Source organism: Schistocerca nitens, chromosome 8 (genome assembly GCF_023898315.1).
Source record: "Schistocerca nitens isolate TAMUIC-IGC-003100 chromosome 8, iqSchNite1.1, whole genome shotgun sequence".
NCBI classification, from domain to species: Eukaryota; Metazoa; Arthropoda; class Insecta; order Orthoptera; family Acrididae; genus Schistocerca; species Schistocerca nitens.
The window spans coordinates 184,418,326-184,490,414 of NC_064621.1; the positions used below are offsets into that span (position 1 = coordinate 184,418,326).

The 72,089-nt window shown below is 40.2% G+C and overlaps 1 protein-coding gene and 1 non-coding gene across 2 annotated transcripts; one reads left to right on the forward strand and one right to left on the reverse strand.

Moving 5' to 3' along the window:
* Positions 1 to 16,669: 16,669 nt before the first annotated feature.
* On the reverse strand, positions 16,670 to 16,744 carry Trnas-cga (transfer RNA serine (anticodon CGA)). Its single transcript has one exon. It is a non-coding gene; the product is annotated as a tRNA-Ser (tRNA).
* Positions 16,745 to 64,665: 47,921 nt separating this feature from the next.
* On the forward strand, positions 64,666 to 65,559 carry LOC126199475 (uncharacterized). Its single transcript, XM_049936397.1, has one exon. The coding sequence runs from the start codon at positions 64,666 to 64,668 to the stop codon at positions 65,557 to 65,559; it is 894 nt and encodes a 297-aa protein (XP_049792354.1).
* Positions 65,560 to 72,089: the final 6,530 nt, after the last annotated feature.

A 72,089-nucleotide genomic window follows, 5' to 3' on the forward strand; every position in this document is an offset into this window, starting at 1 on the left:
TGTGCTTCGAGAGTTAAATTCCTTGTCTCTCCGATTCTCTGAGTGCAGTTCATGCTCTACAACGCTTGCACTCAGCAGATGAAGTAGTCCGTATCCAGGGCATCCTTTTCCAACTACAAGGGCTTGGAAAGGAGGTGTCTATCTGCTGGGTACCAGTGCATATGGGTATTGTGGGGAATGAAAGGGCAGATGTGGCGGCCAGATAGGCGTGTCATGATCCTCAGTTATTATCATTGTACCACCTCTGCTATCGTCTCGTTGTTAAAGTACGGAGTCAAACGTTGTGGGTAGACAAGTGGCTGGAAGTAACTGATAATAAACTACGTCTAGTAAAGCGCACTATGCGGTAATGGCATACCTCCTTTCAGCCACAAAGACGGGATAAGGTCCGCTTTACTCGTCTTACGGTAGACCACAGTACCCTGACACATGGCTTCTTGCTCCAGCACGACGACCTTCCAATGTGTGGTAGTTGTGACGTACCGATTGCTGTGCGCCACATTTTACTAGACAGCGTTTATTTTAGAACCAAAAGGCAGCGGCAGAACTGCCGACAGGCCTGTCCTCTATTTTAAGCGACGTTCAAACGAATGTGAAGAGGCTATTAAGTTTTTTATTTATTCAACTTGTTTCCAAAAAATTTAGGGAAAAGTTGTTGATGTGTTCAAAATGGTTGAAATGGCTCTAAGCACTATGGGACTTAACATCTGAGGTGAGCAGTCCGACACTTACAACTATTTACACCTAACTAACCTAAGGACATCCATGCCCGAGGCAGAATTCGAACCTGCGACCGTAGCAGCAGCGCGGTTCCGGATAGAAGCGCATAGAACCGCACGGTCACAGAGGCCGGCTGTTGATGTGTTAACAGGGTAATTAGCTACCTATGTTTTGGTAAGAGGTCAGCCGGCCACATATCCCTGAGCTGTCGTTTTAGCTCCTCTGTCGTTTTACTTATATTTTCTACCCAGCTATAGTAACTTTCATTATGTGTCCTTTGTTTTACGGCATGTGGTGAGGACTGATCGTGTGAATCAACGCGAGTGAGGTAGGAGTGAGTGAGTGATTGTGTGAGTAAGGCAATCTTTTTAGTCCCAATTATCAATATTCTCCTCTTTTAATACTTGTAAGGGCGCTGATAATATTGTCGTTGAGCGCCCATGCTTTTGAGCAACAATAACAATTGCTCTTTGCGTCATACATATCTAAAAAGGATGTGACTGGTATTTTATACATGTGCTCGAGGGATAGCCGCAGAAATGCTTTTTCGCGATTCAAAGAATATGTAGACACAGGATGGCTAGATTATACTGTCGAGAAATTTACAGTATTAGGCCCTCATGAAGGTTAAAATGTTTAGAGGGAAGATTTTAGTAACCTGTTGCTGTGAGTCTTGATTGTTCAGCCTTGGACGTTCTACATACCAAGAATGATAAAGGAACAGACAACAAACTTCTACGAGACAAAATAAGCTATCATGCTATCTGACTACGGTCTACTCTGTTAAATGCAGCAACAATGAATTTTTAGATCCACCAACTGTAAGTCTTCATCCTATCTTTGCACCTGTCCTTTAATTATTGCTTTGAAAGTAATAATTGTGGTGGGGAAGTTGAAAATCGGTAAAGGAATTGGCTCAGAAGATTTATCAACGGAAACGAAGAAAATGTGAGTTCCACCTGCTACAAACTTGCCATACTTTTCAGCCAAATTATCCGCTTTACTCGAGGACAATTAGCACCATAATTCCAGTCTTGAACAGAAATCGTTTGCGATTGTCAACTCGACTTCAGTAGCATACAATGAAAATATTCGGCCGAATGCTAGAGAACTGACTCTGAAACTCTGTGACGATAACACTCAACGAGGGGCATTTCTTTAGGGCTTCAGCACCATCGATGCAATCCATGCCACATGCCTATTGATGGAAAATCAAGTCGAGAAACGGAAGAGTACGCACGTGACATGTCGGGACCTTGAAAAACAATTCGACTAAGTCCCACGTAGCCTCACGTGTCAGTCTTTACGTCCTCATGAAGTTATAGAGGGTCGTCTGAGCTGGGTGTAGCCACTGGTGTGGTTTTACGCCCAGCTGAATTTTAACCGTCGTTGTATATAGCAGCCGATATCCAAAACTGCTGTTCTCCATCACCGATCGAGATGCTGCAGTGATTTGCATTCTGGACGCACTCGGGAGGATTACGGTTCCAATCCGTTTTCTGTGATTCCCCTATACCACCTGAAGAAAGTCGGGGGAAGTTTCCTTTAAAAGGTCACGGCAGATTTCCTTCCCACTCATTGAAATATTCCGAGCTTGTGCTCCATCACCATTGTCCTCCATGTCGACAGACACATAATTATAATCTTCCATCCTTCCTTCTTCCCCACAGCCGCTGTTATTAATGCACTGTAAACAATGTTATGTGCGAATGTCTGTTCGCACTGTTCGTCCTTGTGGCTCAGAAGGCAGTATATACAGGCAACCAGGATTGTGACTTAATGTACTTGATTTTCCGAAGGCGTTTGATACAGATCACGCCGTCGTCTAGTTAACAAAATACGCGTGATAGCGTAAGGAATATCAAGCTATATTTATCAATGGATTTAAGAGTTCCTGGCAAATATAATACAGTACTCATAATGGTGAGATATCATTTACAAGTAATTAGATACAGAAATAGATGTGGAAAGAGCGACGGCTGATCTACAGACAACACATTCCAAGATTCTTCCTTAGGCGGATGAGGTGACCCTAGCCCAAGAAACGCCCCTAACACTCTAATATGAAGTACTATTTGGGTGGATAAGCGGGTTGAGAATGGACTGCGCCTCAGTACTCAATAATGAGTATATAAAAAGTGGTCCATAAAGCAAAAATACTATCAGGATAAATGGTCAAGGCTTTCAGACGACAATACGTCTTAAATACCTAGCATCCGCTATCACCTCAAACAACGATGTCACTTGGGAGGTCAGCGATGACAAATGCAGCCTGGCTCAATTGGAGTACCAAAAAGATATCGCAACATCAAAAGGCTTATATTTGCAACACCATCGTGAGCGCAGCAATTATATATAGGGCACAATGACACCAGTGACCAAGAAAAGGCTGAGTAGACTCTACCTTCAAATGAGGTAAGATGCTTCAAAGAAGCGTCGAAAACCACACAAGAAATGTTGATGTTCCTCGGAGATTTCATGTCACCCCCATTTCGATACAGTGACTAAAACGCGTCTCCACTGGTAAAATCACTTAGTGTGAAGGCAGGATATTTGTATGGCGATAAAAGTGCTCTAGTTTGACACAAGTCGCATACGATTTTGTGGAAACCCAACGAAGCGGTGGACCGAAACATTCGTTTGAAACGGGAAGATGTCATCAACAGAGCGAAACGGAACATGTGGTCAAATACAAGACACCAGCCCCCCCCCCCCCCCCACCATATGTGCGAGATGAAAATGATCGTTTGGTTGAAGTCTATCTGTTGACACTAGTGAATGACTACCAGAGAGCTGTGTCACCTACTGTGCAGACAACTCAATACCATGACTGAAGGGGGAGGACTAAAAAATGGGAAAGATATTATTGATATACTTATTACACGGTATAGTGTTACCTATAATTTGATCGGAGGCTGTATTCATTTATTCAAATTATTAGTATCAACAATCAACGATTTTTGCTGTGCACTGGTATCTAATGATTGGAATACAATATTAAACCTAGTGCAATACTAAGTATCATCACAACAATTTTTTTATACTTTCCCAATACACATTACGATGTAAAATCCGCAAGAATTCATGGTATATGATGGTCACAAAATTGAATTATTAATGTCCATTTTACGATCTTGCGAGAAGCTACAGATATAGCTATGGCTGAAAAATATTTGTGCCAAAGAGCGTGCTAAAATTAATCGACTATCTTGAAAAACTGTTATCGTTACATAATGATCTACATTCCTACTAGAATTCAAGTACATTTGTCCTTCAAAAAACTGGATACGAGACACAAATTACACCTTATGAATACACTTATTTTTACCACACTTGTATTGAAATTAGCTCACTTGTTTTTTTATTAATGCAAACTTGTCAGTCACCTGCTCGTTGAAGTCTGGGTACTCCACCACGTGATCTCTTTCATGGGATAACATCGCCAAAGTCAACAATCTTTCCTGAATAATATAGTTACGTAAGAATGATTTTACGCTTTTCTAAGACGAAAAGCAACTTGTGTGGCTGGTTGTTACTCGAGATAGTATGACATGGTAAGATTAATTGAGTGTATGTTAGCAATGATTAAATTGGCTTTCAGTTCCCTCGTTCCCATAATTAACTAGTGATGTTAAGTCTCACCTGCAGATTTACTGTTTTCCCGATCGAGGCTGGCCTCAGACTCAATCACGTGATTGCAGTGTATGGGAAGGGCAAAAGAACGGACCGACAAAATTACAGGCCAATGTCCCTAACATCTGTTTGCTGCAGAATCCTTGAACAAATATTCAGTTTGAATAAAATAGACATTCTAGAGACTAAGAAGCTGATGTCCACAAATCAACTGGTTTTAGAAAGCATCGCTCCTGCGAAATTCAACTTGTCCTTTTCTCACATGATACACTGTGAACAATGGGTAAAGGTCTACCAGCAGATTCCGTATTTTTGTATTTCCCGAAAGCATTTTACGCGTTGCCCCGTTGAAGACTGTTAACGAAGGTACGAGCATATGGAATAAGTTCACAGGTATGTGAGTGGCTCGAAGATATCTTAAGCAATAGAACCCAGTATGTTGATCACTATGTCGAGTGTTCACCAGAGACAAGAATATCACCAGGAGTGCCCCAAAGAAGTGTAACAGGGTCTCTGTTGTTCTCAATATACATAAATGATTTGCTGGACAGAGTGGGACTATCTGCGGTTGTTTGCTGATGGTGTTGTGTAGGGTATGGCGTCGAAGTTGAGTGACTGTAGCAGGATACGATTTAGACAAAATTTCCAGTTGCTGTGATGAATGACAGCTAGCCCTAAATGTGGAAAAAAATGTAAATTAATGCGGATGAATAGGAAGACAAAAGCTGACATGTTCGGATACAGTATATCTAGTGTCCTGATTTGGGTGTAACAGTGCAAAGCGATATGAGATAGAACAAGCAAGTATGAACTTTGGTAGGGAAGGCGAAGGTAGAGTTCAGTTAATGAGGAGAAATGTAGGAAAGAGCGGCTTCCTATAAAGGAGACCGCATATAGGACGCTGGTGCGACCTTTTCTTGAGTACTGCTCGAGTGTTTGTTATCCGTACCAGGTCGGATTGAAGACAGACATCACCAAGCAATTCAGAGGCGGTCTGCCAGATTTGATAACGGTAGGATCCAACAAACCGTAAGTGCTACGGATATGTTTCGGAAACCCAAATGGGACTCCCTAGAGGGATGGCAAAGGCCTTTCCGCCAGACACTACTCAGAAAATTTAGAGAACCGACATTTGAATCTGATTGGCGAGCGATTCTACTGCCGCCAACATACATTGCGTGTAAGGACCACGAAGATACGAAAAATTAGGTCTCATACGGAAGCATATAGACAGAAGTTTTTACCTCGCTCTACTTGCTAGTGGAACAGGAATGGAAACGACTAGTAGTGAGTGGTACAGGGTACGTTCCGCAACGCACTATACGGTGGCTTGAGGAGTATCTTCATAATAAAAAGAAACACATGGTGGAAACGTCAGATCAAGGAAAAACAGAGAGATGAGGAAAAATTTAACACATATTTTCTCACTAGAAAATTGACTGGGAAGCAGACCTCTGCATGTGAGTAACGGTTCCTGCACACCAATTACGCCTAGTAACTGGCGGGAATTAGTCTTGCTGTAGGTCAAGACACATGAATATTTAAATAGGGAACAATTACGGAGACTGGGTTGTATGAATGAATAGAGAACGAGCCAAGAGATGCCTGAATGTGAATACTCATGTGAATTGTGGAGACCAGCCCGGGATGGAGTGGTTTAGATTGCTATACCGCAAACATAACGCAATCACCGCTGCTACCGTTTAGTGCACGTGCTACTGCATCGCGTCGGAATTATTACCGATTAGCACGCGGAAACTGATTAAGACAATTATGCAGCGTGCAGCGCGATCGGTGGCCACTATCGATGTGACAAGCACAAACATCCGTGCATAATTGTGTCAACTCACTCAGTGATTATGGTCATGATCCGTTCCAGCTAAGAACTGACTTCAAATGGTGTGTCGACAGCGTCTCTCGTCAGTTTTGTGTACATAGACCTACGACAGTGTATACCTCCGTTGGCAAGAAGAGTTGCCCCATGACAACAACCTTACAGGTGCACCTCTTGTGAATTTGTTCCAGTCCATGAAGACAATGTCTTCGGACCACATGTCGGGAGACCTGGAATCGCGGATCTCCTGCGAAAACGAAAGATGTATGTGTCCACCGCCGCTGGTAAAGGAGGACGGACTTTCAAACTAACGGCTACCTCGGCATTCCAGACATACGCCATATAGTACAAAATCTATATTAATTAAAGCAGGCGTCAGAAAATTATAATCTTTTCAGAGGTTGTGAGTCCTGTGTCTGGGCAAGCCTATGGAGGTCCTTCCTTGCCATGGTTAATTCATTTCATATGATTTAATTGGCATTTAATTGAAGTTACTCTTAAACTAATGGGCTGATAACTCCCTCACTGTGTCAGTCGACCTACAATTTAAAGGAAACCCTGAATCTGTAATGAAAAGTATTAATTAAATTTTATTTGTACACCCTCCCTTCTTCATAGGGCTGGGCTAACTGTTACTGTGCATCCACGTGCTTTGTAGCTAGGCAGAACAATACATAAAAGGTAAAATTTCTGCTTCAACCGACGTAAAGTAAACTGTGAGAGTTACGTTCAGCATTTTAAAGCACTTCTTGTCTAGGTTGTTGATTATAATAAGCTGACTAACAGCACGAGACGATTACCAGTGCTGATATGCTAGGTAGGTAAATGACAGTTCATGATGTAGTTTTAGCTTGTCCAAAAACGTACACACTGAATACTTGCGAACTTAGAAGAGCACAAGGAGGACTTTTTTGAAGGAAACGACAATGAAGGTACAAGATGGAAAGGTAAACCATAATGATTTTATGCCTCATAAATTATCACGTAACACACCTACTGTGTTTCTCATTTCCATTCCGTATTGTTCGACTTCCTTATCCTCGATGAGCAGTCACTAGATTCATTACCACAAGTGATGTCAATTTCTTCTCAGATCTAGATAACATTGATTTCAGATGCTGAAATGTCTCGAGATGGCGTTATGAGCAGAGCGTGCATTAATGTCTGAGTGCTGTATCTGACCAAACAGTACTTCGATAATGGCATAAATTATCACAGAAATCCAGCCAACAATCAAAATCACAACAGTAAATATACTGGAAAAATTTATAAGGTTCTGGAAGATTGTAGCGCTATTCATTATGGCGTCACGTTGCAGTATGTGAATCATACACTCAATGATTATGTTTTTCTTGCTGTATTTACGGTTCGACATTGGAAAGTCCACCTAGCAGGACATGATCAGGTCAAACGCTTTCTTACCATGATATCAATGATCGTGATGAGCAGTGGGCAATTTGACAAGAATGTACATGTTCCACACAAATTCCGAAGAAAGATTTTGATATTGCTCTTGAATGATGCCGGCTTGCTGATTGTAAGAATAAGTTGATGGACGTAGCAGTGTATGTTTTCTAAGCTAAGACAGAATTTTTTCCATATAACATGTAGCCCATAAAAAGAACCAGCCATAACGGATGCCCAGCCTTAGGTCTGCGAAATTAATTTTTGAGAAATCTCATTTATTTTTTGTTTGTCTACTTCCTCTAACAAACAAGCACTTCTGAAATGAGCATCATATTTGGAAGGAGACCGGAAACTACATAACCTCTCTATTCACTTACCTCTTAATACTTAACGGTAGACTACAGTCATCTGAAGTACATTTCATACATAACCTGATACACCGGCTGTAACAGCAAAAACTCTGATGCCGTTATTGGATTTCAAATTTCATCTTCTCGTACCCCTAATATTCCACATGTTCATTTTGAATTGTTCTTTGTGTTGCTTACAAAACAGTTTCCTTATCCAAATGGCCTTTAATTGCTGTGTACACTTCAGCAAAAGCATTAATCAGTTCTCTAAAAACACCGGGATTTAATGATGATTGAGTCCGTCACGACCACTTCAGGCCAATTTAGAGGAACTACAGAAACGATCAGAGTTTATTAAAAAGTTTAACTCATATCTGTTACAGCCACATACTCCGTAATACTCCATAGTTCTCCTTCCACACGCGCTATCCATTTGTTCAGGTGAGTTGAGAGTTCAAAAAAGAGTCTATTATAAATGGTTTTGTATGTGGACAGATGAAGATTCATGCCTCTTAACTTAAGTGCTCAGATCATTTATGTTAGCAACTCGCATTTTCGTCCGGGAGGACTCTCCAGCTTGGGAAACCAATGCACTTCCAACTACATAGTCACATAACCAATTAATGATTCTATACATTTATATCTTAAATGCTCCCTTAAGCTGCCGATATGAGGTATTAATATTATGTATAATATTTAAGCCTACGCCTACTAGCCTACTACAGTAGTACAAGTTTATATGCCAACTAGCTCTGCAGATGACGAAGAAATTGAAGAAATGTATGATGAAATCATAGAAATTATTCTGATAGTGAAGGGAGACAAAAATTTAATACTCAGGGGTGACTGGAATTCGGTAATAGGAAAAGGGAGAAAAGGAAACGTAGTAGGTGAATACGGGTTGGGGCTAATAAATGAGAGAGGAAGCCGTCTGGTAGAATTTTGCACAGAGCACAACTTAATCATAGCTAACAGTTGGTTCAAGAATCATAAAAGAAGGCTGTATACATGGAAAAGTCTGGAGATACTGACAGGTTTCTGATAGGTTATGTAATGGTAAGACAGGGATTTAGGAACCTGGTTTTAAATTGTAAGACATTTCCAGGGGCAGATGTGGACTCTGACCACAATCTATTGGTTATGAACCGTAGATTAAAACTGACGAAACTACAAAAAGGTGGGAATTTAAGGACATGGGACTTCGATAAACTGACTAAAACAGAGGTTATACAGAGTTTCAGGGAGAGCATAAAGGAACAATTGACAGGAATGGGGGAAAGAAATACAGTAGAAGAATTGGTAGCTTTAAGGGATGAAGTAGTGAAGGCATCAGAGGATCAAGAAGGTAAAAAGACGAGGGCTAGTAGAACTCCTTGGGTAACAGAAGAAATATTGAAGTTAATTGATGAAAGGAGAAAATATAAAAATACAGTAAATGGAGCAGGCAAAAAGGAATACAAACGTCTCAAAAATAAGACTGACAGGAAGTGCAAAGTGGTTAAGCAGGGACGGCAACAGGACAAATGTAAGGATGTAGAGGCGTATCTCACTCGGGGTAAGATAGATACTGCCTACAGGAAAATTAAAGAGACCTTTGGAGACAAGAGAACCACTTGTATGAATATCAGGAGCTCAGATGGAAAAACAGTTCTAAGCAAAGAAGGGAAAGCAGAAAGGTGGAAGGAGTATATAGAGGGTCAATACAAGGGCGATGTACTTGGGGACAATATTATGGAAATGGAAGAGGATGTAGATGAAAATGAAAATGGAGATATGATACTGCGTGAAGTGTTTGACAAGGCACTGAAAGATCTGAGTCGAAACAAGGCGCCAGGAGTAGACAACATTCCATTAGAACTACTGACGGCCTTGGGAGAGCCAGTCCTCACGAAACTCTACCATCTGGTGAGCATGATGTATGAGACAGGCGAAATACCCTCAGACTTCAAAAAGAATATAATAATTCGAATCCCAAAGAAAGCAGGTGTTGACAGATGTGGAAATTACCGAACAATCAGTTTAATAAGACACATCTAAAAATACTAACGCGAATTCTTTACAGACGTATGGAAAAACTAGTAGAAGCCGACCTCGGGGAAGATCAGTTAGGATTCCGTAGAAATATAGGAACACGTGAGGCAATACTGACCCTAGGCCTTATCTTAGAAGCTAGATTAAAGAAAGGCAAACCTACATTTCTAGCATTTGTGGACTTAGAGAAAGCGTTTGACAGTGTTGACTGGAATACTCTCTTTGAAATTCTGAAGGTTGCAGGGGTAAAATACAGGGGGCGAAAGGCTATTTACAACTTGTACAGAAACGAGATGGCAGTTATAAGAGTCCAGGGAGATGAAAGGGAAGCAGTGGTTGGGAGGGGAGTGAGACAGGGTTGTAGCCTATCCCCGATGTTATTCAATCTTTATATTGAGCAAGCATTGAAGGAAACAAAAGAAAAATTCGGAGTAGGTATTAAAATCCATGGACAAGTAATATAAAAATGGTTCTAATGGTTCTGAGCACTATGGGACTTAACTTCTCAGGTCATCAGTCCCCTAGAACTTAGGACTACTTAAACCTAACTAACCTAAGGACATCATACACATCTATGCCCAAGGCAGGATTCGAACCTGCGACCGTAGCGGTCGTGCGGTTCCAGACTGTAGCGCCTAGAACCGCTCGGCCACTCCGGCTGGCGAAGTAATATAAACCTCGAGGTTTGCCGATGACATTGTAATTCTGTCTTGGAAGAGCAGTTGAACGGAATGGATAGTGTGTTGAAAGGAGGATATAAGAAGAACATCAACAAAAGCAAAATGAGGATAATGGAACGTAGTCGAATTAAGTCCGGTGATGCTGAGGTGATCAGATTAGGAAATGAGACACTTGAAGTAGTAAAGGAGTCTTGCTATTTGGGGAGCAAAATAACTGATGATGGTCGAAGTAGAGAGGATATAAAAAATGTAGACTGGCAATAAAAAGGAAAGCGTTTCTGATGAAGAGAAATTTGTTAACATCGAGTATTGATTTAAGGGTCAGGAAGTCATTTCTGAAAGTATTTGTATGGAGTGTAGCCATGTATGGAAGTAAAACATGGACGATAACTAGTTTGGACAAGAAGAGAATAGAAGCTTTCGAAATGTGGTGCTACAGAAGAATGCTGAAGATTAGATGGGTAGATCACATAACTAATGAGGAGGTATTGAATAGGATTGGTGAGAAGAGAAGTTTGTGGCACAACTTGACTAGAAGAAGGGATCTGTTGGTAGTACATGTTCTGAGGCATCAAGGAATCACCAATTTGGTATTGGAGGGCAGCATGGAGGGTAAAAATCGTAGTGGGAGACCAAGAGATGAATACACTAAGCTGATTCAGAAGGATGTAGGCTGCAGTAGGTACTGGGAGATGAAGAGGCTTGCACAGGATAGAGTAACATGGAAAGCTGCATCAAACCAGTCTCAGGACTGAAGTCCACAACAACAAAAATATTTAAAACGGTTAACAGTCGTCCTAGTCCATTTGCAGCATGCTTCTCCTCATCACAAAGTTGGGAAAAGTCAGCACCTTCTACATTATTTACGCTAATCATTTTCGATAATACTCCACAACGTAGACAGTATGTCATGACCTAATTCTTACTGCGAGGAGCGTAACAGACCCAGAAATGCATAGAAAGCTCTTATGACGAGAACCGAAACACTGAGTCGCCTTGAAACAAAACATACTCTATACCTAAGTTTCTTAGAAATAATATTCACACACACACGCATACACACACTCACACACACACACACATACATATACATTTCAATAAAACCAACCATCACAATATTCCAGCCACCTTTCCAAACATCGTAAAGTTAGCAGTAAATTTAAGCTCTAATTATGGTTGATAAAAATATATAATGTAATTGCGCTGATGAGGAAAGAATTTCTTCTCTCATAACAAATATATGAATAAAACACAATTATTACGATTGCTGTTGAACTACAAATATAGATAATATGGATGGTGATTGAACGACGTATCCTAGCGGATTACGTAGCAAATTAACGGTGCAGCAGGACAGTAAGGTGAGAGTGGTGTCCCCCATAAAGTGCTGCTATCTAGTGGGGGTTATGGAAGTTGATGTGGTCAGGTAGTTTGAACGGCGACTTCAACACCGTGTCACGACACTGGCAATCAGGCTACGTGTCGCTGTAGACAGGCCTCGGCTCGTCCCTGCGCGAAGTACAATCTAAGACATGCCACGAAGCAACTATCCCAATGGGAAAGCAATCAGTAGAAGGGGATGGATATGTACAGACAAAGAAACGATTGCAGCTTCAGGAAAAAATGATTTTTTATTCAAAAGAAACTAATTCAATAATTGAGAAAATAAGTGCATTTCTGGCCCTTACGCAAGCCGTCATTCGACAGCGTTGTTGGATGTTCTCCTCAGGGATATCGTGCCATATTCTGTCTAATTGTTGCGTTAGATCGTAAAAATTCCGAGATGGCTTCAGAGCCCTACCCTCAATGCTTTGAACCATTTCAGTAGCCATGTGGTCTGGTGAACTTGCTGCCTGAGACGGGATTTGGCAATCATAAAGACAAGCACCAGAAACTATCGTCGAGTGAGCTTTATCGTGCTGAAATGTGAGTCCAGGGTGGCTTGCCACGTAGGGCAACAAAGTGAGGCGCAGAGTAACTAAACGGCTCCTGCAACGATATGAAATGGCACCCTGACCATGACTCCTTGTTGTCGAGCGGTATGGTGGGTGACAGTTTATTCACACATCGCTATCCAGGACATCTCCAGTGACGTCATCGCAGTAAAATCTCATTCACTTGAGTAGAATTGTCTTCGTTAAATAAGTCCAGCTTGGAACTTGAGCGCTGATGAACAGCGAATACAAGTCTGGAGACGCACCATACGACCCGACAACAGGGAGTGGAGTTCTCGGGAGCAATTTTATTTCGTAGCACGACCCCTTTAGTAGCCATCCGCGGCATCATTACAGCACAGAAGTGCGTCGACGATGTTGTACGCCCCGTTTCATTGGGCTTTATGGTAAACCACCGAATGCTTATATTTCAGCAAGATAAAATCCGCCCGCACACGCCGAGAGTTTCTGCTGCTGGGCTTAGTGCCTGTCAAACCCTACCAGGGCCAGCAAGGTCACATCATCTGTCTCCAACTGAGGTCGTCTGAAAAATTGTGGGCAGGGCTCTCCTATCATATCGGTTTATTGACGATCTAACGTGACAGTTGGGCACAATTTTTCACGATATCCCTCAAGAGGATATCCAACAACTCTATCAGTCAATGCTGAGCCGAATAACTGGTTCCATAAGGGCCAGAGGAGGACCGACGTGTTACTGACTTGCCCAGCTTATGAAGCCTTCTTCTTGAATTAATAATCCAATTTTCCTGTAACTGTAACATTTCGTTTGTCTGTAAATGTACATCACTTTTCTACCGAATTCCGTCCCTTGTGGATATCCCTTCGTGGAGCGGCGCTTTTTTTTTTTCGCCTTATGAGAGGAAACCCCGTGAGCCTGCTTGGAACCCGGCAACGTTTTTGGGCAATAGCATGTTGGACCATCAAAGATATTTGACTGTAACGTATTTCATGGTAAGTTAAATCCTATGCTTCATAAGAAACACACAAAAGATTGCTTTTGCAGTCTAAAATTATTGGGATTTGTGCAACAGTACAATGCACCACCACTTGTATGCACCGGTGTTACTGTCCTACTACTTCAGAACTTGAGAAAGACTTGGCCTGGCAACCAACTGCTTAATCTCAGTGCTGCAAATGATGTGACGCTACTGCTTAATTTATCATGACTTTCGGCTACTACGCCTTCTGTTTTCGAATAAACGGCGATCGCGGTACAGACATTCCATTTTACCTACTTACGGTACGGAAAAAATGGCAGAGCCGAGTGTCACAATCTAAGCTGGGTTGAAGAATGAAGGAACACTGTAGCTGTCTGATACGTTGCTTGACTAATCAATGTTCACTTGTGCTTTGCTGTGACCTAACGGGCTTGGTGGGTACCAGAGTACCCCAACGCAAAATGTCTTTTGGGACATGATAAATGTCCAAACAGTACTAGTAACGTAGAATATCACAGTAATGGAAAGAGAATCTGCCTTAACAATAATAAAGTATTGAAAAAAATATGTTTCTTCAAGTGTTTTGGCAGCCAATTATGTAATTACTAACTTTTCGAATTCTAGTGTCAACTGGTCTTTACTCAGGCATTTGTTTAAATCAATGCAATCTTTGCATACTTTTTCCGTTTTCATAGCTTCATGTTCACTACGTTTGGTAAATTTTTTATACATCGGGTCTCTCTTCCTAGTTCACAGTTTGCGAAGTGCAACACTGGCAGCCGCTTGCAGTGATTACACTGAACTTCACTGCTGCGTCACTATATTTGCGTTTTCACCAAACAATTATTCCGTCTTTGCTCTTCTCGAATCTCCGGGCGTTCCATTCAGCTTCCACATTCCTTGCTTCAAGTGACACATTATAAGTTCATGTCCTAGGTCAAACAAAAATTTTCCCCATGTGTAGCATGCAAGAGCCTTCCTGACAGGACACTTTCTCTTCCTAATAATGTAGGCATTTACGGCTGCTCTACTTATCGGTAGTCCTATTCCATGAATACGCATCTCCCATTTTGTCCACTGTATCAACATAACTTTTAGTTTTATTGTAGTATAGAAGAACATCGGGACTGAACTTCTTTTCCTCGCCATAATTACCATCATGATGTTCAGTACTCAAAAGGATTACGGCTTGCTTTTAAGAGACGTTGATGCAAGCATCAGATTCTCACTGAATGCAACCACAGATGAAAATATTGGTTTCAGTGGCTCTGATTGAACTTAAAATGAGATTTCTGGCTTTTTCTCCTAAGAATACCGCTCGCAGTTAGTTCTTGTGACCTCTGCAAGTGGAAGTGGAACACGCCAAAAAATATTGTAATAACGTATCCAGTTCTTAAAAGAGACGTGAGGTCCACCTCTACACCTTGATTCTTTGCCGTAAGTCCTTTTTCTCCTGTGAATAGCTGAAAGCAGACGAAGACCTTTCACGGCCGAGAGTCAAAATTTTATGCGTTATTTAACTGTTTGGACTTCAACTAAACCCTAAACGGGCATCTCACACGAAAAGCTATCAATTACTCATCCAATCTCATGTGAGTACTTGAATAATAGTATACAAAGCATTGCGCGGCAAAATTTGTATATATTTCTGTATATGTACTGTATTAGTTCATTTGTTTCACTTCCTCTCCAGTGGTCATGTCACTGGATTTGAGGAAACAAAGAAGTCATAAAACCTATTTCTCGAGATTTAACCTGGGAATATTTGCTTTAGGTATATGGTGTCCGTGGACCATAACATAGAAAATGGTTCTCTTTATCTTTCAGGACTCCCATAGTTACTAGCAACCCTACGAAGCAGAACATTTCTTTATAGCTGCAAGCAATTTCTTAGAAGAATGAGTCTCTTTCCATAAATGATAAACTGTCTCTGCTATTTTGTTTGATTATTTTACTACTTTGTCCGCTATTTTAAGTGTCATGAACAAAGTGAAACTCTTCATAATCGAAGACACGCTCCTGGCAGTCATTGTGAGACAACTATATGTAGACAAAATATCCTATTTCTGACGCCTGCTTGGTTGTTTGTGCGGTTTTTAACATATCATTCAAGTTTCGTTGATATGTATAGGTCATTTCGGCTTACGAATCACCTCTTCGTTTCCCTTTCTTCAATAAAGTCTTCAACCACGTCAATTTCTTCAACATTGTCATTTCTGGAAACACCAATTCCACATAATTATATCCTGGTTCAGATTCTCCTTTTCCTATGTGCATTACTTTTTCAAGTTCTCGTTTAGAGCGTTCATCATATTTCCTCTGTAACATTAGCTTTTCTGACATGTGCGTTATACAGCGTAATATCCTACAGCAATAGAACTGGAGGAAATGTCTAACAGAGAAAAATATTTTATTTAAAGTTATTGCACACAACAACGACTTGAAACATTAGTTCCACACTTCTAACAACATATTTTTCTGGAATGGGAATTTATATATGTATTTCTATTTTTTTTATGTTTAGTCGGATCAGTTTAACAACGTCACATAGTGCGAAAACCATAAACTATTCCGAAGAGCTACAAATAATAAAATCGCAATGCTGGAATCCTGCAGCACCCTATTTGATATGCAGAAGGTTAAACTGTAATGATCCTAGTAGTCATTATGATAATGATACACTGTTAGTTCTAGTCACTATAGGTGATGGTCACGATGAACGTAATTACGTGAAAATGTGGTCACTATAAGAACTTCAAACACTTGACATAAACAAACACTTGGGCAGTAGAATGTTATTAATGGACAGTGCACTACGTTGTAGTTTCGTCACAGGGAATTACCTATCGCTCACAGTGAAAACGTGGCTAACGAAACAGCTTCATGTGACAGACTTCAGATGATAATAACAACAATAATAACGTCGACAGTGACGTAATAACTAGTTATACCCATTTTTTCACTTTTATTTAGTGGGCACACTGCTTGTGTAGGATATTGTGAGAATGATTTCACAATGATAATGTCGTGGCACAGATAACTTTCTGTTATCTACAGAATGAGATTTTCACTCTGAAGTGGAGTGTGCGCTGATATGAAACTTCCTGGCAGATTAAAACTGTGTGCCGGACCGAGACTCGAACTCGGGACCTTTGCCTTTCGAGGGCAAGTGCTCTACCAATTGAGCTACCCAAACACGACTCATGCCCCGTCCTCACAGCCCTCACACTTTCCCGCGAAAGGCAAAGGTTCCGAGTTCCGAGTCTCGGTCAGGCAACAGTTTTAATCTGCCAGGAAGTTTCTGTTATTTGTATAACTCAGCTTCTGTATCAGAACGACATGTCTTATATTTATTCAAATGGTACAGTGAAAGGGCTATTCTGATGTTGAGACTTTTTTAAAGTGGGTCATAGGCCTTCTGCCTTGTTTGATATTCCCTGCCAAGAATTCCTATCTTGTGCCAACCTTTTCATCTCAGAACTATGGTAGTTATTGCCTGATGTCTCAACAGATGCCCTACCGTTCTGTCCCTTCTTCATGTCAGTGTTTACCACTCGTTTCTTTCCTTGTTGATTGTGAGGAGAGCCTTCTTCTTTCTCACGTTATCAGTTCACCTACTTTTCCACATTCTTGTAGAGCACCATATCTCATATGCTTCGATTCTCTTCGGTTCCGATCTTCTCACAGTCCATCTCTCTCGACCGTGCTATACTGTTCTCAAAACATACATTCTCAGAAATTTCCCTCTCAAATTAAGGTTTATATTTGATAATAGACATCTCTTGGCGAGGAAGGCCAATTTTTCAAACGCTAATCTCCTTTTTATGCCCTCCTTGGTCTGTACGTTATAGGGTTTTTGTTGCCCAGTTAGCAGAATTCCTCCTCAACTTCATCTACTTCATGGTCACCAGTTCTGATGCTAAATTTCTTGCTGTTATCATTTCTGCTACTTCTCCTTACGCTCATCATTAATCTGTACATATTATACTGTCCATTCGATTCAACACGTCCTGTAGTTTCTCTTCACTTCCACTGAGCATAGCAATGTCATCAGCGAATCTTATCGTTGATACACTTTCAGCTACAATTTTAATCCTACTCTAGAAATTTTCTTTTATTTCCAGCATTGCTTCTTCGACGTATATAGGGTGAGTCACCTAACGTTACCGCTGGATATATTTCGTAAACCACATCAAATACTGACAAAACGATTCCACAGACCGAACGTGAGGAGAGAGGCTAGTGTAATTGTTTAATACGAACCATACAAAAATGCACGGAAGTATGTTTTTTTAACACAAACCTACGTTTTTTTAAATGGAACCCCGTTATTTTTGTTAGCACATCTGAACATATAAACAAATACGTAATATGTGCCGTTTGTTGCATTGTAAAATGTAAATTATATCCGGAGATATTGTAACCTAAAGTTGACGCTTGAAATCTCCGACTTTCAGTTGCTTGTTGTAACAAACACGGGCCACGGTCGGCGAGCAGCATCTGCAGGGGCATGTTTACGATGACGACCGTGTTTACGAGTGTGGCTGTAGTGCACTGTTATGGTTTGGTCTAGCTGTCGCAGTGTCCGCATGTAGCGCTTGCTGCTATTGTTATTCTGCATTCGTCTCCGCACGCAGACCAACTGTAGTACACCGTGTTACCAGACGTCTGAGATAGTGTAGTGTTGTAGGAACTGTGACCATGGTGTATTCGAACTCTGAAAAGGAGGAGATGATACTCATCTATGGCGAGTGTCGACGAAATGCAGCTGAAGCCTGCAGGGTGTATGCAGAACGGTACCCGGACAGAGAGCATCCAACGTGCCGCACATTGCAAAACATCTACCGCCAACTGTATGCAACAGGTATGGTCGTAGCACGCAAACGGGTCCGTAACAGGCCCGTCCCAGGAGAAGCGGGTGCAGTTGGTGTGTTAGCTGCTGTTGCCATGAGCCCACACATGAGTACACGGGACATGGCGAGAGCCGGTGGACTGAGTCAAAGTAGTGTCATGAGCATACTGCATCGTCACCGCTTTCATATGTCGCTACATCAGCAATTACATGGTGATGACTTTAATCATCGAGTGCAATTCTGTCAATGGGCATGAACAGAGAATTTGTTGCAGTTCTACCTGTTTACCGCTGAAGCGGGTTTCACAAACCACAGGGCAGTGAATCTACGAAACATGCATTACTGGTCCGTGGACAATCCTCGCTGGCTCAGACAGGTAGAGCGACAGCGACCGTGGACTGTAAATGTATGGTGCGGAATCATTGGCGACCACCTCACTTCATTACAGGGGCCCAAACAGCTCCAACGTACATCGCGTTTCTACAGAATGATTTGCCAACGTTGCTCGAAAATGTCCCACTGGAAAAGTGTCGACGTATGTGGTATCAGCATGATGGTGCACCTGCACATTCCGCAATTAACACTAGGCTGACCCTTGACAGGATTTTAGACGGGCGTTTCATAGGACGTGGAGGACGCATAAATTGGCCAGCCCGTTCTCCTTGTTGTGTCGATTCCCTAAGGTCTCGACACAATGAGTGGCTAGGTGCACGCGAAACTAACGCAGACGGGCGTAAATTCTGAAACAGGAGACTGGATGAAAACTATAAAGAAAAGAAGAGAGATTTTAATATACTTAACTTTAATGTAGTCTTGTTCTTGTTGAAATACATCTCTTGCATAGTAGTAAGCAATTAGCAATGATACACATGGCGCCTTGCTAGGTAGTAGCGATGGACTAGCTGAAGGCTATTTAATCTGTCTCTCGGCAAATGAGAGGAAGACGTGATACGTCTTGTCGCAAGCTATGTCGTCCGTACAACTGGGGCGAGGTCATGTCCGTGTCTTGTGACCTGCCCTGTGGTGGCGCTACGTTTGCGAATACACAGTGGCGACACGCGGGTCCGACATGTACTACAGGACCGCGGCCGATTTAAGTTACCACCTAGCAAGTGTGGTGTCTAGCGGTGACACCACATTCCTCCCCCGCAAATCGGCGAACGGTCGTGAGATAAGGCTTCCGCCCGCCGTGGGGAGGACCCCATGTTGACGTATGCGATGAGGTGGGGAGCCTAACAACAGGCGAGGCTGTGCCACCCGCACCCGGCCATTCGGTCCGAGGGGAGCTAGGAAACGCCTGCAAACCTAGTCCAGGGTGCACGTCAACATGAGGTGTTTGCGCACGGAATGATATAAGAGGAGCCGCGGTGTCGACCTCCATGTGGTCGGAGCACCCGACGGGCGAAGACGACATCGGGTCCGGAGCGGGCAAGAGGTCCATGGCGGAGGACGGCTGGTCACGGGAAGCAAGCGGCGGCGCATGACCCAGGGAGGCGCGAGGCGGCTGCAGCGAAGCGTCCGCTGCTGGCGGCGCCGGCGGCGGCTGCGGCGGCGCGACGCCATGAGGCAAAATGGAAGGCATCGTCGGTAACACCTGGGGATGAGGCGAGCCAGTAGATGGGTCCCCAGGGCGCTGACCCGACGGCTCCGTCGCTGAAAGCAGACGGGGAGCGGCAGAACCCAGGCGACGACAGAGGCGCAGCTGATTGAGATGCCGACGCACCTCACCAGAGGCCCCCAAAACCAAATACATCGCGCGGCCGAGGCAGCGAAGAATGCGCCCTGCGAGCCAACGCTGTGAACCGCGATAGTTGCGATAATAGACAACGTCGCCAGGAGCAAAAGCAGGAGTCTGCCGCTGCACAGGAACCTGATGTGGCGGATGCAGCAAAGACATCAGAGTTCGATGAGATCGACCATGGAGCAATTCAGCCGGCGAGCGACCATCGCGGGGCTGAGAGCGATACGAAGACAAAAAGAGCAACAAAGCGTCCTCCCGAGAATGCGACTCTTTCAACTTCAACATCTGTGACTTGAAAGTCCGGACCAATCGTTCAGCGGCACCGTTTGACTGAGGCGAAAACGGCGCGGATGTCAGATGTTGAATACCATTGGCCTTGCAGAACGACTGAAATTCTGCGGACATGAATTGTGGGCCATTGTCGGAAACAATAGTCTGCGGAAGACCTTCAATGCAAAAGATAGCAGACAAGGCTTGGATTGTGGCAGAAGACGTCGTGGAAGACATCCGGACAACAAAAGGAAAATTACTGAAAGCATCGACCACAACCAACCATCGAGCATTCCAGAACGGACCAGCAAAATCGATGTGCAAGCGTTGCCAAGGGGAAGTGGCTTTCGGCCATGCAAAGAATTTCCGCGGCGGTGCGGATTGTTGTTCGGCACACGCCACGCAAGAGGAGCACATATTTGTAATCGCAGCATCGATTCCGAACCAAGTACAGTGCTGTCGAGCAAGTTGTTTCGTTCGCACTATACCCCAATGTCCTTGGTGAAGAAGCTTTAAGACAGAGGACTGTAACGAACGTGGGACCACGACTCGGGATTGATCATTATCGGAACGCAACAACAAAACACCACGTCGGACAAAAAGTCTCTCCTTGTGGGCAAAAAATCGGCGAACCAAAGGATCCTCGATCCGTGACTTTGACAAGGGCCATTGCGTAGCAACAAAACGCAAAACAGGAGCAAGGACAGGGTCAGCAGCTGTGGCTGTAGCTACACGACGAAAATCAATCGGAAACGATGCGACCACGTCATCGGCTTCCGAATCAATGAACATGCAAGCAAGTTCGGAAGAATCGAATGCCTTATCCTCAGCAACAGGCAAACGGGACAACGCATCAGCGTTGCCGTGCTTAGCAGTGGACCGATACAAGATATCGTAGCGGTACTGCGAGAGAAAAAGTGACCAGCGAATGAAGTTCTGCGCTGTACGTGGAGGTACAGGCTTGTTCGGATGAAAAAGCGATGTCAAAGGCTTGTGGTCCGTGATGATTGTAAAGTGACGACCATACAAGAAGTCATGGAACTTGGTAACACCAAACACGAGAGCTAAAGCTTCTTTCTCTATTTGTGAATAATTTCTTTGCGCAGATGAGAGCAATTTGGACGCAAAGGCAATAGGGCGATCATGCGAGCCATCCTTGTGCGCAAGCACAGCACCGATCCCGAAATCCGATGCATCGACCATCAACAAAAGGGGTTTTCGGGGATCGAATGGCGTAAGGCAAGTATTTGATAGTAACGCCGATTTCAACTGGCGAAAGGCGCGTTCGCATTCCGTCGTCCAGACGAACGGAACACCTTTACGGCGTAAGCGATGAAGCGGAGCTGAAATGGAAGAAGCATTGCGCACAAATCGGTGATAATAATTTACCTTACCCAGCACACTCTGTAGCTGTTTTAAGTTCTGCGGTGACGGCAAGTCCTGAATGGCACGAAGGTGCTCTGGACTCGGATGTATACCTTGGGCGTTAAGGACATGGCCCAGGTACGGTAAGTCCCGAGCAAAGAACACACATTTGTCCTTCCTCAAGCGAAGACCATTTTGTCGCAATACCTGAAATAATGTTCGGAGATTTTGCAAATGTTCTGCTTCTGTCTTTCCTGAGATTACAATATCGTCCAGATAGTTCGCAGCCGTAGGGACCGACGCACAAATAGTTTGTAAATATTGCTGAAATAAAGCAGGGGCGGATGCACACCCGAATGGCAGTCTTTTGAAGCGATACAAGCCAAGATGCGTGTTTACCACTAAGACGCGCTGGGATTCGCCGTCCACAGGTATTTGCAAGTACGCATCTGCTAGGTCCAATTTTGAAAAATATTTTCCCGGGCACAGTTTGTCAAAAAGATCTTCCGGGCGGGGCAAAGGAAAAGTAGCAGTCACTAGTTGTGGATTCACAGTTGCCTTGAAGTCCACGCAAAGTCTCAGTTTTCCGGAAGGTTTTGGCAAAATGACTAAGGGTGAGGCCCAGAGAGAAGCCTGCACACGTTCAATTACACCTTGAGATTCTAATTCGGCTAATGTTCTTGCGACCTCATCACGCAATGCGTGGGGAACATTGCGCGCTCTGAAAAATTGCGGTTGCGCGTTGTCTTTCAGTTCCAAATGCGCTTCATAGTTCTTAGCGCAACCAAGGCCCGGTGCAAAAATGTCTGCAAATTCTTCACAAAGACTAGAAACACTGGCGGAAGGCACAGTCTGATTCACTGATAGGACCTGATTCACTATAGACAAATTAAACAATTGAAACAAATCTAAACCAAACAAGTTCACTGCACTAGAGGAACGAAGAACATAAAATGACACAAGTTTTGTCTGTCCCTTGTATGTTGCAAGAAGGCTGCACTGTCCGAACACAGGTATATGCTGTCCTGAGTAACTAGTTAACGTAACATTTGCGGCACGCAATGGCGGTTTGCCCAGTTGTTTGTACGTGTCGTGATTGAGCAATGAAACAGCAGCTCCGGTATCGAGCTGGAATGGTATCACTTTTCCTACAAAGTCTAAGTCCACAAAAAGTTTATTGTCTTGTTGACGACAAGAGCGACTGTCTCGTGCAATTTGAACTGATACAGGTCCAGAAGCACTTGCAACTTTACGGGATTTCCGGCGACGTCGACGCACACTTTGGGTGGGACGAACACAGTCACTGTTAGCTAAAGTGTCACTGGACGGGTGGGAATGTACTACATGGATGTCCATGGGTGAAGGTCCACGAGCCTGATTGTCCTGGGTTCGATTCCGGCGCGAAGCAAAAGGCCTGGAATTATTGCGAGTGTCTGATCTAAGCTTTTTCTGGCAAACACTTTGTACATGTCCTTTCTTGTGACAGTAAAAGCAAATAGCTTGGCGTGACGGGCAATTTTCACGCGAATGTCTAGTTGCACACCGCGGGCAAGATTTCACTGCATTTGCTTGCTTACGCGGCGCACGTGGTTGCAAGCTAGGCGGCCGCAGCGAAGTCGGGCGCGAGGGCCGCTTAGCGTCCCGTGCAGCGGGCCGGGCGGGCCGATTAATGTGACACACTGCTGGCGAAGTTTCAAATGATTCCTGAGCAAAGTCAAGTGTGTCTTGCCTGTCCAATATGTCTATCACTTGTTGCAGGGAGGGATTAACTAGTTTCAAAATCTGTTCCCTTATGCGAACATCAGAAACGTTCTGTGCAATTGCATCACGCACCATAGTATCTGAATATGGGAGGCCACATTCACAGGCAAACGCGCAGTCTCTAGTCAGTCCTTGCAAAGTTGCTACCCACTCCCTGTTAGTCTGACCGGCCGTACGTTTTGTACGAAAAAACGTATACCGTTTTGCAACTACATTTACTGTTTCTTTGAAATAGGCATCTAAAGCAGACAAAATTTCTTCGTAGGACAGAGTTGCGACGTCGCGTCGGGGAAACAATTTCACTATCACACGGTAGGTAGACACACCGACACAAGAAAGCAAAAACGGCTGCCGCTCTTTACCTTGAATTCCATAAGCTGTGAGGTGGAACCGGAACTGATCGGCCCACTCAGTCCAGCTCTCGTTATGGGCCTCAAAGGGCCTAAATGGCGGTGCGACAGCGGTGTGTGGCTGCGGTAGCGATGAAGCGGCTGCCGCCGCATCGGTTTGCAGCGCACGTTGACCCTGGACGAGCTGTCCAAGGGCTTCCAATAACGCCTGCGTCTGCTGATTCTGCAAGCGAAAAAATTCGGACAGTACATCTGGAGAATGCGGCGAAGCCATGACACAAGCAAATTAGAGCAAATAGAACACAAAGACTGCAACGTGGGCGCGGCACCACTCCTCGGCGCCAAAATATTGTTGTGTCGATTCCCTAAGGTCTCGACACAATGAGTGGCTAGGTGCACGCGAAACTAACGCAGACGGGCGTAAATTCTGAAACAGGAGACTGGATGAAAACTATAAAGAAAAGAAGAGAGATTTTAATATACTTAACTTTAATGTAGTCTTGTTCTTGTTGAAATACATCTCTTGCATAGTAGTAAGCAATTAGCAATGATACACATGGCGCCTTGCTAGGTAGTAGCGATGGACTAGCTGAAGGCTATTTAATCTGTCTCTCGGCAAATGAGAGGAAGACGTGATACGTCTTGTCGCAAGCTATGTCGTCCGTACAACTGGGGCGAGGTCATGTCCGTGTCTTGTGACCTGCCCTGTGGTGGCGCTACGTTTGCGAATACACAGTGGCGACACGCGGGTCCGACATGTACTACAGGACCGCGGCCGATTTAAGTTACCACCTAGCAAGTGTGGTGTCTAGCGGTGACACCACACTCCTGATCTTACGCCTCTGGACTTCTTTCTGTGGGGTACTTTAAAGGAGAATGTGTACCGTGATGTGCCTACAACCCCAGAGGATATGAAACAACGTATTGTGGCAGCCTGCGGCGATATTACACCAGGTGTACAGCGGCGTGTACGACATTCATTACGCCAGAGATTGCAATTGCGTGCAGCAAATGATGGCCACCACATTGAACATCTATTGGCCTGACATGTCGGGACACACTCTATTCCACTCCGTAATTGAAAACGGAAACCACGTGTGTACGTGTACCTCACCCCTCATGGTAATGTACATGTGCCTCAGTGAAAAAGACCAATAAAAAAGTGCTAGCATGTGGACGTAATGTGCTGTTCCAGTCTCTTCTGTACCTAAGGTCCATCACCGTTCCCTTTGGATCCCTACGTAATTCGGTGCTCTCCGATACACACGATCGAACAGTGGAGGAGTGGTACTCAAACGTCAACTTTAGGTTACAATATCTCCGGATGTAACTAACATTTTACAATGCAACAAACGGCACTGATTACGTATTTGTTTATATGTTCAGATGTGCTAACAAAACTAACGGGGTTCCATTTAAAAAAACGTAGGTTTGTGTTAAAAAACATACTTCCGTGCGTTTTTTTATGGTTTGTATTAACCAATTACACTAGCCCCTCTCCTCACGTTCGGTCTGTGGAATCGATTCGTCAGTATTTGATGTGGTTTACGAAATACATCCAGCGTTAATGTTAGGTGACTCAGCCTGTATATCGAAGAGTATTGACGACACACTATATCCCTAGTTTACATCCTTTTTAATCTAAGCACTACATTCTTGGTCTTCAGCTCTTACTGTTCTTCAAACTGGTTCAAATGGCTCTGAGCACTATGGGACTCAACTGCTATGGTCATCAGTCCCCTAGAACTTAGAACTACTTAAACCTAACTAACCTAAGGACATCACACACATCCATGCCCGAGGCAGGATTCGAACCTGCGACCGTAGTAGTCGCACGGTTCCGGACTGCGAGCCTAGAACCGCGAGACCACCGCGGCCGGCTCTTACTGTTCTCTCTTGGTTCTTTTGAATATTGCACATCACCCGCCGCTGCGTTCAGGTTACGCCTATTTTTCTGACAATCGTGGACCATTATACATTGTCGAATGCTTTTTCCTGTTCGACAAATCTTAGGAACCTTCTTCAGTCTTCTTTCCACTATCAGCCGCAACGTCATGGCTGTCTCTCTAGTCAGTTAGTTAGTTACATGTTCCGTAGATCATTTGAACGGTTCTTCTGACGAAATGATGTTCAACGAGTCAGTCTACAGGATAAATACATATGATTAGTGTTAACATTAATGAACACATTATTATTTTATTCCTACTCATGCTCTTAATATATTTTTTTGTGCCTTTAGCGATCGGCATGTATCAGATCTTCAATTTTCTTTTCCATTCTTCTGTATATTATTTTCGTCAGCAACTAGGATGAATTGCTAAGCTCTGACTTGGTGGCTCTTGCAATTTTCGTATATCGGTAGACTCGTACATTCTACACACATATGTGATTAGTCGTTCCGTTGTCACTGTTAATATTTTCCGAAGTTTTTTTTTTTTTATCCGTTCTGCCTTACTTGATCTTAGGTCTTCCAAAACTCTTTCAAATTCTGATCCTAATACTAGATCCCTATCTGCTTCCTATCGACTCCTGTTTCTTCTACTATCAGCTCATCAGATAAGTTCTCCCCCTCGCAGAGACCTTCAGTGTACTCGTTCCATCCATTCGCTCTCTCCTCTGGACTTAACAGCTGAATTTTAATTGCACTCAAAATGTTACGTCCCTAGCTTTTAATTTAGCGGAATACTCTTTTGTCTTTTTTACATGCCAAGTCTGTCCTTTCGGAAATGATTTCGTTCAATTTCCTTAGATTTCTCATGCAGCTATTTTGGCTAAGCTTTCTTGAACTTCTTTTTTATTTCATTTAAGAGTGACTTATGTTTCTGTATTCCTGCCTTTATCTGACAATTTTGTACTTGCTTTTTTCCTTATCTATATCCATGGTTTCTTCGCAATAACCTTCATGTACCTATGTTTTTCTCTCCAGCTCTTATGATGCGCTATTTAAGATATCCATTCCCCTTCAACTAAACTGCCTACTGAGCTATTCATTTTCGCAGTATCGATAGCTTCAGAGAGCTTCAAGAGCATTCCCTTATTCTTTAGTTTTCCGAATCCCACTTCTTTCTGAATAGATTTTTCTTTCAATCGGGGTTTTTTGTTTTTATTTTACTTTTTTCTAAAATTAATGCAGGGCACTCAGCCCTGTGGGCGAACTTTCTGAGCTACCATGCTGGGTCTTCTTCACCACGGGTCACGCTTAAAATGATGCTGACTCACTCTCAGAAGTATAGTTAAGAAATTTAAAAATCAGATTAAGAGACTACCTCATTAATCGTTACTTATTTGGAGACACATTTTGGACAGTAATATCTAGGTGACAAGATCTTACTGATTGTTGAAGATACGAAGGAGCTGTTATTTGTGTCTTGGGGAGAAGCGATCATGTCGTAAACTGAAAGTGCGTTTTGATGTGTACAATGATCAGTCCCATACTCAATACCTAAAAACAGTGTGTGAGGTTGCGACTTGATCAGAAGACATGCTTTAAATTTATAGACTCAGCTAAGTTCCTTGAAGAACTCAACGTATGATGCTATACCATTCCCCTCTACTCTATCCATAGTTCAAAAACGCTAGCAAACGATGCTGATGTACTATCCTGACCATTATATAGAGCATACAGTGATATTTCAAAACATTAATTCGGTTCTTGACGGTTGGCGGCTAAATGAGTTATTAAGTTACCAGCTGCAAAAGGTATGTGACCAGTTCTCTTCCCTCCCTAGTTGTTGTCCTGTAGGTGAACTAGGGGTACAAAGCAAAGATGGTGTAGGAGTTATTTGAAGGAGACTGTCTAATTTAATAATTTTTACAGCCATGTGGTTCAACTGAATTCAGACTTATCACTTTTCACAGTTTTCTAAGAGAGCAGGTGTCGCAGCACTGTAACGCACACTTCACAAGTCTCCATAAGAATGGAGAGGACGCAGTCCGATTTTAAATATTTCGTTACGTCTATGAGATGGACCTTGAAGTTGGTGGGGAGGCTTGCGTGCCTCAGCGATACAGATGGCCGTACCGTAGGTGCAACCACAACGGAGGGGTATCTGTTGAGAGGCCAGACAAACATGTGGTTCCTGAAGAGGGGCAGCGGCCTTTTCAGTAGTTGCAGGGGCAACAGTCTGGATGATTGACTGATCTGGCCTTGTAACATTAACCAAAACGGCCTTGCTGTGCTGGTACTGCGAACGGCTGAAAGCAAGAGGAAACTACAGCCGTAATTTTTCCCCAGGACATGCAGCTTTACTGTATGATTAAATGATGATGGCGTCCTCTTGGGTAAAATATTCCGGAGGTAAAATAGTCCCCCATTCGGATCTCCGGGCGGGGACTACTCAAGAGGACGTCGTTATGAGGAGAAAGACAACTGGCGTTCTACGGATCGGAGGGTGGAATGTCAGATCCCTTAATCGGACAGGTAGGTTAGAAAATTTAAAAAGGGAAATGGATAGGTTAAAGTTAGATGTAGTCGGAATTAGTGAAGTTCGGTGGCAGGAGGAATAAGACTTTGGGTCAGGTGAATACAGGGTTATAAATACAAAATCAAATAGGGGTAATGCAGGAGTAGGTTTAATAATGAATAAAAGAATAGGAGTGCGGGTTAGCTACTACAAACACCATAGTGAACGCATTATTGTGGCCAAGATAGACAAAAAGCCCATGCCTACTACAGTAGTACAAGTTTATATGCCAACTAGCTCTGCAGATGATGAAGAAATAGATGAAATGTATGACGAGATAAAAGAAATTATTCAGGTAGTGAAGGGAGACGAAAATTTAATAGTCATGGGTGACTGGAATTCGTCGGTAGGAAAAGGGAGAGAAGGAAACATAGTAGGTGAATATGGATTGGGGGGAAGGAATGAAAGAGGAAGCCGCCTTGTAGAATTTTGCGCAGAGCATGACTTAATCATAGCTAACACTTGGTTCAAGAATCATAAAAGAAGGTTGTACACCTGGAAGAATCCTGGAGATACTAAAAGGTATCAGATAGATTATATAATGGTAAGACAGAGATTTAGGAACCAGGTTTTAAATTGTAAGACATTTCCAGGAGCAGATGTGGACTCTGACCACAATCTATTGGTTATGAACTGCAGATTGAAACTGAAGGAATTGCAAAAAGGTAGGAATTTAAGGAGATGGGACCTGGATAAACTGAAAGAACCAGAGGTTGTAGAGAGTTTCAGGGAGAGCATAAGAGAACAATTGACAGGTATGGGGGAAAGAAATACAGTAGAAGAAGAATGGGTAGCTCTGAGGGATGAAGTAGTGAAGGCAGCAGACGATCAAGTAGGTAAAAAGACGAGGGCTAACAGAAATCCTTGGGTAACAGAAGAAATATATAATTTAATTGATGAAAGGAGAAAATATAAAAATGCAGTAAATGAAGCAGGCAAAAAGGAATACAAACGTCTCAAAAATGAGATCGACAGGAAGTGCAAAATGGCTAAGCAGGGATGGCTAGAGGACAAATGTAAGGATGTAGAGGCTTGCCTCACTAGGGGTACGATAGATACTGCCTACAGGAAAATTAAAGAGACCTTTGGAGAGAAGAGAACCACTTGTATGAATATCAAGAGCTCAGTTGGCAACCCAGTGCTAAGCAAAGAAGGGAAGGCAGAAAGGTGGAAGGAGTATACAGAGGGTTTATACAAGAGCGATGTACTTGAGGACAATATTATGGAAAGGGAAGAGGATGTAGATGAAGACGAAATGGGAGATAAGATACTGCGTGAAGAGTTTGACAGAGCACCGAAAGACCTGAGTCGAAACAAGGCCCCAGGAGTAGACAACATTCCAGTAGAACTACTGATGGCCTTGGGAGAGCCAGTTATGACAAAACTCTACCATCTGGTGAGCAAGACGTATGAGACAGGCCAAATACCCTCAGACTTCAAGAAGAATATAATAATTCCAATCCCAAAGAAAGCAGGTGTTGACAGATGTGAAAATTACCGAACTATCAGTTTAATAAGTCATGGCTGCAAAATACTAACGCGAATTCTTTACAGACGAATGGAAAAACTGGTAGAAGCGGACCTCAGGGAAGATCAGTTTGGATTCCGTAGAAATGTTGGAACACGTGAGGCAACACTAACCTTACGACCTATCTTAGAAGAAAGATTAAGAAAAGGCAAACCAACGTTTCTAGCATTTGCAGACTTAGAGAAAGCTTTTGACAATGTTAACTGGAATACTCTCTTTCAAATTCTGAAGGTGGCAGGGGTAAAATACAGGGAGCGAAAGGCTATTTACAATTTGTACAGAAACCAGATGGCAGTTATAAGAGTCGAGGGGCATGAAAGGGAAGCAGTGGTTGGGAAAGGAGTGAGACAGGGTTGTAGCCTCTCCCCGATGTTATTCAATCTGTATATTGAGCAAGCAGTAAAGGAAACAAAAGAAAAATTTGGAGTAGGTATTAAAATTCATGGAGAAGAAGTAAAAACTTTGATGTTCGCCGATGACATTGTAATTCTGTCAGAGACAGCAAAGGACTTGGAAGAGCAGTTGAACGGAATGGACATTGTCTTGAAAGGAGGATATAAGATGAACATCAACAAAAGCAAAACGAGGATAATGGAATGTAGTCAAATTAAATCGGGTGATGCTGAGTGAATTAAATTAGGAAATGAGACACTTAAAGTAGTAAAGGAGTTTTGCTATTTAGGGAGTAAAATAACTGGTAATGGTCGAAGTAGAGAGGATATAAAATGTAGACTGGCAATGGCAAGGAAATCGTTTCTGAAGAAGAGAAATTTGTTGACGTCGAGTATAGATTTAAGTGTCAGGAAGTCATTTCTGAAAGTATTTGTATGGAGTATAGCCATGTATGGAAGTGAAACATGGACGATAACTAGTTTGGACAAGAAGAGAATAGAAGGTTTCGAAATGTGGTGCTACAGAAGAATGCTGAAGATAAGGTGGGTAGATCACGTAATTAATGAGGAGGTATTGAATAGGATTGGGGAGAAGAGAAGTTTGTGGCACAACTTGACTAGAAGAAGGGATCGGTTGGTAGGGCATGTTTTGAGGCATCAAGGGATCACAAATTTAGCATTGGAGTTCAGCTTGGAGGGTAAAAATCGTAGAGGGAGACCAAGAGATGAATACACTAAGCAGATTCAGAAGGATGTAGGTTGCAGTAGGTACTGGGAGATGAAGAGGCTTGCACAGGATAGAATAGCATGGAGAGCTGCATCAAACCAATCTCAGGACTGAAGACAACAACCACAATGAGATATCACTGGCCCTCGCAACAAGGGGACATATCCAAGCGAAAAATAGATTTCTGGTCTGAAGGCTCTTTCCGACACATACTTCTCGCTATCAACATACAACTGAGACAACCAAAGCTATGATCTTTACGTTTCTGTTAAAAATTATGACGAAACATGTGAAACAAAGCTCCCCACTAATAATTATAAGCTATAACCTGCAACAAAATTAACGAAACTACTTGGCTTTCTCCGATATGATGAATAAACTAATGTAATAGCGCTATAGTGATAAAGAGAGTATGAAAATACAGGGGAAGGTGGGGCAAGATGGGAAGCTAACTTTAAACCCTTACAAAAGGATAAAAATAAACAAATTCAAATAGGTATGATTATCATTTGTTCACTTAACCATTGAATTACAATAGCATGCAAAGAAGAGTTATAAATATCTCGATTTGAAACATAAACTACCAAATCCCCGTCTTGCCGCATATGCGGGGTAAGATGGGGAACTAGCATGAATTCATCTCTAAAGCATAAATAAGGACTGGAATAACGAATTCATCTGACGATAAGGTTTCGAAACATGGTTCTGCGAATTGTAGAATCAGGTATTACGTTTTATTTAGGCCTCTTACTTTCACATAGTACACAAGTGTGGACAGCCTCGTCATCATCACTTTCTATCCCTGCACATGGGTCGTGGGCCATCGTCCGCAGCTAATACACCGTATCCAGCCTCCTTCAGAGAAGTCGTAGGAGCATAAACATTCTTCACTCTCTTCTTCGTTGTCATTCGACCTCAGTTTATTATCCCTTGAGCATGAAGGGGTGGTTAAGACGTCAGTAAAGTTCGACGCTTTTTCGTTGTCATTATGTACTTTTGGTGGTATCCCAGGTTTATTAAACGTCTTTGAGAAGAGTTTTTGTTTACATGCAGCACGTGTGGGGACTTCTTTCCGTTTAATTTCTTCAGATAGTTCACTCCTATAAGGAGATTAGGTTAAAACAACGGGTTTTCCGCGGCTGTTAGATGGTTTCCTTTTGTCTTTTTTTATCCACCTTTGGAATAGCTAACACCATTTCAGGGCTGGTAACCTGAAAGTTAGACGAAAGCGAGGCTTCATCGCCAGTTGTTAATGTGCAGGTGTTTTACGTCTTGACAACATCTCTGGTATTTGGTCTTCCGTTTCTGTAACTCCAGATGTGTGAGCTTGATGAATGTCCGTAGTTGAACAGGGAAGGTAATCACTTTCTTGAAACACATTTCTGTTTACAGGCTAAATGCCTGTTTTCCGAAACCCGTTCACTGCTGTGGACATTGTAGCTGAATGAATTAAGGCTTTACCCAATAAACTTGCGATCTGATGCGGCGTAACAACTTTTCCAGGATAGGTAGGAAGCCACGATCTTACTTCATCTTCATAAAATTTACCGAGAGGTTTCATAAATACCACGTCCAATGGTTGAAGACGTTGTGAGCAGTGTGGTGGCAAACACAGTTAGACAACTACATTTTCGCGGGCCACGTCTATCAGTTCTAAATTCTTGGTGTGCGTTTTGTGTCCGTCCAATATGAGAAGTATTGGTCTTTCCTTTGACGCTCCAGTAAATGCAATAAACTTCTTAAACCCAGTCAAAAATAGTTCTTTCGTCATCCAACCAGTTTCGTGGACTTATGCCCAGGCACGAAGGGGCAGGCAAGTCTCAAACGTTTAATGCATTCGTTTTCGAGGATAAATTAGGTGGTACGTAACACTCCGATGCTGAAACATCGATTTCTGCAGGCACAGTCTGGCCTCTTTTCGCTGAAGTAACTGCTCCCGTCTGCGCCCTTTCAAAGCAACCACCTTTGTGTGACCTTTTGGAATGGCTGTTAAACCATTCTCATCGCAACTGAAAATTTTGTCTCCCGTAAACTTCAATATGTCTAAATGACTTTCTAACAGATCGAAAAACCTATCTACAGCAACTCGATTAAACCCCATTGCTCGTGCGATTGATGTGGCCTCTGGTTTTCGTATTGTTAAGGTAGGATTTCGTGCAAGAAAGCCATTTAACCAATCTCGTCCAGCAGATTTGGCTGCAGTATTAAATGGGTACTTGATGTTGTTTCGTTGAGCTAGCTGAAAAGCAAATTCACAAAGTTCTTCAAGTGTTAGGCCAAAATACAGTCCTTCCATCTGTGTTAAGTAGTCTTTAAGTTCTGCCTCTTGTTCTGGGGTAAACACACTAGTGATTGGTCCTAACCCTTTCTCAATTGTATAGACAGGATTAGCACATTTGTTTGGCACATGTCGTTCAATCGTTGTCTGTGGCACGTTGAACGGTCAAGCAGCCCTGAAAGAACCCATATGACCTTCTATAACAGCATTTACAGCGCCTTCCATTGACTCCAATGACCAATCTTGCTTAGACGTTTGTCGCCGATACTTGCGAACCATCTGAAATAAAACACGTGGAACGTACTATTGAGTCAGATCATTCCTGGTAATCTATATTATATAGTAAATACCATATTTCCAATAGTCTGTCGTCAAAGCATAGCAAGAATACTGACTTTGCACGTTTTGTGTATTTTTTTCACCATATAGCCTACGGCATACTTTGTAATTAATTAGGAAACTTTGGAATAACAAATACCATTCTATTTACAATTGTATTCAACGTATAGTGTACGTGTTCAAAACCCGCAGCGAGGTAAACACATGAGACGATAAGAACGTAATGGTTGGACAAATAGTAGGGGCGAGACGGGGAGCAAGATGGGGAGCTTCACCTTGCCCCACCCCCGTCTTGCCCCCTACCATGTTGTCAGGTTATGTTACGCCTACATGAACACTACTTAGTGAACATTGACTACTGACACAGCAGTTTACTGTTATTAAGACGTACTATTCAGTGCTATAGATACAGTATGGACAAATGATCACGAAACACATGTTTTAGGACCTCGAATGGTGTAAAACATTGCAAATCAGTATAACAATTGTACGTACCTTGCAAAGCTCACAGAAACCGCCTCAAAACTAAGGTTCAGGAATGTCAACACACTGGGATCTATGTATTGAAGATGTTGACGTAGCTATCCACAGATGGTAGCACTCTAACTGTAGCTTATAGCCCTTCCCCGTCTTACCCCACCTCCCCGTCTTGCCCTGCCTTCCCCTAATAGAACAGAAACAGAATGCGTAAACTAGTGAAGCGATTAAGAACTATTGAAGAGTACATAACAGAAAAAAGAAATGAGAGTAAGGAAAACTACATGGAATTGAGTCACCAGTTCTAACAAATAATTATATAATTAATTAAACTTTGGAGTTCAGTAAGGGAATGTTAGCAGAAAAAATATTAGACACCCCATTGCAGCTACACTCTTGAATACGAAGGATTTATTAACTTATCATTACGATGCACATCTCACACACGTGCATTTGTGGTACTGAGTACTAGCATAGTAAGGATGCACGTTTATGGAAATTCTAAATGAATGATTAAAAAATAAAGCATTCCATTGAAACAACTTTAGCAGGCCAGGGATGAGCGAAACAGTTATACTGTAGATAATTCCACACAAAAGATAGAAAACCATTAATAATAAATTAGTTGTGGTAGTAAAAATTGTAGCAGGTGCAAGGCATGTACCTAACACTGACTAAGGAAACTATATTTCTGGTGAAATATGATACTTGTTACAATAACCATTTAGGAAGAGAGAGAAGCAAACAACATTTTATTCTAGAACAAAACTTAATAAGGAATGTGTAGAACGAAAATTCGTTGGATATTTATATTGGGATATCAACTGCAATTTTCCGTAGATCAGAAGTGTTTTAGTGTGTTGCTTCAAATGTTTTGGAACACATTTCACTGTCACATAAACGCAGGCACAGTTGCGTGTAAGTTGAGGTCAGCGACCATATTTCGATATCCACTAGGGTTGTGTTGACTGCACGCCTACGAGAGCCCATGAATGCCGATTTCGACTCCAGTTTTTATTTCTAAGAATGTCAACAATAGAATGAGCGTTGATTTCAGTGACGCCAAAAATTAATGAAGTTCCAAGTACAGTGAAGATCGAATAATAAAGCATTTGACAGTTAACCTCATTTGCTTCGCTAGGGAAGCCATGATTATTGTCTCTCTTGCAACGTCTGACTAAAGTTACAGGTAAGAGCCCCATTCACAAAACAGACTCGTTCTCTGCTGGAACATATTGGATCCACCTAGTAAGGTATTCAAGGAATGGATTTCCATGCTCTACCACATGTTATTAATTCTTAACCTATATCTTAAATGATGTGATTAATATTGTTAACACTCTTATCGGTACTATTCAGCACATTTTAATTCAAATAGATTTAATGTAATGGTAGGTAACGTTGTATGTCAACGTTGCAGTAGTCGTACAGAGAGATTAAATAAATCAAATACTAATCACATGATTCTCTATGTCACGTGCAACATCGGCATTAGACAACATTACTGTGTCACCTGCTATATTAGTGAAAGGAACAACATAAAAGTTCATGGAGGTCCGCAGAATCACGAAAGCGCTATATTATGCTTGATTCCCTTGAAGAACGTCATTGTAAATTGAGGAACAAAAATTAAAAGTAATACCAAAATTATAGAAACGTAGAAAAATGCTTGTGTCTTCGTACCGAAGAAAATAAAGGAATGTCAAAGGGATGTAAAATCCTTATATTGAAGAACAGTAAGCACCGAGAAAGTGAAGGTGGTACTAGTGCTGTTCAAGACCAAAGACAGCGACTACAAGGGTTCATTAAGGCTTTGTAGCTAAAAAGCGTCCTCAACAAAATTGATCAGCGATATCAACAACGAGGTACGAATAGTGTACTAGCACCTGATATCAAACGTAGCGACTGTCTACTATTATGAAGCAGACAAACTGACTTAAGTTCAAGTATCCCTCTTTACTGGAAAAATAAGTTTTTTTTTATTTTATTTTGTACTACCGTATGAATGACATGAGAAAAGTAGCCATTTAAAAATTTTAATTAGTTGCAATCAGTCAATGGTGGCCTTCATGATGATGTGATACTTGTTACAATAACCTTTTAGGGAGAGAGGGAAGTAAATAACGTCTTATTCTACAACAAAACTCTATAAAGAGTGTGTAGAAAGAAAATACGTCGGATAGCTATATGTAGATATCAACAGCAACCAACTACGAAAGTCATGACGTGAACGTGTAAGGAACTACACTTACTTATGTTAAATGTTAAACGGATAACATTACCAATTGCGGCAGGTTCGACTTTAATAAAAATATGACTAACGACAGAGCGGCTAGAGCTCAGTCGTTTCCTTATTACATAAATCATTTTGCAATTCGTTAACTTAGAACTAAGATCTTTTAATATATTGCTCACTGCGAAAAGGAAACTAATTATTACAAATGGTGAATGCTAAAATGTAGAACAGTAGTATTATTATTACTGTTCAGCACGTCATTAATCTTACAATGAATAAAACAGTAACTCTACTGTGCGCATTTTCAGAATTGGTATATTTTATGGACTCGCCACGGTGCCTGCCACTAACCCCCAGTGCACCATGGACAGTTTTATTGCTTTTCAAAAGATTGAATGTTTTATATTTTATATTCTTGTAGTGCAGCAAGCAGTAATAGCACCTCTTTATCACGAATTTACAGCAATACTCGCGTATCAGGCTATCTCACTAATTTATGATAAGTTACTGGAGGAATAATATAATAGATTTTACCAGAACAAACGCATTCTCTTTTGTCTGTAGCTTCCGTCCGTTGTCATATCCATTATCTTTGAGAACCATCAACTGATGCCCTGCGAGAAGAGAATTAGTTCAGTGACAACCGCAGTCGCGATAGCAGGTGAGAGGTATGTGATTGACAAATCTCACCACTTAAAGGGAAACAAAGAAATCGTCTGTAGTAGTAATTGTTTATCCAAATCTCTTGAAATAAACATTCATTAGTATTCACATAATCGTATATAGCAGCCAAGAACCGCTATACAATGATAATGTACACCCTCCATCTACCAGTTCTAGGAGAAGTCAGAACAAAACGAAATCGGTAGTGTCATTAGGATTACGATAATCCAATTACAAAAAAATGTTGAAACACTCTTTCGTAAGTTGTATATATAAGTTGCAAAATAATGTTTCTGTTTTGAATCACATTCACACTTTTACTTATAAAATACTTTATTAAAATAGACACATGTTCACTTTACAAAAGACACACGAAGACTATCTATTGCGCCTCATCACTCACGCATATATACACAAACATAGCTGTCACCACAATCGATACTTCTCGAACATACTCGATATAACTTATTCTAGAACGATGTTCTGGAACTTTCTCATATCCGATATAAATGTATTACATAATTCCAACACACCTCCTTACATTTATATCGCGATGTTTAACATATTCCTAATTTAATGAATTTTTCTTTACATAACGACTGCAACATTTTCATTTGAATCTACTTTAACAATATCAATGAGTCCCTGTAAATAATACTCATTCACAAAATGATAATGCACTTCTATGTAATTTGAATTCTTTGTAAAATTACCAAACTTCGCTATATTTAATGCTCCTGAATTATCTTCATATATGACAATAGGTTTTTCAAATTTAACATTAAAAATGTCTAAAATATCATGTACAAGTTTCACCTCGCTTACAGCTTCAGACAATGCTACATATTCTGCGAAAGTTGAAGCCTTTGTAACACTCGCTTGTTTTCTTGACTTCCAAAATACAACATTACCAAATAATCTAATTACATAACCAGAAGTTGACTTTCTATCCACACTATCACCTGCCCAATCTGAATCCACAAAACAATCTAATATCTCAGCACTTTCATTACTACAATAGTTTAATTTCAAATCTTTAGTTAAATATAAAGATTTCAAAATTCTCAAAGCATATTTAAAATGAGTACTACTGTAACAACTTTGGAATCTGCTCAAGTAATTCACACTATAGCTAATATCTGGTCTAGTACCCAAACTTACGTACAAGAGTGCACCTATCAAGTTTCTATATCTAACGTCATTACAATCTTCATACGCTGGTTCTAACTTTAAATTTACTTCCATTGGAGTTTTGTACAAGATCGAATCTTCAATTTTATATTTCGCAGCTAACGAATCAATATATCTTTCTTGACTCAAACTCATAACTCTTGTTTCACAATCATAATTAATATCGATGCCAAGATATCTTTTTACCTCACCTAAATCTTTCATAATAAATCGTTTTGATAATAAGTTCTTAATCTTAACAATTTTTTCTTTTCTCACACAGCAAATGAGCAAATCGTCGACAAAAATAATCATATAAATCAAGACATGTCCATCTCGCAATACATAAAGGCAATAATCATATTTACTCCTTTTAAAACCTAAACTTCTTAAAAACTCGTCAAGATAATTGTACCAAGCTCGTGAGCTTTCTCGCAAACCATACAATGCTTTATACAATTTACAGACTCTATCTGTACCATCATCATATCCTCTTGGCTGCTTTACCTAAACTTCAGATAAAACTTTACAATTTAGAAACGCAGTCTCTACGTCCATTTGTTCTATAACCAAACCTTCTTGACAACAGTATGACAACAAAATCTTTAATGTTTGCATATTGGTTACTGGAGAATAAATATCCTCAACGACGTCTTTTTGTTGAAACCCCCTGACAACTAATCTTGGTTTGTAAACACTTTCTGATTTCTTTGTGAAAACCCACTTTACATCAATGGCTTCTTTATCAACTGGTTTATCTACTAATTCCCATGTTTTGTTTTTGTTCAAACAATCAATTTCCTTATTCATCGCTTTTTCCCAATAATTTGATTCGGCGCTGTTAATCGCCTCCTCAAAGCTTTCCGGACTATTTGCACTGCAAAAGTTTACATAAATAAAATTGCTGTAAACATAATCATTTAATATTTTTGGTTTTCTTTCTCTAGATGATCTCCTCAACTCAAGTACTTTCTCTGGTTCATGATTATCAGAAAGCTTTTCATTTTTCTCAATTTCCTTCTGATTTTCTATTAGTTCAGTTTCATTTTCTATACTTTCGTATTCAGAATCACTAGAATATTCACTTACTGAATCATAATCTTTAAACCTAATACATTTAACACCACTTCCAACAATGTCAACATGTTGAGCAACAACTATCTTATTATTTATTAGCACTCTGTAGCCTACTTCACAATAACCCATTAAAACCTCCAAATCGGCTTTCCTATCCCATTTCGACTTCCTCAGTTGCTCAGGTACTCTTACAAAAACTCTACTCCCATACAACTTCAAATGATTAACATTAGGTCTTTTCCCCAGTAATATCTCATAAGGAGTTTTCTTTTCAGTGGTGTTAGCTAAAGTTCTGTTTTTGAGGTACGCTGCTGCACAAACCACTTCAGGCCAAAATCTCGTGTCTACTCGCGCTTCGGCTAGCAGACACCGAGATATGTTCATGATGGATCTGTTATACCTTTCAGCAGTACCATTAAGCTCATGCACATAAGGTGGACAAGCATTCAATACAATTCCTTTTTGTCTCACAAATTAATAGACATTTTCATTCAAATATTCCTTCCCATTGTCACATCTTACCTTTTTAACAGTTTTCCCAGTGAGATTCTCAACTTCATTAATATACTCTACAAAACAATTGTATACTTGATCTTTAGATTTTATGGTGTAAACACGAGCTGCCTTACTGTAATCATCAATGAAAGAAAGAAAATATCTTTCCCCATGCATTCCAGTAGTTGAGTGAGGCCCATTTAGATCTGTGTGAACAATTTCTAAGATTTCTTTTGCTTTGGTTCTATTATTTTTAAAAGGAACATTATGCATTTTGTTTTCGATACAGATTTTACATTTCATAAATTCTGATTCTAGTTCTGAAGGAGCCCCATCTAACAATTGATGTTTACATAAAGTATTTAGATAATTGAAATTAACATGTCCCAAAATCGGTGCCATTTTTCCTTTGTTGTCATATTATTGTCTTTACTCATAACATTAACATTAACTTCTCCTTTATTAATAGTACTACTCATTTTATACAACCGACTCTCTTTCCATGCAATCGCAATCAATCCATTAGCTTTATAAAAAAATTTAGTATTATTCCCTACCGATACAATTTTGTGATTCTCTGTAATTTTGGCATAAATGATCAAGTTTTTGTCTATGTCTTTTACAAAGAAAACATCTCGCATATTAATTGGAACCATTTGATCATAGACAGGAAAATTACTAATTACATTGCCAACTTTAGTAGCTTGCAAAATTTTTCCATCAGCAATTTTTACATTTATAGGTTGTTTTAAAGTTATACTCTTAGAAAAATATTCCTCATTATTAATAACATGATCAGTACAGCCACTGTCTAATAACCAATTGATTTGAATTTGATTGTTGTTACTTGACTCCACTGTTCTATCTTGACCTATCATAGAATTAACCTCTGTTATAAAACTACTCATACCATGATCACTCTGATGGTAACCTTGCTTGCTGTGATGCCGACCGCTGCTAAAACCACGCTGCTCTCCTCGACCACGTTGCCTGCTGCCATAACCTCCACGCTGCATGTTGCCGTAATTTCCACGCTGTACATTGCTATAGCCTCCACGCTGCATATTTCCATTACCTCTGTCGCTACTTTGAAAATGTACTCCACGATGCCATGTGCCTCTGTTACTTGTTCTTCCCTGGTTACAACTACGTTTGAAGTGACCTGCTTTGCCGCATCGATAACATACTTGCTCCTGATTTCTTGAATTCAATTTTCTTTCTGTGTGAAATGCATTTGATTTTACCTCTTCATTTCCAGTTTTTGCATTCAATAATTGAATCTTACTTTTAACGTATTCAACTGTCTGGTCCTCTTCCTTCAAGACGTCCACTAAGTCCCCAATATAGCTCATTGACTCTGGTAACGTTCGCAGCATATAATTTAACTTTTCCTTTTCCGTTACTTTAGCGCCTGCAGATTTCAGCTCATTTACAGTTTTTTCAAATGCACTGAAAAATGTCCCCGTATCACTGTAATCACTTAACCTCAATTTGTCCAACTTGTTTCTGCATAATATTTGAAGGGCTGTAGACTCTTTCGAATATAATTCATCAAATTTCTTCATGATCTCGAAAGCACTTCCTCTGTCACTCACGAATTCTAGTTGCTTATTTGTGATTGCACCATAAATATAGTTGATAGCCTTCAAGTCCTCTTCATCCCACGTTTCGTTGTCTGAGCTCACTTTTGCCCTCGTAGTCACTGTATGGCATTTCTTCATTTTTAGGTACATGATTATCCGCTGCTTCCAGTTCCCATAGTCCTCGCCATCAAATACAGGAATAGTTATATCAGCCATGTCGAACTTTCTGAATAACACGCGACGGCCACAATATAATATTTAACTTCTACTTTTTTTCAATAACCACGCTCTGCTACCATGTTTTGAATCACGTTCACACTTTTACTTATAAAATACTTTATTAAAATATACATATGTTCACTTTACAAAAGACACACGAAGACTATCTATTGCGCCTCATCACTCACGCATATATACACAAACATAGCTGTCACCACAATCGATACTTCTCGAACATACTCGATATAACTTATTCTAGAACGATGTTCTGGAACTTTCTCATATCCCATATAAATGTATGACATAATTCCAACAGTTTCGACATTTTCTGTAATTAGAAACACAAGTTAAGTAAATCTTTTGTTTATTGTATTTGCTTGCTCGCTTATCATTTCTGCTCCTGTCCGGGTTTCTTACGATGGCAGCTGCTACACCTTTCAGTAGCCCACCTCTCCTTACCAATGTGTACGAAACGGTACAGCACACTGTCTATATAAGAGTAATATGGCTCCCACTATACATAGAAGGATAACTTCAACTTGTATCGAGTCAGCATATGGAAAATATTGCCACATTTCTGGGCCACAATGATGCCATAGATGACTGGATGATAATAGAGTGGAGAGGTGATTTGTAATCACTTAGTAAGACTCACTTAATTAGCTATTTGTAATAATCTCTACATCTAAGAACTGCTTCAGTGAATGTGTGTAGAATAAAATTCCGCAGTGACGAGGGTGACTGGGGACAGGGGCATAAATACGAGGGACATCCTCATGCTAAAATGTGAGCACATGAGGGAAACCAAACAGCAGTAGTCTACAGGGAAAGTGGCCAAATGAATGCTATGACGAAATAAATCTTCACGTGTTTCCAGCCGGATGTTCAAGTCATCTTGACTTTAAGATCAGGTTGGAAACCAAAGAAGAGAATCATATATAGATGAGAAAGCTTATGAATCTCGTAAGGTGTAAGCATTTTCAGTGCTCCTCGATGAACACGAGTTACTAATTATAATAAATGAATGGTGCCACATCACTGTAGTCTCAGGAATCATTTATAAAACTGTGGGCTGTCAGCGTTTCCTAACATGTAAACATAGTTTTGACCTCATTTTGCCATAAGAAATATTTGTTATCGAATAATAACGTTTCCGTTCCAACAACAAAAAGCCAGCAGTATTGCCTTTCGAATCCGATGTTTTACAGACATCAGACATGTGGGTTGCAGCACGCTGTTTTTTAGTTGTGAACTAGTCCCAGTTCCTGTTTGTTAAAGTGGAAATCACATACGTGGATTCACAGCTACCATTATGAAGATAAAAGTCTCAGATACCACGGCTCACTTTTCTCGAAGCGACTCGCTGCTATGTGGAGCACATGCTCATATTACATGCACTGTTATAAGACAGATATCTTGTCGCCTTATCGTATGGATTCAAGATCCAAAAACTATGCAGATGTTGCTGCGGTATTTCTTCTATTTGGGAAACAGAAATGCGGGGTCCCTTCTTTTTGTTGACACCTCCCAAATAACGTTTCATCCAGACGCGAAATAAGACATAAACAAAGAAAATTTATCATATTAACAGAATCTTCCGTCGGTTCTTGGTAGAACAACATTATAATAAATGAAAAGCACCAGTTTGCTTTTGTTCTACAAAATTACTTTTATTGCTAATCGGTTTTCGGCTTACAAGGCCATCTTCTGACATTTACTGAGTATTATCACCAAAGAAGTTAAATGTTAGCAGACAACATTGGAAGAAAAGTAACACATCTAGACTGAAGTAGTAACATACAGTAAGTAACATCTTTGCAATGAAATAGTAAAAACTGTACAGTACATAAATTACAATGGAGTTGACAGGAAAACCTTTAGCACAAAATAGGAATAGCATGCCTGTGAGGGATGTGCCCAAGCAAGTTCCCTTGTATTAACATCTATTTAATGACCAAATGCATTTGTTTCTGGCCTTTAAACTATGGTTAATATGGTTAAAATATGTTTAAAATTTTATTAAAAATAATTTCCTTGCGAAAAAGTCTTGTATAAGCTTAACCTTAAATATTTCACCATTTGAATTATTATTTTCAGTGTAGCATTTTTTTAAATATTGTATGGGACTTTTCATCTTTTATTTGGTTAATGTTAAATGCAGATGGGGCAAATAAATAACGTTAAGAGTGTTTACAATCACTTGCTCAGCACTTTGTCAGTCCCAGCTGTATGCTCCCTACCACTTCCAGCACCCTATGTTTATTTCTAATATAATCCACTTCTTCTTCTCAACACCCATTCAAATGCGTATCACAGTGTGTCATTCATCTAAACATGATGTAATTGAAAATGTAGCAAAATGCACTTTGCCTGCCCTTTAAAAGCACCAGTTGCTAGAGTAGACAGTAATCAGAAGAGAACAGAGCGAAAATAACGCTGTTCAGTCAGTTAATCATTTTCAATTCAAAATTAGTGACGGTAAAATGAACACTAACAGAGAGAAAGTGTAGATGCTACTCATATACGAAGTATGTATGTTACTAGGAAGTTATTGTGATAATGTTTATCACTTACAAGTCAGTTGAGACATTCAGAAATACCCAGGTATTTATTTATAGCTGTGCTCGAGTCTTTGTAAACATCGAATTTATTATTGACTTGGAAAGCTTCTTTGCATACAACGTTTAAAGTGGGTATCACTGCGGACGTAAACAAAGAGCTTGTTTGCTTCCCTAACATGGAAGAGTACCACACAGAGCCACGTCTATATGCTGCAGCGTCTGGTATTGCGCTTTGTTAACGGCCATTGGATATCATATGTTCACTGGAGACTACGCACGTTTAAAGCGAAAAGGTAAATTGCCGGGGAAAATCAGGATTTCGGGTATATTAGATTGTCTGCACCATTGTATCTCAAAATTTACTCCTATATGGTGTAAGGTTGGAAAGAGGTAACTCTAAGCCTCTGTGAGTGTACGTTTCTGAGGAGCGATATGATGCATGACTCTCTCGATCAGCGATACATCGTGCCTAGCTTTCGGAAGGAGTTTCCAAAGAGCGACTTCAGGCTTGATGATCTTGGGCCATAGCAAGTCTCGCGCCACGATCTTCACTGCTTTCTTGAGACCGCATTGCCCTTATTCTTTTAGCTTTTCTAAACTGCTCCAAAAGACTCGACGGTTTTCGAGTTTTCTTTTAAATGCGTGAACACAACTAAATCCAAATTCACTAATTAGGCAAACAAATTAGAAAGCAAACTTAATAAATTCGTTTTTCCTCCGAACGAATGTAAATAAAACTTATCAAAAGAAGCAAAGTAACGTTGTTACGTATTTAATTCAGAAAGCGTAATCTCCATATCATATCTGAGTATATACAATATTAGTCTGCATTTGTAATGATAAGACTGCAGCGCTTAGTTCTACCAATGACCTACACATTCTAAAATACTTCGGTCAATGTTGGAAAAACCTTTCCTCAGAAAGAAATAAAAGATAAATAAAACCTATCGAAGGAAGCAAAGCAATGTCTTTAAATTTTTAATACAATCAGAATATCTTACGTAAGTGAATTCACCATCAGTATTTATTCGTAAAGGCCACACTGTGGCGCTTAATTCTGTCACGGACGTAAAAGCCTAACATTTCATCTCTCCATATGCCACTCAGTTAAAGAAATAATACGCCTTCTGTTGGCTAGTTGATGTACTACGAAAATAATAACGCCATCTATTAGTTCTTTTGTGTACTATGCTGTCATGACGTAACACTGGAACTACTAAACCGAAATTCTGGTAATACTTCAAGGGAAAGTGGAACAGCAGTCGGATACGAATTACTTGGCTAATGATAACAAAACCAATGGCTGTATTTGAATCCAATGTCGTTCATTCTTTTTAACACATGCTTCCATTTCCGGCACTAAATTGTGCCATCTTCAGGCCCCTGCAAATGGAAACACGCATAACACGATAAAAGAATATGAGAGCACAGACTGCATAAACCACAGATTACGGCTAAAAAGGGATAAATCACATATTAATAATATAGCACTATTATCCATACTAAACATAATTTAGCATGTAACTTACATTGCAAGTTTTTTTACACCAATGACGTAATGGAAACGAGAGGAACCCACACGTACAACCGTTTACACCAGCAAAGCGATCACAGACATATATATCCCTCACATGAACATTTACAAATATGAAACATATGTAGTGACTTGGCAAGACAGCCAAGCCACTCGGAGGTAGCCGAAAGGCACGCGTTTAAGCTCACGCAGACTGCCGTGAGGTCTGGAACAGGACAATGTCTTGAGAATTGCAAATAAAGTACGAAGATCTTGGAATAAACTTTAATCCATAATTGGAGAACATCGCTCTTGATGATACATAATTTATAATCTCGATATAAACTGGTAATGGCACCTTGCTAGATCGTAGCAAATGACGTAGGTGAAGGCTATGCTAACTATCGTCTCGGCAAATGAGAGCGTATTTGTCAGTGGACCTTTCCTAGCAAAGTCCGCTGCACAACTGGGGCGAGTGCTAGGACGTCTCTCTAGACCTGCCGTGGGGCGGCGCTCGGTCTGCAATCACTGAGAGTGGCGACACGCGGGTCCAACGTATACTACCGCACCGCGGCCGATTTAAAGGCTACCACCTAGCAAGTGTGGTGTCTGGCGGTGACACCACAACATACACGCCTACTACAGTAGTACAAGTTTTTATGCCAACTAGCTCTGCAGATGATGAAGAAATTGATGAAATGTATGATGGGATAAAAGAAATTATTCAGATAGTGAAGGGAGACGAAAATTTAATAGTCATGGGTGACTGGAATTCGAGTGTAGAGAAGGAAACATAGGAGGTGAAAATGGATTGGGGGTAAGAAATGAAAGAGGAACCGGTCTGTTAGAATCATAGCTAACACTTGGTTCAAGAATCATAAAAGAAGGTTGTATACATGGAAGCATCCCGGAGATACTAAAAGGTATCAGATAGATTATATAATGGTAAGACAGAGATTTAGGAACCAGGTTTTAAATTGTAAGACATTTCCAGGGGCAGATTTGGACTCTGACCACAATCTATTGATTATGAACTGCAGTTTATAATTGAAGAAACTGCAAGAAGGTGGGAATTTAGGGAGATGGGACCTGGATAAACTGACTAAACCAGAGGTTGTGCAAAGTTTCAGGGAGAACATAAGGGAACAATTGACAGCAGTGGGGGAAAGAAGTACAGTAGAAGAAGAATGGGTAGCTCTGAGGGATGAAGTAGTGAAGGCAGCAGAGGATCAAGTAGGTAAAACGACGAGGGCTAGTAGAAATCCTTGGGTAACAGAAGAAATATTGAATTTAATTGATCAAAGGAGTAAACATAAAAACGCAGTAAATGAAGCAGGCAAAAAAGAATACAAACGTCTCAAAAATGAGATTGACAGGAAGTGCAAAATGGCTAAGCAGGGATGACTAGCGGACAAATGTAAGGATGTAGAGGCTTATCTCACTAGGGGTAAGATAGATTCTGCCTACAGGAAAATTAAAGAGACCTTTGGAGAAAAGAGAACCACTTGTATGAATATCAAGAGCTCAGATGGAAACCCAGTCCTAATCAAAGAAGGGAAAGCAGAAAGGTGGAAGGAGTATATAGAGGGTCTATACAAGGGTAATGTACTTGACGACAATATTATAGAAATGGAAGAGGATGTAGATGAAGATGAAATGGAAGTTATGATACTGCGTGAAGAGTTTGACAGGGCAATGAAAGATCTGAGTCGAAACAAGGCCCCAGGAGTAGACAACACTCTATTGGAACTACTGACGGCCTTGGGAGAGCCAGTCCTGACTAAACACTACCATCTGGTGAGCAAGATGTATGAGACAGGCGAAGTACCATCACACTTCAAGAAGAATATAATAATTCCAATCCCTTAGAAAGCAGGTGTAGACAGATATGAAAATTACCGAACTATCAGTTTAATAAGTCACAGCTGCAAAATACTAACGCGAATTCTTTACAGACGAATGGAAAAACTGGTAGAAGCCGACCTCAGGGAAGATCAGTTTGGATTCCGTAGAAATGTTGGAACACGTGAGGCAATACTGACCTTACGACTTATCTTACAAGAAAGATTAAGGAAAGGCAAACCTACGTTTCTAGCATTTGTAGACATAGATAAAGCTTTTGACAATGTTGACTGGAATACTCTCTTTCAAATTCTAAAGGAGGCAGGGTAAAATATAAGGAGCGAAAGGTTATTTACAATTTGTACAGAAACCAGATGGCAGTGATAAGAGCCGAGGGGCATGAAAGGGAAGCCATGGTTGGGAATGGAGTGAGACAGGGTTGTAGCCTCTCCCCAATGTTATTCAATCTGTATATTGAGCAAGCCGTAAAGGAAACAAAAGAAAAATTCGGAGTAGGTATTAAAATCCATGAAGAAGAAACAAAAACTTTTAGGTTCGCCGATGACATTGTAATCCTGTCAGAGACAGCAAAGGACTTGGAGGAGCAGTTGAACGGAATGGACAGTGTCTTGAAAGGAGGATTTAAGATGGACATCAACAAAAGCAAAACGAGGATAATGGAATGTAGTCGAATTAAGTCCGGTGATGCTGAGGGAATTAGATTACGAAATGGGACACTTAAAGTAGTAAAGGAGTTTTGCTATTTGGGGAGCAAAATAACTGATGATGGTCGAAGTAGAGAGGATATAAAATGTAGACTGGCAATGGCAAGGAAAGCGTTTCTGAAGAAGAGAAATCTGTTAACATCGAGTATATATTTAAGTGTCAGGAAGTCGTTTCTGAAAGTATTTGTATGGAGTGTAGCCATGTATGGAAGTGAAACATGGACAATAAATAGTTTGGGCAGGAAGAGAATAGAAGCTTTCGAATGTGGTGCTACAGAAGAATGCTGAAGATTAGGTGGGTAGATCACTTAACTAATGCGGAGGTATTGAATAGAATTGGGGAGAAGAGGAGTTTGTCGCACAACTTGACGAGAAGAAGGGACCGGTTGGTAGGACATGTTCTGAGGCATCAAGGGATCACAAATTTAGCATTCGAGTACAGTGTGGGGGGTAAAAATCGTAGAGGGAGACCAAGAGATGAATACAGTAAGCAGATTCAGAAGGATGTAGGTTGCAGTAGGTACTGGGAGATGAAGAAACTTGCACAGGATAGGGTAGCATGGAGAGCTGCATTAAACCAGTCTCAGGACTGAAGACCACAACAACAACAACAACAACAACCAATAACAAAAGAAACTAAATAATAACCTAGTACCAATACAAACCCACCGACGCAACAAGTTATACTCTGTCACTCCAAAAACATAAAAAAATTTAAAACACGGTCTAAAACCTGATGTATAAAAAGACCCGTGATCCACTGACGTTACTCTTCAGCAGCCTAGTCATGTCGCTAAGGTCCATCAGAAAAATGTGTAACTTGCGTTTAGAAAACCCTTGATGCAGTATCTCCTAAGAAGCAACGAAGCACGTCACCAAAATTCCTACTAATTCCAAGAAATGTATTGGATGCAGATCAATTTAGCCAACATTAGTAACATCCACCGTCGTCTATATGTACCCACAGGCTTAAGAATAGCACACAGGATATGTGTCGACGAACTATCGCCGAGGAACATCTCGAATGGCAATTCCGCAATTTACACGTAACAATTGGCTACAAAAAGTAACCTAGTAACAGTCCGTCAGTAAGACCGGCACCCACATATCTGCAACTACACTTGTCGGATCATGAACTTGGAAATTCCCAAAAGGGGCCCCGCGAGGTTAGTCGAGCGGTCTAGAGCGCTGCGGTCATGGACTGTGCGGCTGATCGCGGTGGAGGTTCGAGTCCTCCCTCGGGCATGGATGTGTGTGTTTGTCCTTAGGATAATTTAGGTTAAGTAGTGTGTAAGTTTAGCGACTGGTGACCTTCGCAGTTAAGTCCCATAAAATCTAGAACATATATGTCTTGACACACAAGAACAAGACAATGAACTCCGAAGATTCCATTGTAATGAAAATCCATGTAATAAGCAAACGTGACAAACATCGGGCGCATCCATATACGTCCTAGACGAAACGCGTAATTTATGTCTTGAAACTCTGCACACCTAAACTACACTGTGGTAGCGATGCACTAGTGTAACGAAACTGTGCGCCTAAAGGTGCATCTTGCAGAGAAATTCAATACTGTACCCACTCCTAGTTACTAATGTGTGGGATACAACCACAAATTTTAAACAAAAATAAAAGCGCTACTTGAAGTGAACCATGACGTAATGGACCCAAAGGGAACCCACACGTACCACCAATTACACCAGCAAAGCGATCACAGTCACACATATCCCTCACAGGTACATTTAAAATTATGAAACGTACCAATAACAAAAAACGAAACGAACCGGAACATGGTCACAACCGAAAACTGCACAAACAAACATAACGAAGTGAAAGGGCAAACAAACAACGTCCTCACACCCCTTAAAACAGGAAGTGTTCGTTAAATACCCATACCAAAGGGTTCACACAACGAATCTAATACCGCACTCTGGAGACATTGTAAGAAACACCCCCCAGTAACCATAAACCACAACTGATCCTACTAGCCACTTGGACATAACCATAAACTCTGTACAAATGTTGCCACCAAAATGAACTTATTTAAACAGGCCCCAAAGAACCCCTAAAACCAAATACTTAAAAAGAACTCTGAAACTAAATATATATTCACACCAGAAATGGCAAGTCACACGAAAAATATATACGTTCTAAAAACACAGAACGACGAAACACTTCAACACCTGCACAGCAATGAATGGCACACCTACAATCGTCAGAAGCAACAACACATCCGTACACGCGGAAATATACTGACAGCACTTGTACGATGACAACACTCACAACATGATACTTCGCTACAGACAAACAGTAGTACCATCAACCCAGAAGCTTTCGAAAACAGGAGGCCAGCATCATCGGTCATAGGTAATGCAACGTAACGAAACAGGAGACCAACTGTGTCACACACCCATCACCTATTTGTATACCCAGTTATAGACCGTGTTTTACGTTGCTGCTGCTGCGGTCGCAGGTTCGAATCCTGCCTCGGGCATGGAAGTGTGTGATGTCCTTAGGTTAGTTGGGTTTAAGTAGTTCTAAGTTCTAGGGGACTGATGACCACAGCAGTTGAGTCCCATAGTGCTCAGAGCCATTTGAACCATTTTTTTTACGTTGCTTATGTTTTTGGGCTATGAGAAAATATGTCTCTATGTCGGTGGGCTTCTATTTCCCAGTAAACGTTTGTTCATTAGATTTACGTTGCATTTGTCCACTATGGTCACTTGGTATAACATTATCAAGTTGTTTCATTTTTCATTATTCATATATCTCATATTTGTTAGTGCTCCTGTGAGGGATATATGTGACTGCGATCGCTTTGCTTGTGTATCTCGTTGTACTTGTGGGTCTCCCTCAGGTCCGTTACGTCATTGGTGTAAAAAAATTGTAATATAAGTTACATGTTACGTTTAGTATTGTAAGTAGCCTGTTTGTATGTTAGCAACCCTATAGATTGCGTTAATATTGCTGACAGCACTCTGCACCCTCGACAAATGATTCTGTGGTTGGAGGGATTAGCAGTTAGCGAGTGGATAGGGAAGTGTATGCACATAATATTCTTAGTGGAGTCTCTGTGTTGGTAGGACATGCATTGTAAAGTGAGATGAAATGATGTGTTTATAAGAAAATATACAAGAAAATGTATGAGGATGTATGTATGGATAGTGGTATTAATGACAAAGCTATAACTTTAGGAACTGAACATCACATGAATTAGGTAAAATTTTATAAATGCATTGTTTGCTCTTCAACAAAATCTTTCTGTTTGTTAACCATTTGCCTCATAGTAGTTAGAGTCGATAGTAGTTAGAATCTCTTTATTTAGCTGGCCATTGTTGCTACTTCATGTATCTGCTGTAGTTCGTGTTACAAAGAGTTTCTGTGAGGTAAGTGACTTATGAAATAGAATCGGATTTGCACTATAAGGATTCGTGACTGAAAAGAGTTTAGGCAATTAACAGAGCGGAAGGTAGTTTCAAGTTTCTTTAATTTCATAGTTTTTGGATTTGCATTACTGTTAGAGTTTCTTGATATTCAGGCCCTTTCTTTATGTTAATTTTTGGAAGTCATGTTGTCAATGTATAGCAGTCACATTGTGTTGGGCGTATATACTGTGGGTAATAAATGAATTGGTTCAGTATGAGTTCTCTTTGTCAGGGAAAATTCTGTGGGTCAGTGTTCAATTAAAAAAAAATTAAAGAACTAGCTTCACCTGGTGACCCTGCCAGGATACTTCAATATTATCTACTGATTTCCTAGTCGTTTGAATAATTAGTGCATGATTAGACATTAGTTATTGTTTACTGGTAGTTCGTAATTAGATGTATGGAATTTCCTTTGTAGTTGCAGTTTCTAATTTTCGTACTGTATTGTCATGAGCAAAGTAGTTGTGGCATGAATACAGGTTTGCACCTAATATCTCGCAGTTGGTTTTGCATCTAATAAGATATTTCTTATTTTTAGTGCTATTTTAGTTTTTATTTTAATTTTCCCCCCCATGAACCATGGACCTTGCCGTTGGTGGGGAGGCTTGCGTGCCTCAGTGATACAGATGGCCGTACCATAGGTGCAACCACAACAGAGGGGTATCTGTTGAGAGGCCAGACAAACATGTGGTTCCTGAAGAGGGGCAGCAGCCTTTTCAGTAGTTGCAGGGGCAACAGTCTGGTTGATTGACTGATCTGACCTTGTAACATTAACCAAAACGGCCTTGCTGTGCTGGTACTGCGAACGGCTGAAAGCAAGGGGAAACTACAGCCGTAAATTTTCCCGAGGACATGCAGCTTTACTGTATGATTAAATGATGATGGCGTCCTCTTGGGTAAAATATTCCGGAGGTAAAATAGTCCCCCATTCGGATCTCCGGGCGGGACTACTCAAGAGGACGTCGTTATGAGGAGAAAGAAAACTGGCATTCTACGGATCGGAGCGTGGAATGTCAGATCCCTTAATCGGGCTGGTAGGTTAGAAAATTTAAAAAGGGAAATGGATAGGTTAAAGTTAGATATGGTGGGAATTAGTGACGTTCGGTGGCAGGAGGAACAAGACTTTTGGTCAGGTGATTACAGGGTTATAAATACAAAATCAAATAGGGGTATTGCAGGAGTACGTTTAATAGTGAATAAAAAAATAGGAGTTCGGGTTAGCTACTACAAACAGCATAGTGAACGCATTATTGTGGCCAAGATAGACACAAAGCCCATGCCTACTACAGTAGTACAAGTTTATATGCCAACTAGTTCTGCAGATGATGAAGAAATTGATGAAATGTATGACGAGATAAAAGAAATTATTCAGGTAGTGAAGGGAGACGAAAATTTAATAGTCATGGGTGGACTGGAATTCGTCACTAGGAGAAGGGAGAGAAGGAAACATAGTAGGTGAATATGGATTGGGGGGAAGAAATGAAAGAGGAAGCCGCCTTGGTTGAAGAATCATAAAAGAAGGTTGTATACCTGGAAGAATCCTTGAGATACTAAAAGGTATCAGATAGATTATATAATGGTAAGACAGAGATTTAGGAACCAGGTTTTAAATTGTAAGACATTTCCAGGGGCAGATGTGGACTCTGACCACAATCTATTGGTTATGAACCGCAGATTGAAACTGAAGAAACTGCAAAAAGGTGGGAATTTAAGGAGATGGGACCTGGATAAACTGAAAGAACCAGAGGTTGTAGAGAGTTTCAGGGAGAGCATAAGGGAACAATTGACAGGAATGGGGGAAAGAAATACAGTAGAAGAAGAATGGGTAGCTCTGAGGGATGAAGTAGTGAAGGCAGCAGACGATCAAGTAGGTAAAAAGACGAGGGCTAATAGAAATCCTTGGGTAACATAAGAAATATTGAATTTAATTGATGAAAGGAGAAAATATGTAAATGCAGTAAATGAAGCAGGCAAAAAGGAATACAAACGTCTCATAAATGAGATCGACAGGAAGTGCAAAATGGCTAAGCAGGGATGGCTAGAGGACAAATGTAAGGATGTAGAGGCTTGTCTCACTAGGGGTAAGATAGATACTGCCTACAGGAAAATTAAAGAGACCTTTGAAGAGAAGAGAACCACTTGAATGAATATCAAGAGCTCAGATGGCAACCCAGTTGTAAGCAAAGAGGGGAAGGAGTATATAGAGGGTTTATACAAGGGCGATGTACTTGAGGACAATATTATGGAAATGGAAGAGGATGTAGATCAAGATGAAATGGGAGATAAGATACTGCGTGAAGAGTTTGAAAGAGCACTGAAAGACCTGAGTCGAAACAAGGCCCCGGGAGTAGACAACAATCCATTAGAACCACTGATGGCCTTGGGATAACCAGTCATGACAAAACTCTACCATCTGGTGAGAAAGATGTACGAGACAGGCCAAATACCCACCGTCCTCAAGAAGAATATTATAATTCCAATCCCAAAGAAAGCAGGTGTTGACAGATGTGAAAATTACCGAACTATCAGTTTAATAAGTGCCAGCTGCAAAATACTAACGCGAATTCTTTACAGACGAATGGAAAGACTGGTAGAAGCCGACCTCGGGGGAGATCAGTTTGGATTCAGTAGAAATGTTGGGACACGTGAGGTAATACTAACCTTACGACTTATCTTAGAAGAAAGATTAAGAAAAGGCAAACCTACGTTTCTAGCATTTGTAGACTTAGAGAAAGCTTTTGACAACGTTAACTGGAATATTCTCTATTTACAATTTGTACAGAAACCAGATGGCAGTTATAAGCGCCGAGGGGCATGAAAGGGAAGCAGTGGTTGGGAATGGAGTGAGACATGGTTGTAGCCTCTCCTCGATGTTATTCAATCTGTATATTGAGCAAGCAGTAAAGGAAACAAAAGAAAAATTCGGAATAGGTATTAAAATTCATGGAGAAGAAGTAAAAACTTTGAGGTTCGCCGATGACATTGTAATTCTGTCAGAGACAGCAAAGGACTTGGAAGAGCAGTTGAACGGAATGGACAGAGTCTTGAAAGGAGGATATAAGATGAACATCAACATAAGCAAAACGAGGATAAAAGAATGTAGTCAAATTAAATCGGGTGATGCTGAGGTGATTAGATTAGGAAATGAGACACTTGAAGTAGTAAAGGAGTCTTGCTATTTGGGGAGCAAAATAACTGATAATGGTCGAAGTAGAGAGGATATAAAATGTAGACTGGCAATGACAAGGAAAGCGTTTCTGAAGAAGAGAAATTTGTTAACATCGAGTATAGATTTAAGTGTCAGGAAGTCGTTTCTGAAAGTATTTGTATGGAGTGTAGCCATGTATGGAAGTGAAACATGGACGATAACCAGTTTGGATAAGAAGAGAATAGAAGCTTTCGAAATGTGGTGCTACAGAAGAATGCTGAAGATAGGGTGGGTAGATCACGTAACTAATGAGGAGGTATTGAACAGGATTGGGGAGAAGAGAAGTTTGTGGCACAACTTGAGTAGATGAAGGGTTCGGTTGGTAGGACATGTTTTGAGGCATCAAGGGATCACAAATATAGCATTGGAGGGCAGCGTGGAGGGTAAAAATCGTAGAGGGAGACCAAGAGAAGAATACACTAAGCATATTCAGAAGGATGTAGGTTGCAGTAGGTACTGGGAGATGAAGAAGCTTGCACAGGATAGAGTAGCATGGAGAGCTGCATCAAACCAGTCTCAGGACTGAAGACCACAACAACAATAACATTTTAGTTTTTGCTTTTGCAAATTGGTTTTGTGTGTTATTGTGTAAAATAGTGTGAAAGAAAACTCACGTTCTATGGATCCAAGGTTATTTAAAAGGGAGGTTGGGCCCAAAGCTAAATCGGCTGTGATTGGCTTGCGCAGTGACGTCACTGTAGGAGCAAAGCGAGGCAGCGGCTAGCGCAGCAGGCGACTCTTACTAAGGACAAGCAACTACTTATAACACCAATAAGTTCTCTGGAAATTATTTAAAACAGTTGATTTACCTGTTTAGATGTTTGCAGTAGAAGAAGAGTTCACTGTCTTGATTTTCGCTTCTGTGCTGCTGATGCTTTCTGCATTTTATGCTTCGTATTGAGGAACCGCACACGAATGAAAAGTCGTGTTCTGACATACAGTTTTATAACGTGTGACGAAAATTCCGGATATTTAGTTTTGACAGCAGTGCATATTGGTTTCACCATATTCTTTTCCTTGGAAATACTATCCAATCCATTAAATACATTAACAATTAGTTCAAACTGAGACGCCTTATGTAGCCACTCATCTGTTGGAACTGTAAGCCCACCGCGAGATAGAAATTCAATCCAACCATAATTTTCATTTTTTAGAGGACTTAAAATATCAGCAGACGGCGTTCCCAGTGTCTTGTCACAGTTCTTTGCACGATTTGCAATGTAGGCAGCCAGGTAACGGAATCCTTCTGCAGAGCAGTCACATCCCTCTTTGACAGCAGATTCTTCTGGTGCAGGTTGAACTGGAAAGTTAATATCTCGTAGCTCTTTTCCACCATCTATCATTTGCAATGCTTCGCTCATGTCAGGCAAAATTCCTGTGAACAGATGTGACGTCAAAAATCCGTCACACTCATCTGCCTCTACTGATGTGTCACTTGACAGAGGAATGTCATGAGCATTGTGTCCCAGCAGTAACAGCCGTAATCGATATTTTTCTTCTGTTGGAGAAGGGTTCAAATGGAAATGACCAATTCCTCTGATCTGTGAGAAAAAATTTTCCAGTGCATCCTGGTTCAGTCTTACAGTTACAATATATGTTATTTGTAGTGGCTGAAGATCTGAAAACAGTCCAAATAATGACCGAACAGTTGTCATAATGCCTTTCTGGAAAGGGAGCAAGTGATTTGCATTGCCTACGCGCATTTTTTCGGCACACGTATACAGTTCTCTCAATATCTTTCTTGAACATTGTAAGGTGTATGCTTCGCCGGCGATGGGCGAGGCATGACAGAATCTCTGACCAGAGAGTAGTTGTTGCTTGTCGCGTATCTGCGCTAGTCTGCGCGAGTCGACAGTAGTAGTCAGTCGTCAGTAGTAGTACTCAGTCTGGTGCAGTAGTGTGTAGCGAGTCGGCATGCGTCCGCGGTGTGCTCTTCTCGCGACTCTGGTCAGGATTCAGGACGATGAGTATTGTTATAGAAGGTAAAGAAGCAGGCTTGCGCATATCTAATAATGTATGTTAGTTGTAATGAATTTGTTCAAAAAGATTCCCCAATAATAATTTCTTTCATAAAGTAACTCATTTAAAGGAAAACAATTATTTCAATTTAAAGAATATTTCCTATGCATTTCCTCCAAGAATCAAAAAAAAATAAATATACGCCAGCATTGCACGAAGCTGTGTCGAGAAATTCCAACATAAAAGCAGATATAAGTGCAGTTTTTTATTGAGGTAAGAATTTTTGCTTGTTTTATTCAGAATACAGGGCCGAAGGTCAGCGCTGCTGTCATAAAATTTACCAGACATTATTATTTCTGTTAGGAGATTACATTTCCTACATGGTTCATTATTTAATCAATATTATTGTGTGGGTTTATGGTCAATAATCACTCCTTAATTTTTGTGGGGAGGTTACGCTTGGTTCCATTTTGCATTATTATTTAACTTAATTTCTCTTGGGAGGTTACAAGCTTGAAATAATTAAGGTAAAGAAAGTGGTTTTGTTACGAATGTAGTGAACTTACTCATAAGTGATGATTTAGACAATGTATAGCACTCACATCCAATAATTTTGTAAAGTTAGTTGTTAATGTATAATCAGGTTATTGAGTATGTTAACTGTGAGCATTATTAATTTTCAGACACACAAAGAAGTTTTCAAATTATTGCTATGTTTTTACTTACCCCAACTCAATAACAGTTCCCAGATCCATGTCATTTTTTATAAAATATTTTTGTCAATAATATGCTAACCAACAGCCTTGCACAGTAGCTGTTTGCAAACTGTGCAATGTAAATTACTAACAAAGAGCAGTGCGAAGTACGTTACCATTGCACAGATAAAGGCAAGAAATTTTATTATTTCAGAGTAGCATTCATTAAGCACACTATGGTCCATTATTTTCAATTTGATCATGCTATTTTTTATTACCAGGGCTATTTTCAAACCAATAGTCTTGCATCAGATTCAGTTTTTGTGTTACGTAAATTAACACAGTTTTGGTTTGGTTTGAAGTTATTGAAAGTTCACATTCTCTCAGCTAATTTAAATTTACATTCTCGTAGCCGTTAAAGTTCAGTACAGATCAAAGCACATAAGCGACGAGACGAGACGCATTCACATGACTTTCCCATTCTAACAGTAGTGTTTCAGACTACTACGAGTTACGTAATTTCAATGATATTTCAAACGTACATGTTTCATTTGGTAACAACTTTGTGTAGATCGAAATTCTTTTTGCTATCTTTCGAAGGTATTCAGTCAGGAATACGCTCTGCTCTTTGGTATTGGCTAGCAAGTGCCTGACAGGTCAACGGCAAACTGCTTTTTATTTTTTCTGTATTGCTTTTTCTTTCACCGTGTTTGTGCAAATTATTAATAATACTACAAGTAGCTCAGTCGTCGTCAATGCCGAAAATAGTCACTTGCCAAATAACTCTGTTGCAATGAATATCAATTCTGACAATACTGCATTGACGACAGTGCATCACACGACAGTCAATGAAAGTGCATCTTCAATGCCAAAGAGCCAAACTATCTTGAATTTTGCTTTACCTACCGATGTCGCAATTAATCTGACGGCACATTCTACAAATGCGGAAGCCGCTGATACACATACTTCCCCTGTACAAGATTTGTGATTTGATAATTTACCTTTATAGTCAGATCAAAACGTCAATAACCAAACCTTAATACACATATCAAAGGCTGACACTGTTCAACAGTTTATGCAAAATACTTTAAACACTGACGGTCAGTTATCGAACAAAGTCACTTTGATGGTGTTTCTACAATCATGGATACCAATAAAAAGTCACAGCAGGAACAAGACGAACTTTTCACTCAAATTGGGCACTGGATCAAACAACAGACGCAAAAACTCAGTGACGAAGTTAATAAAGTCTCAAAAAAACAAGATGAACTGACACACAGTATAAAACAACAAATAAACGAATGTTTTGAATAACAAGAAACGCGACTTAATGAAGGCCTCAGCCAGCACGTAGAGGCATGTAATCAATTTCAAGTGCAATTTACACATGCAATCCATGTGCAAATTGAGACCATTCACCAATAAAACAAAAAGATCGATCAGATAAACAAAACTCTCTTTCACGAGCAACATGAAATCAGCAGAAGTATAATAGGTCACGTAGAAAAATACATAAACAATTGCTACAGTAAAGCATTCGGTGATCTTGAAAGCATACAAGACAAAAACACACAACTTCAAAGTGGTTGTAAAGGGCATAAAACACAAGTAGAAACTCGTTTGAGTCAACACACGAAAAACACCAAGAAGACATACAAAGTGTCACCGGTAGACATGAGCAACTTGAACTTGTTACTGATTCTACCATAGTCAAATCAGACAAACACAAACTTAACAAATGTGCAAAGAAACTAAAGAAACAGATCGACGTAAATGACACCAACAATATTGCTCAAATTTCATCCCTTACAGAAAAACTTGGTGACCTTTTGAACCGATATTTCAGGAGGTAATACCGATACTACAGCTGAAGACACATTGCATTCTCCTTTCATTCAGTCTGAACAGTTCAATCTATGAACCGTGCTATTAATGAGCTGAGCTCACACAGCAGTGCACAGAATCGTAAAGTTAACGGTTTACACCAGGAAATTGCCATGATAAAAGATGAGACATCATACAATTAAGTATACCTATAGTAACCTTCAACATAATGAGGCAAAACAATTTGATACTACACCGCTAAACCAAAATCTTGGTAGATGATGACGTATGAGAGAATTAGACAAAAGAACACATTTTTAACAGTAATAAACCGACACCAAATTTCCAACACGATGGTTTCGTTTACAAGCATTTCTTGGCAGTACGTAAGCTCGCAGTATTCCGCAATATCAAATCAGATCTCCATCCTTTAGACTGGGTACAACAGTTTTCATTCTCGTTACCACCTAATTGGCCACTACCCATAAACTGGAATTCATTTGCAGTCTTCTGCAGGGCGATCCCGCCACCGGGATGCACCCCATTGCAAGTCAATGCTACACATTAGAATAATTTAAAAATGCATTTTTGTCAGTTTATTGGTCGGAAAGAATTAAATATCAGTTAATCAGTTTGCCGTCCTTTGAATATTCTAACTTCCCAACCATTACACAATATTTGGACACATGGCACAACAAAACCAGCACCTTTATCGAGCCATATAGTCTATCAGCCTTACTACAGCTATGCATGTCTAAATTACTGCGATCATTACGAGTCTCCCAGTTAACGGGGCTACAAAATGAAAGAATTCTGGCGTTTCGCGATCCTTTACCACTTTTATGAGTACAACATTCTGACTAATCCTTTGTAAATAAAAATTTCTCCCAAAACAGTAACAGTAATAACACGTATAGAAATCAAAACTCACCAGGAAATTTTAATGACAGACGTAGTAAGACGTTTAGGAATGGCAACAAGCTTCAGAATAATTTTCACAAATGTCAAAATTTTAATAATCACTATTCACAAAATCAACAAGAGTACCAGCAGCTTGGTAGCAACAACCAGAATTTTTAACAACAACTTCACCAAAAAACCAGCAAGTTGGAAATTCTGGACAACAATATTCTCAGAAAGGTCAACTCAACTTCAAAGGTTCGCAGCAAACTTTCGTGAACACGCAACAGCATGGCAATAGTATTATACGACTAGGCAATAATTTCATGTATAGAAACCAGACATTGCTTTTCAACCGAAATGTTGCGTATCACACTAACTAAAGTAACAAACGAAAAGTTCATAATGAGAAATTTCAGCGTAATTATGGCAAGAACAGTTTCTTTCAGAATCAAGAACAACTTCAAGAACAACCTCCACTTGTTCTGAATGAACCTGATGCACGTTTACAACCACCTCAAAACCTTAATGACCACAATAGCACAACTCTACAAATTATTGAGATACCACAACAAGCTTCGATAAGTAATCAAATTCGGATACAGCATGACTAGAGGACAACTCCATTGTTTTAGCATACATCAACGATAAGTAATTAGAACCTCACGAAAGAGTAACTGAAAATGTAATCACTTTAGACGGCATTACAGAAAAGCTTTTACAAGAAAAGAATCAGACTAACAAGATAGTTTCACACCCCAGCATTGATATACAAATAGGAACACACAAATTTACTGCTGTGATAGATTCAGGTTCACCTGTTAATGAGGCAAGTGATGCTGTATTTAATAGGTGTAACCACGATAATTCCTGCACGACTTTTCCACTAAGCAAAATAAAAGTACCTGACGCTGTTTCCATCAAAGGCGTCGACGTAAAACTACAATCATATTTCCTTTCTCTGTACATGGTCACTCATTCCACAGTAATTTTTGGATTGTTCCCTTACCACCGACTAATGTTAGGTACGGCATTTCTGGTCGAATATACAGCCATTTTGTATTTCAAAAACTAGTACCTCATATTAAATGAAAATTACACCCAAGTTGCTTTGGAATTTCACCATACTTTATCATCTGAGGTACAAAACGTCAATAGAAATATTTTTATTTATTTTGCCATAAATACGCATTTGCATACATCGTTGTACACGGACACTTATTTTCATTGCAATAATGTACCAGACGATGTGGAATACGACGTTGAACAAACAACTACCAACAAGGTAAAAGGAAGCCAAGCAACAACTGAAGTCGAACGGCGACAATTACCTGACATTTTACTACATCATTCACGAGTATTTGATAACATTGCAGGTCATGTTACAGGTTTCATATTTAATGTCAAACCACACAATTCTCTCAGATATAAACATTATTCCATACCATTTATTAATATAGAACAGTTCAAACAGGAACTTCAAGTACTGCTCAACCAAGGAATTATAGAACCAGCTGTTAGTCAGTAGGAAAGTCCAGTACACGTTGCAATTAGAAGGGCTGGATCATTACATCTTGTTCTCGATTCATGCCAAATCAACGACGTTATAGTAACGGAAAATGATTGACCACAGACTTCAGACGAACTTTTACAGAAATTCCATGGTACATCTGTTTGTTCAACACCATATCTAAAATCGGATTTTTGGCAGATTGAACTTCACACCAACTGTAGATAATACAAGGCACTCCTTTGTTTTGGCACTTGGAATCAGTGTTGTGAACTACCATTTGGTTCGACAATACCTTCTACCGCATTCGTACGAAGTATAAACAAAGTAATACCGGCTGAATTGCAGGACAGAGTAACCACGTATGTGGTTTTAATTGCAAAACATACTTGGTGTAACGGTAACAAGACCCTTCAAGCTCTACGTCAGACATTTATTCAGCCGGGTCTCACAGTTAATCTAAGTAAATCCCTCTTTGGTAAGGCTTGTATTAAATTTCAATGTAATGTCGTTTTTGCCGACGGCATAGCGCCCGATCCAGAAAAACTTCATGTCCGCAGTATATAGCAGCAGTGCAAAGACGTATAATGTCAACATTGCTAATTGATGTGAATGCATGAAAATCGCTGTTTGATGTCTTAATACTGCAAATGAACGTCTACAGTGCAAAATAAAGAAAGATTAATTTCCACATACACACATTTTCGCCAAATTAGTGTGATAAATTCTGAAGTATGTAACCCAATGGTAGATATCAACAACTGATACTCTGGAAAATAGGCCTAAAATTCCGTGTTATAGAATTAACCTGACCACGCTTATGGCAGTAGAAAAATACGTATTAGCCAAGCCAGCAAGTAGACAGACTGAATGTAACTATTTAGACATGCCCACAAATAACATCTTTCGGGACAGTGCAAAAAGTGCGCTTTGTACTTTGCCACTTGGGATAAATAAACACTCAAAATATACCTTCCAGCAATTAAGTTTTCAAACACAATATTCGTAGGGACAAAAATAAAGCATCGTGTTATGGCAAGGAAGCATCGACAACCACGATATTCATTGAAAATTATTTCTGTTATTACAAATGACCCACACCTATTGAAAGCCAAGTAAATAATAGCAATTTGCAGTCAGAATGCTCTATACAAGCATTATAGACTGTACTTGTCCAATATTATTCCCCACAGGATTCTAAAAAATACGTCATCACTTCGTTATTGTTGTTAAATGCGTAAAGTGAGCGATCGACCTGTGCAGTAGCATTCCTGCAAACCACGGCTTGCAAAAATAATAACCAATAACCAACCATACCACTACAAACACCCGCATAACACAGTTGTTTTATTAGGAAAGGAATGAAGGAATAATGACTTTTTTTGTAACCAAAAATGTTATTTAGACAACAGAAGAACATCTACAGCTTGTAAACTCACGACCAAAGATGGAAACAGTGGAAGATGTGGCATTTCCAAGGGCAATGTCACAGTCAACATATCGGGAAACACTACACACTTTGCAAGAAGAAATTTTATATTTTGCACCTAAAGCGTCTGTATAGTTCATTAAAATCCTTATTTATCGTAACATAAGCAAAATCACTACGAAAATTCGATTTCACGCATTTTACAGACACAAAGAGCTGTCATAACACATCGAACCCCTAACGCAAGTCTATGTATGACTACTCTCTATCGCTATAAATGTCAAACAAATGCAGCAACAAGTATTGAACAGGTATTCTTTTTTATAATGTACAGATACGCAGAAGTGGAAGCTACCGTTTTCTAAAACAATTTGTGGATCACAACCAGAAATGAAGTTAGAGACTGCATCAGCCCAGCATGCTATCCCAGCTGGAATAACGCATTATATCAAGTCCGTAACCACATCATCCTTGTTAAGACTTCGAATGAGCACAGCTAAAACAAAAGCGCTATAACTATGAAACTATGGTACCTCAACATTGTGCAGTAACAGCACGATTGTACTGGTTTGTAGAGACGAAAATATCAACTTCGCAATACACGGAAAATAATTTTATTACAGGAGCAATAGTGGTGTGGAATTATTAATAAATACCGAAGTGATAATATTATGTTCCATAAAATCGTGAAATATATAAACAAACAGCCTGAAAGGTATATCCTCTTCGTTCCAGCGATCCACAAATGTGGACCTACGTTCGTAATTTTTTTTTCTCCGCAAATACGCGTATTGTTCCGCTTACAGACCGTTGGTCCACTAGCGCGGACCTTCTATTTCTGTTTCAACACGAGAGCGCAGCACCTCACAAGGAATGACTGATGGATTTGTTTACAGCTGGTTGTGCACTGAAAATGGCTGCTACTAGAAGTTGGAAAGGTATGTCAATAATTATTATGCTCAAATATTAGTCTAAAATGCTGTGATTTTTTTCTAAAGTGTGTTAACTCTTCTAGATGTTGGGAGTTACTTCCGATTTGAATATATTTTGTTTATTACTATGAAATAACCCATTTTCTGAAGGTCCTCGTATGTGGACCTCAGGTCATAATATGAATTTGCTGACTTCAATTTCGTCTTCGACAGTAGAGTACTGAAGTAACTCTCCTTTTTATACTTTACAGATATGAATGAAATATTAACTGACGAGTAGTTGGAAGCCCTTCTGAACGACAGTAATGCCGAATTATCTGATGGGGAAGATGACGAATTTTCATTTTTGACTCGAGATTTTCCTGTTGAACCTGAAGCCAAGGATGAAGATAAAGCAACAGTAGATGAGACTGGGGATTCTTCTGAAGAATTAGACGATAGAAATGGTAGGTTTACCCCATATAGTAATAATCAATAATATTATAAATTATGTAGCGAACTTACCCATGTTTTTTTCTTACAGTTTTGTTTATTTGTAGATACCCAAGACGAAATTCTTGTTCCACAACATCTGCCAGTGCGATCTATGAAGTGGAGGAAGAAAGAAATGCCGTATTCGAATCCTTGTGAGAGGAAAATCCATCTTTCAGATTATGAAGAAGAGAAAGGAATTTTTGAATCTTTCTTGGAATACCTTCCTCTGACATTCTGGGAAGAACATGCACAACAAACCAATTTGTATTCAGCTAAAAAACGACAACATAAAGCTGTTAACACTAGTGGAGAAGAAATGTTGCATTTAGCTGGAATACATGTTGTTATGGGAGTTATGGGCTATGCACAAAGTAAGCTGTACTGGAAGCTAGATACTCAGGTTCCAGTTATTGCTAAGTGTATGAAAAGAGGCCTTTTCTATGAACTGAGAAATTATATGCATTTTGTGGATAACACAAGTGAGCACAACGAGAAGCTTTGGAAGGTAAAACCTTTTCTTGATTGTGTGCAGAAGAAGTGTCTGACCCTTCCTAGATCACATCATCTTTCCATAGACGAACAGATGGTGCCATTTTCTGGTAAATGTGGCTTTGTGACTTATGTACCATCAAAACTTAATCCATTAGGTTTAAAATGCTTCATTCTGGCTGCACCTGATGGCCTTGTGTTGGACTTCATGTTTTATACTGGGTCAGGTACTGTGTCAGCTGGAGATATGAAAGAATATGGTCTTGGTGCAGCAGTTGTTAAGATGATGACAGAAAGTGTTCCTAGAGACAACCAGTATTGTGTATACACTGATAGATTTTTCATAAGTGTAAAATCTGTAGATATGTTGCTGCGAAGGAAAATTTATCAGACAGGTACAGTTATGAAGAACAGATTGAGTCCAATAATGAAGAAATTGAAAAATGACAGGCTATTTCAACGGGGGGAATGGGAAGAATGGGTTGGGGAAGATGATAAAATTTGTCTTATTAAGTGGAAAGACAATAAAAGTGTCTGAATACTCTCACCATGTGTTGGAAGAAGCCCTCCAACCACATGTAACAGGTGGTCAAGAGAACAGAAAAAGAAAATAGATGTTCCTCAGCCAGTGGCGGTGAAGCTTTACAATGAAAACATGGGAGGTGTTGATTTCTGTGCTAGATTTTTGTCATATTACAGATGCTACATTCCCACATCAAAATGGCCTGTAAGAATGTTTAATCATTTTATAGATGTTGTGATTGTAAATTGTTGGGTGATGTACCGCAGATGGGGCTCAGAAAATGAAATACCCAAACAAAGAAGGTTGTCACTGATGGATTACAGAATGCAGGTAGGCAAAGCTATGATTAATTACAAATATGTTGACCCTGTAGCTACAAGAAGAGGGCGCCCTTCTGTAGTCAACTCTGCTGATAGTGAAGATGTAGGTGATGTACAAAATATGGATAAAAAGCCAAGAAGAGCTCTGTCACAACCAATTGCAGAAGTTAGGTTTGACAATGTAGGTCATTATCACAAATTTGTTGAGGCAAAAAATGCCTCAAAATGCAGGAATCATGGCTGCAGTTCCAAGATAAGGGTCATCGGCATCAAATGTGAAATGTATTTGTGTGTCATGAAAAATAATTGTTTTGAAGCCTATCACAAAAGGTAAAGATTAATTTATGGGCAATATCAAGTTATTATTTGACAGAAATTTATGCATAATTTTTTTATTTTCTTTCATTCGTGGAGTATCAACAGAAACCTGTATTGGAAACGCTGTGTTTAAAAATACTGAAATTAAAATACTTATTTTCTGTGTAAATTAACATATGTAGGTAAATTTACAATAAAATAATTATTTTGTTGAAAAAAAGTGCTTTTACTGAGAAAGAGAGAGAAAAATTTAATCAAAGACAAGTACATTGTCATGATAACTGTGACCCGAGGTCCACACATGTGGACCTCCATTTATGCCCTAGTGAATAACCGATTTTTTTCACATATGTGTCATGCTTGTATACTAGTTTGCTGGAAATTATGAAAAGACAAATTTCTTATAATTTTTTTTATCTGAGGGGTGAAGAGGATATAAACAGGGTAAATGAATTAAAGTTTTGTAAGAAAATATTATATTGAACCAGATATAGTCAAATGTAGTATCGATTGTGCAATAGCTGCTCCGCAGCGATCATTGATTCAAGATGTTAGTGATAATGTGTTAGAATAACTTTGGACTGAGAGATGTATGGAGGAATCTCGAGTGTAAAGACGTGTTATATCTGATGTTTGCTGGAGATATACTTACTCGCTACGGGCAGTAATGATTTTTTATCGTAAGATATAATGATGTTTGCTAACTGTTAAAAGAATGTCAACGTATCCTGGAAATAATTAAGGCACATAAAACTGTTTCTTTCTTTACTAATGTTGTGTACGAATTCAAAAGTGTTGATTGAGACAATGTATAGGACTCACATCCAATAATTTTGAAAAACTAATTGTTAACGTATAATCAGTTTGTTAAGTGTGTTAACTGTGAGCATTATTAATGTTCAGACAGTGCTCGAGTTAGTGCCATATTGTTACATACCGCAGTTCAATATCAGTTCCCAGGTCCATCTCATTTTTGATTAACTAATTTTCTCAAGAAGTTATTGTCTCAGTCATATTATATTTAATTAAAATATATGCTAAGCAGCAGCTTTTCACAACATCTGTGTGCTAACTGTACAGTGTAAAGTACTAACAAAGACCAGTACGAAGAGCGTTACCATTGAGCACATAAAGGAAAGGAATTATATTATTTTAGGGATAGCAAACATTAACCACACTAGGCCAATTTCACTCCAATACTGCGTTGTGTGTTACGTGAATTCATGAAGTTTCGGTTTGGTGTAAAGTTATTGAAAGTTCACATTCTCGCAGCTAAATTAAATTTAAATGCTCGCTGTCAGAAAAGTTCAGTACAGGGCAAATCGCTTTATCGACGAGATAAAATACGTCTTTACATGCCATTCCAATTCTACCAGTTGTTTTTCAGCGTACTATCAGTTACGTAATTTCAATCATATTTCAAACGTACATTTTTCAAGTCTTGCACAGTAATCAAACACGTGATCGATCTTGTAGTGTGCTCCAGCTGCGTAATACCACGGTGAAACACCTATCTTCTCACTTTATAAAATCTGTAAGGTGGTAACCAATAAAGTTGCATTCTTCTAAGCTTGTGCTTTGACTTATATAATCTACTGTATATAACTTCTACTTTACAACCGGAGGCCACCCACGATAAACAGTCAGCCCTAAATTTTCTACCGGAGGTCACCCACGATGTCTTATCGTACAGTATAATCCGAGGTACTTGCGAGATTCCTCCTCCAACGAAACAGTACGCTGTACCGTGAGAAAACTTCATGCAAGCATGTTACGCTAATGTAATTTTATAGTGTAATTTCGTGAGGCGCAGTACCTGCGCTGTGTATAAATTAATTGAGTCACTGCATATTCCACAAGAAATGTCGGCGAATAATAACGCAACCTCGTAATTTAATGGTAGATTCCTAGATTTTTATGACAGAGGACCAAACAGTGACGACAGACAGTATCACTGACGGTACTGTAGAGAACAATGCTTCTCCTGTTTAGATATAGCACTTCTATAGAAGTCAGAGTAACTGTTTATAGCTATATGCAGATAGGATACGGTAGGTAACGGTCTGCTAATGTGCCAGTATACTAGCAGTTGAGCTTCCGTCCCACTGCTAACCAAACCGACCGAGCGATAGCACAGAATTGTAAGGGACACATATCGCTATATTGGGTACTCGAGCACGATGATTGGAAAATGCTGTCTTCGAGTGATAGTAAAGTGTCATCTGTCGTCCTGTTCTCACGTGCTCTAAACGATTTCACTTCAGCAAAAAGGTAGAACTGTAATGGTGTTCCTAATAAAGAACAAGTCGATACTGCTGACACAGTACCCTGAAACCAAGCCATTTTATGTGTAATACGGCATAAACTCCACGCGTATAGCACTTAAGCAGGAATACCAGCTCACGTCACAATAGTAGCATACACCTGTAGCGATATAAATAGTTTTCTAATACGAATTTCCAAGTATGATCTCAACATCATGAACTTTTTGGGCAAGGGTTATGAATTGCACGTTTGAATTTTCTTACATGAAAAAGACATTTATTGAGCTTTACGACAAATTAATTTGTGAACTGTGGATTTTAACATACTGCAGAGAGTGTACATTTGACGCTGGCAGTAACATGTCCACATAGATGCAACGTTGTAACCACCATCTCCTGGAAGATAATTTCGCACTTTTTTTAAATATTTTGTGCATGTGTTGTAACCCTTATAACTCCTTACGAAACAATAATTATTTACTAGTTTTTTTCCTCCATGTATGTAAAAGTTTTTCAGTAGACGTTCATTGTTTCTCCACCGGCAAAACCAAATGGCATATGGCTATATTTGCCAAATGTTTTTCTTTTAAGCACACTAAAGTCACTACGTGTGTTGACTTGCCCATGGCCTGCTATGAAATCACTTAAGTCACAGAAAAGACGGAAGCGATATTTAATAATACTGTGTGCAAATGCAACGAACACATTGTTCACATCATCACTTAATGGATGTATCTGACCAGCAGCAAACTATCGCTTACATGGCACTATGATGTTTCCAACACTTTGTTTTTTCCAACACTTTGTTTTTTTAATAATATAGTTAGTGTACGAGGCCATGCAGTCCAGTAGCTAAAGTGCAGTGTCACTTACTATTGAGGCGCTAAGACGATCATGGGTGGGGAACACATTAATGACCATGGTGACGTTATCTGACCTCAACTCGTTGGTTAATTGTCTCCCAATGTGTAAAAGTCTATCGTTCATGCGATCCACTATATTTGCATGCGTAGGACTTTCATACAACGTACGGTGTCCTCTATTTCAAACACTACCTCGCTTAACGCAATGTCAGGAGAGATATTAAAGCAGATGTGTTGGTCATTTGACGTAGTTGATCCTGCATCACTGTGAGATATGATGTTAAGGCAGAGCTATCTTTTACACTATATGGGAACAATAGTGTGACAGCAAGAGGAACACTGGAAAAAATCTGCAAGTAAGCACTGGAAATCACTTTGAGGAAATATAAACATCCTGTGACTATAACATCTAAAGTCTAATCCTCTGTAGTTAAAATGGGTGTTCTAATGGAAATGGTGCCTGGAATATTGCAGCAGCTTAATGCAGACGACCACTACCTTTTAGGGTTGGACATGACACAAGATTTTGCCGGAATTTTAACAAAGTTGAGATTGTCGACTACTTAAAATCAAACTACAACATTTGCATGGAAGGAGACTGCCAGGGAAACAGCAACGTGCTCGTGGACAAATATAATACAGTTGGAATAGACTGCAGGTCGTTGATGCTAGGTGGGAGACTCATCCACTCTCTTTGCGCCAGCAGTTTCCTACAGGGACAGTGCCAAGTCATTGATTCTGTGATTTTCAACCTTTTCTGATACCAGGAAAAGCCTTGAGGAGCGGAACTATCTCTCAGGTATCGCCTGCAGATCGCAGCATGTACGGTATTGTGGTGCTTAGTCGTCAGTTCTCCGATTACATTGCTACTGCACATGGTGCAGCAGTGTGCAATTTGATTACAGTTCACGACATTTACAGAACCATGGATACCAAAGTCACAGTCGCTGGAGCGAGTGATGGGGAGGCGAGAGACTACACGCGTATAAACCTACCAGCTCTCCCACTTGTTAGTGTGATGTTGCTGTTCACGAGAATATTTTCTTTGAGGGACTCCGGTTTGTAGTATGTGAGTGTCATCATCTCTCCTGACACTGGGTTATACCAAGTGGTGTTTGGAATGGAAGATGTGGTACACCATAGGAAGGTGGAGCTCACGCAAATACTGTTGTATCACCTGTGTGATTCACTGTTGTATATTGAGGGATAAGTAACCAATGGGTTGAGGCCAAATATCAGCGTCGACTTTAATGTCTTCCCCAGCAATGTGCGTCTTAGCCTCTCAATAGTAATTAAGTGTTGTTTACATCTGAGTGTTATATGAACCGATATATTTTGCTGCTAATCAGTTACATCCATTTAATGATGATGTGAAGAGTTTGTTCAATGCTGTTGTGCATGTTGTTATTCTAATATCGCCTGTGTGTTGCGTTGGAGATGAGTGATTTCGTACAAGCCATGGACAAGATTACACACAGAGTAAATTTTGCGCGCGTAAAAGAAAGTGCATGATTTTTTGATAGAAGAGAAAAGGTGAGCATGTTCTGAGTATGTTTACATACATGAAGCAAAACGAGTAATAAATTATTACTGTTCTTTGTAGAGTTATGAGCATTGTGATACATGTATAAAATGTAAAAATAACGTGTAAAATTTGCTTCCAGGACGATGTGGTTGCAGTGGACACATAACTACCTGTGTTAAATGGGCACTGTCCATTTCCTCATGTGTTGGTTGTTAAGAGTATACAGGGTGGTCCATTGATAGTGACCGGGCCAAATATCACACGAAATAAGCGTCAAACGAAAAAACAACAAAGAACGAAACTTGTCTAGCTTGAAGGGGGAAACATGATGGCGCTATGGTTAGCACGCTAGATGGCGCTGCCATAGGTCAAACGGATATCAACTGCGTTTCTTTTTAATAGGAATCCCCATTTTTATTAGATATTCATGTAGTACGTAAAGAAATATGAATGTCTTAGTTGGGCCAGTTTTTTCGCTTTGTGATAGATGGCGCTGTAATAGTCACAGTGCGGACGGTATTTGATTCGTGATAACATTACCCGTGACAAAATGGGCCGTTTACCAATGGCGGAAAAGGTCGATGTCGTGTTGACGTATGGCTATTGTGATCAAAATGCCCAAAGGGCATGTGCTATGTATGCTGCTCGGTATCCTGGACGACATCTTCCAAGCGTCCGGTATGTAAGGAAACAGGAAGTGTTCGGCCACATGTGAAACGTGTACTACAACCTGCAACAAATGATGATGCCCAAGTAGGTGTTTTAGCTGCTAACGCGGCTAATCCGCACTTCGGTGGCAGACAAACTGCGCGAGAATCGGAATCTCAACAACGTCGGTGTTGAGAACGCTACATCAACATCGATTGCACCCGTACCATATTTCTATGCACAAGGAATTGCATAGAGATGACTTTGAACGTCGTGTACAGTTCTGCCACGGGCACAAGAGAAATTACGGGACGATGACAGATTTTTTTCACGCGTTCTATTTAGCGACGAAGCGACATTCACCAACATCGGTAACTTAAACCGACATAATATGTACTATTGCGTAACGGAAAATCCACGATGGCTGCGACAAGTGGAACATCGGGTTAATGTGTGATGCGACATTGTGGGAGGAAGGATAATCAAAACGGTGCAATGATTGCTGATTTCCTAAGTAATGTTCTACCGATGTTACTACAAGATGTTTCAATGCATGACAGAATGGCAATTTACTTCCAACATGATGGATGTCCGACACATAGCTCGC

Bases quoted from the DNA above. Each gene is read 5' to 3' on its own strand.
- LOC126199475 (XM_049936397.1), top strand. From the start codon at position 64,666: ATGCCGTATTCGAATCCTTGTGAGAGGAAAATCCATCTTTCAGATTAT.